Source organism: Hylobates moloch, unplaced genomic scaffold, assembly GCF_009828535.3.
Source record: "Hylobates moloch isolate HMO894 unplaced genomic scaffold, HMol_V3 SCAFFOLD_20, whole genome shotgun sequence".
Lineage (NCBI taxonomy): Eukaryota > Metazoa > Chordata > Mammalia > Primates > Hylobatidae > Hylobates > Hylobates moloch.
Genome location: NW_026652295.1, coordinates 25579123 through 25649810, shown reverse-complemented (window position 1 = coordinate 25649810; position 70688 = coordinate 25579123). Strand labels below are relative to the sequence as shown.

Here is a 70688-nt window from a genome sequence, read left to right as displayed (position 1 = left end):
GAGGTGGTGATGGTTAATGAAAAAGGGCCAGATGTGGTGGCTCATGCCTGTAATCCCAACACATTGAGAGGCTGAGGCGGGTGGATCACCTGAGGTCAGTAGTTGAAGATCAGCCTGGCCAACATGGTGAAACCCTGTCTCTTCTAAATATACAAAAATTAGCCGGGCATGGTGGCGTGTGCCTATAATCCCAGCTACTTGGAAGGCTGATACAGGAGAATCACTTGAACTCGGGAGGCACAGGTTGCAGTGAGCTGAGACCGTGCCATTGCACTGCAGCCTGGGCAACAAGAGCGAAACTCCATCTGAAAAAAACAAAACAAAACAAAACAAAACAAAACAAAAAACAAAAGAATGAAAAAGACCTAATGTTTGACAGCACAACAGGAAGACTATAGTCAATAATATCTTAATTGTACATTTTAAAATAACTAAGAGTATAATTAGATTGTTTTTAACACAAAGGATAAATGCTTGAAAGGATGGATACCCCATTTTCCATGATGTGATTATTAGAGATTGCGTGCCTGTACCAAAATGTCTCACGTACCCCTTAAATATATCCACTTACTATGTGCTCATAAAATTTAAAATTTAAAAATTAAAAAAAAAGACATGCTTGCTTCGGCAGTACATATACTGAAATTGGAATGATATAGAGATGATTAGCATGGTCCCTGCTTTTAAAATTAATAATATTCCTTTAAAAGATAAAAAGGGGGAAATGGGAATTCAGATTTTTCTGGTGTTCTTAGATATTGGAACCCATGTGACAATATTTCTAGGTCTCCTTAAGGGAAAAATTAAACTGGTAACATTAAGAGGCTTGGGGACAAAAGCAGTGACCTATGGTGCTTATCTGCTGTGGGGTGCCTCTGGCCATTCGAGGTGCTGGTGACTTTGGTTCCTGTGGCTGAATGTCTTATAGTCATTGACATTTTGGCTGCTTGGGGCTCAGCACATCATCACTGCCTGAGGGGTGCGCCCGCTCACAGCTAAGAATTCCAGCCATTACGGCGGGGCATATCCATGCCTGCCTGCCACCTAAGCCACCCAAGTCCCAATGGGTTATTCAACAAAACAGTACTGCATACTAACTGAAGAACAGGACATTATTCTGTTAATTATTGTTACAAATGGAAATGCTACAAACTACCCTGTCATAATGTAACAGCTCAGTTTGGCTAGTCAAAAAGGCTTTCGGATGTGGAGACTAACAATGGACTGTCCCTGGGCTAAATGCGAAGGCCACATGGGCAGTAAGCCAAAAAAGTATTCTAGATACAACCAAGCAAAAAAATTTAATCTTGGAGGCATCCACTAATAAAAAGGAGGTCCAACAGCTGGAAGGCCTCTTTGGGTACTGGGGCATTGGAGACAACATGTACCCCGCCTGAGTGTTCTTTTGGTCCCCTAAGTCAGGGTGACCAACAAAGCCACCAACTTTGAATGGGCCCCTTGTAGCAGTGGGCCTTGGAAGCAGTTAAATAAGCCATGGTCCAGGGACTGCCATTAAAACTTTTAGAGCCTGCTAGCCTGATGGCATTAGAGTAGTCCCCACTTATCCTTGGGGGACATGTTCCAAGACCCCCAGTGGATGTCTGAAACTATGGATAGTGTCAAACACTATATGTACAATGTTTATCGTAGACATATCTATGGTAAAGTTTAATTTATAAATTAAGCACAGTAAGAGATTAACAACAGTAGCTTAAAATAGAACAATTATAACAATACACTGTAATAAAAGTTATGTGAATGGGGTCTTTATCTCAAAATATCATCTTGTGCTGTACTCCCCCTTCTTCTTCTTGTGATGAGATGATAAAATGCCTAAGTGATGAGATGAAGCGAGGTGAGTGAAGTAGGCACTGTGATGGAACGCTAGGCTACTGTTGACCTCATGATACCTCAAAAGGAGGATCATCTGCCTGGGTGATCCTGGATCACTGAGCCATGATAACATCTGTGGTTGGATGTCAGGGGCAGATGCTGTCAATGACTAATGGGCAGATAGCATACACAGCTTGGATAAGCAGGACAAAGGGATGATTCATATTCTGGACAGGGTGGTATTTCATCATCCTACTCAGAGTCACTCGCAACTTAAAACATATGAAATGTTTATTTCTGAAGTTTTTCATTTAATAATTTCAGTTTATCAAACTGCAGAAAACAGAACCATGGATAAGGTAGAACTATTGTACAGGAGTTACAACCCCTTTTCCTGCTGACTGGAGTTTGTGGCAACAGAAAGCTACCACTGGGATACACCAATCTATCAGATTTTGGACACTTAGGCTGCATGAGGCAGCCAACAAATATATTCCTTTCCAAAAAATTGTATTTTTTTTTTGTCAAGCATTTAGATATATATTTTTTATATAGTCCTTTGGAATGGCAACTCAATATAGAGACACCCAGTATAATATAAATGTTATTACCATTAAAAAATTAAAAATAAGTTTAAAAAGTAATAAATATTATTACCATTTAAAAATGATAATGGCTACTCCTTGCCACTGATCAGAGGGAGGACTCTATTAACTAGGTCTGAGGTGCCACATTTTGTGGATCAGAACAGCTTAATCATCTTGCTGACTATGAAGGTGGGGAAGGACATGAAGAGAAACAGATATTGCTCTCCGCACCCCAGAAAAATGTTAAAAATCATTATTAACTCTAAGGCACGGTTTAGGAGAGAGACTCCCTTATACCTGAAAATATGTTTCTAACCTGCTTGCTATTGCCTGAAGTCTATTTAATGAGGGAGATAGCCTTTTATTCCACAATTAGAACTGAAAGATCTCAGATGCAATGTAAAATGAGTTAGAGCAAATGAATTTTTAAGTCAAAGGTAAACAATAATGATAATTTCTTCCTCTCTCTCCTTCCCTCTCTTTCTCTCTCTCCTTATGCAATCAATGGTTTGGTCATCTACACCTTATCTTTCAGGCGAGAACTTCATTACTTCAAGTATGCAAATGTGAAACAGATAATGGCCTTGCCTTGCAGAGTTTATCTGATAAGGGATAGTGTTAAAAAGTCAGCAGGTCCTGGGTATGTGAAACTGAGTACCAAGAGGAGACTGGATATCGTGAAGTCAAACTTCTCAAATTCCACAAATTGGCCTCAGGTACAGTCTATTTTTGAAACAAACAGAAATGGAGTTTAAAGACGTTCCACATTTGATGGATGCACAAGCTTTTAGAAGTGCTCTAACTTACCCTGTCAATTGAAAATTACCATCCTGGGAGCTGAGACTGACATTTCTGCAGAACAATCCTTTCTCCCCCAACCCCCAACATTTTTTTTGAAATAGAGTCTTGTTCTGTTGCCCAGGCTGCAATGTTGTGGCTCCATCACGGCTCACTGCAGCCTTGATCTCCTGTGCTCAAGCGGTCCTCCCACCTCAGCTTCCTGAGTAAGCTGGGACTACAGGCATGCGCCACAACCCCTGGTCTTTTTTTTTTTTTTCTTTTTTTTTTTTTGTAGAGACAGGGTCCCACTGTGTTGCCCAGGCTGGTCTCAAATGCCTGGGCTCAAGTGATCCTCCCACCTTGGCCTCCCAAAGTGTTAGGATTACAGATGTGAGCCACTGCACCCAGCCTGAACACCGTTCTCTTTGAACAGTGCCTGACACATAGTAGGCATTTGGTAAATACTTGTGGAATGGATTTGTGAATGATGTACTTTTATTCCTAAATGAATTCTTAATACTTTGTCACCTGTCTTTTCATTGTTCAACAATGTACTAGGAGCGTTTTCATGTCATTTTAAAATTCAATTTTAAAACTTTATATTATGGAAATTTTCAAGAAACACAGAAGTAGAGAATATAGTATAAGGCTGAGTGCGGTGGCTCACGCTTGTAATCTCAGCACTTTGGGAGGCTGAGGTGGGTGGATCACCTGAGGTCAGGAGTTCTAGACCAGCCTGGCCAAGATGGTGAAACCCCATCTCTACCAAAAATACAAAAATTAGCTAGGCGTGATGGCACATGACTGTAATCTCACTACTTGGGAGGCAGAGGTTGCAGTGAGCCCAGATGGCATCACTGCACTCCAGCCTGGGCAACAGAGTGAGACCCTATTTCAAAAAAAAAGAACAGGCCGGGCACGGTGGCTCATGCCTGTAATCCCAGCACTTTGGGAGGCCAAGGCAGGTGGATCACCTGAGGTCAGGAGTTCAAGACCAGCCTGGCCAACATGGTAGAACCCCGTCTCTACTAAAAATACAGAAAAAATTAGCTGGGTGTGGTGGCGAGTGCCTGTAATCCCAGCTACTCAGGAGGCTGAGGCAGGGAGAATTGCTTGAACCGGGAGGTGGAGGTTGCAGTGAGCCGAGATCGTGCAGTGGCTCACGCCTGTAATCCCAACACTTTGGGAGGCGGAGGTAGGTGGATCACATGAGTTCAGGAGTTTGAGACCAGCCTGGCCAACATAGCAAAACCCCGTCTCTACTAAAAATAAAAAAATTATCCTGGTGTGGTGGCATGCACCTGTAATCCTAGCTACTTGGGAGGTTGAGGCAGGAGAATTGCTTGAGCCGGAGAGGCTGAGATTGTAGTGAGCCAAGATCGCACGACTGCACTCCAGCCTGGGTGATAAAGTGAGACTCCGTCTCAAAAAAAAAAAAAAAAAAAAAGAATACAGTATAAAGAAGCCTAATACAAAAAGAAAAATAAATAAGCAAAACAAACAAACAAAAAACAAAAGAAGCCCTCATGTGCCCATTCACAACTACAGCAACTTCAGCAACTTTAACATTTTGCCAGATGGAAAGTGTTCTGTCTCTTTAACCTCCCTTTTCTTCCCACATGCCATACATTTTCACCCCTAAGCATTTTCTGTGCATTTGTGTGTGTGTGTGTGTGTGTGTGTGTGTGTTGTTTGTTTTTGTGACAGGGTCTTGCTCTGTCTGTCACCCAGGCTTTAGTACAGTGGCACAATCATAGCTTACTGCAGCCCCGAACTCTTGGGCTCAAGCAATCTTCCTGTCTCAGCCGCCGAAGCAGTTGGGACTACAGGCACACCACCAACCTGGCTAATTTTTATTTTTATTTTGTAGAGACAGGGTCTTACCCAGGCTTGTCTTGAACTCCTGGCCTCAAGAGGCCTCTGCCTCAGCCTCCAGAAACATTGAGATTACAGGTGTGAGCCATTGTGCCTGGCCTCACACATAAGCATTTCAGAATGAATCTCTAGTAAGCTTTTTTTTCATAACCACGGTGCTTTTATCATGTTTAGTAAAATTAATACTGCATTTTCTTCAGATCGTCTAAACCCAGTCTTATACAAATTTCCCCAATTGTCTCAAAAATGTATTTTTATAATTGATTTGTTCAAATGAGGGCCTTAATACAGGCAGATCATTGCAATTTAATGCAGGTAACAGACAGTGGTGTAGGGGATGAGAATGAAACTAACTTTTATCAACTGCTAATTATTGGCTTTTTTACAGCCACTATACTTGTGTTTTATATATGCATGATCTCATTTAATCCTCAGAACATCACTTTTAAACAGTCAGTGCTAAGCTTACATTACCCACGCAACGGGTTCCATCGCTTGGCAGGTGTCAGTCCAATGACTGCAACCACGGAGGATTTAACAAAGGTATTTGATTACTTGCAACAAGTAAAGAGAACATTGGAGTAGTTCCCAAAGCAGCGCCTCCTGGAACAAAGGTGAAAGTGGGGCCTTTATTGTGCTGTTCAGCTGAGTCATTGTATGTAAAAGTGGGATAAAGTCAGCGCAGGTGTAGCAGTTGATCATGTTTCTTCATACATCACATATACAAAAAATGATGAATAGGCTCCCGTCTTGGTTTTAATATGGTAATGTGGAAAGTTAAAAAAAGTTCTTCTCCAACTCAGGCATCTCTGGATCCAACTGGTTTTTGTTTTGCAGGGGCTGGGGTTGTTCCTGGAAACTTTTTGAAACAACAAAAACTCAAGGTGCAACAGTTACAAGTGGGTACTTTTTCTGCAGTGACCTGGGGATCCTGGGTTACACTTATCCCACAGATGAGGCTCAGAGAAATTAAGTATCCGGCCCAGGTCACTTAGAGATGAACAGATTGCTGATATTTAAAGCCAGATCTGTCTCATACTAAAGTTTCTGTTCATAACTGCTGTGTTGCGTACGATAATAGAGGAAATAGTGAACTACTTCTCAGACTATAGAAATTATAAAATAAATACTTCATGAAGAAAAACATTTTGACTTTATGAAAGCAATGCTGGAAGGAGTTATGCCACTTGCTATTAGTGAGTGTGGGGACCAAGGCTTTTCTTTTGGCCTTCTGAAGTTTCACTGAAAAAGCAACTCACAAAAGGCAAATTAGTTAGAGAAAAGGCATACAAATTTACTTAATGTGTATGTACAGGAGCCTTCAGAATGAAGGCTCAACTCCTCAATGAGTATAGAGACTTGTATATCATCTTGAGGTTACAGAAAGAATGGGGGCTAGGATCCTGGCAAAACAGGTTATGGAAGCAGGATGAAGAGGAATTCTGTTGAGGGCAATAAATAATTTCTAGGGAGAATCCAATGGGTTTGAAGAACATACAGTGGTGTGGGGCAAAGTCTGTTGGGTCCGCAGAGTGGACAATGGTTTTTGACAAAAATCTGTTCAGGTTTCTGGACAGACTTTAGTCTTCCTTTCTGCTATATTGTTACTAGGGGCCCCAGTTACTCCTAAAGAGGCTCTTTTCTGTGTGGTGTCCAGAAACCAATACACAAAACCAAGTGTCAAGCAGTACAGGCTTTATCCAATGACCGTGGAGTTGGAGAAGTGGGAGTATGGCTTGCAAATAACTTTCCAGCCCCTGAGAACTGGGAAGTCACAGATGTACGGTATCTCACTTAGTAAAGGGGCTGGGCATTAAGAGCAAGGGAAGGAATATTCCTGCTTTTTCTTGGGAAGGGACGAAGATTTTCTTGGAATCAAGGAGCCTCCTCTTTTTTGTTCTTTTTCGGTCTCTTCCAGTCATTGTCATGGTGATTGTCAACTGTCATGGTGCAAGTGCGAATGTCATTTAGCAGGGAAATTGGATTAGAATGAAGCTAGAGGTTCTTCAGGGGATGAATAAGCTGCCTAAGAAGAAATCTATGATCACAGACATCCTGTTTTCTAAAATTAAGCCGAGTTAAGCTGAGTAGGAATTTACTCAGTATATCACATATGCCTTGCACTGGGCAACAAAAGCAGAATAGGGGTCCAGCTAAGTCATGTAGGCATTGCAAGGGCAACAAATTCCCTTTTCAAATGTTCACGCCTCATTCTTGAGGGGTGCTGAAGGGCAAAGTCTATTTTCTGTAGCTTCTTTATGCTGAGTTTGGGCATAGGTAAGCATCCTGTTAAAGGAGTGAAACTCTTCCTGGTCATTTTCAGATAGGTTTGATTCTCTCCTGGCTATAGGCTTAGCTGTTAGTACCCCTGAGTAGCCCAACATTTGAAGGTTTATGGCTTTTAGGCTTTTTGCAACAAACTTGGTGACAGAGTTCAGAAGTCAGGGACCAAAAATTAAAAGGGTTACTGCTGTGAACAATTACTGAGACAATGGGGCTTAGTCATGGTCCCAACCACCCTAATTAATCATTAGCTATCCTGCCTAGGATGGGTGAAGAGGGTTCTCCCTTTGTCTTGTCCAGTATAGCTATATTTTGATAACAGATTTCCAAGTTTTCTTTAACTTGGCCTGAGGTATTTATATAGAAGTAATATTCCTCTCCTAACATGGTACATGTGCGCCTGCCTCTGCTGTGAGTACATCTAGGGTCGTTCGGTTTTGTAGCACTGAAGTAGGGAGTTCAAGGCTCTCTGTTGAGCATCCAGAGTATTGACTGTAGCTTTCTGTGGTTGTTGAATAAGGATTGAGATGTTTTTAATGGACTTCTCTAGGTCACCTATCCCTAGACACCAGAAAATGCTATAGGGAGTGCCCTATACCACTTCTACTAATAATTAGATTAGAGGTAGCTAAGGGCCCAAAGTGGAGTTGGTCTGGATCATATAGGTTCCTTTCTCCACAGCCTTGGATCCTGTGATATTTAAAGCAGTGGAAAGGAATACCCTAAGGTTAAATACTTTCCCTGAGGACCCTAGATGAGATGTATTGATGCAAACTCCCTTCTGACAATGAGAGATAGTAATAAAGAGGGTTATGCCACATAACCAAAGGTTTCCAGTTCCTTTTAAAGACACTGCAGGCTGAGGGTGATGGCTCATGCCTGTAATCCCAGCACTTTGGGAGGCCAAGGCAGGAGGATCACTTGAGCTCAACAGTTCAAGACTAGCCTGGGCAACATAGTAAGACCCCATCTCTATTTTATGAAAGAAAAAGAGAGAGAGGAGAAAAGGAAGAAAAGAAAGGAAAGAAGGAAGGAAGGAAAGAAGGAAGGAAGGAAAGAGGGAAGGAAGGAAGGAAGGAAGGAGGGAGGGAGGGAGGGAAGGAGGGAGGGAAGGAAGGAAGGAAGGAAGGAAAGAGGGAAGGAAGGAAGGGGAGAAAGAACAGATGTTGCAGTGGTAAGCCCTTGTAACCAGGCATGGAAGTGGGAGGCATGTAACCCTATGGACCCCAGTTCTATTTCAGGGTCCCATGCACCCTGGGGTCAAAATTTGAGGACATGCCCTGAAAAATAATCATTAATAATTATATTTGTGCTCCTGCTTTTGGTGGCCCCTGCAGTGAACAATCACCACCTGGGCTTGTTCTCTTACGGGCTGGTTCTCTTATTTAAAGTCCAATAGCTTTAAAAATGACAGCACCATTCTGACCTGTTTGTTATCAGATGTTAACATGCTCCCTTCCTTCCAAATAGCTCCATGTGTGTAGCATACAGTAGGCGTACTTGGAATCTGTGTACATGATGATAATTTTTCCTTCCCCCAACTCCAGCAGCCAGGTTAGTGCAATAAGTTCTGCTTTGTGAAGAGCATCCCGTCGGGAGGGCATGGGCCTCTATGACTTTAGTGAGATAGACGATAGCATAACCTGTCCTGTCTGTCCTCCTTGCATACAGCTACTCTCTTCAGTCAACCATTCGGTTTCTGCATTTTCTTTTTTCTCGCTCTCTTTTTTTTTTTTTTAGACAGAGTCTCGCTTTGTCACCCAGGCTGGAGTGCAGTGGCACAATCTTGGCTCACTGCAACCTGCGCCTCCTGGGTTCAAGCAATTCTCCTGCCTCAGCCTCCCGAGTAGCTGGGACTACAGGTGCCTGCCACCACACCCAGCTAATTTTTTTGTATTTTTAGTAGAGATGGGGTTTCACCATATTGGCCAGGCTGGTCTCGAACTCCTGACCTTGTGATCTGCCTGCCTCAGCCTCCCAAAGTGCTAGGATTACAGGCATGAGTCACTGTGCCCGGCCGGCTTTTGCATTTTCAATGGGCTGGTCTACTGGAGTATACTTCTTCCATCACTTCTAGACAGTTGTGGAATAAATGCCCATCCTTAGGTGGAAAGAGAGTGGTAGGGTTCTAATTATTACACACCTTTAAAATTATATGGGGGTTATCAATAAGCGTTACTTGTAACTAGAGGGTCCTGCCTGGGGATAGCCATTCTGCCTCCCTTTCTTTTATGAGAGTTTGGGTATGGTGAGGAGTCCAGATGGTTAAGGGCTGTCCAAAGATTAGTTCTCTATCTCCTTCAGGAGGAGGGCTGTAGCTGCCACTGACCAGAGGCAAGATGGCTTGCCTTTAGCAACCAGGTCCAGTTGCTTAGAAAAGCAGACCCGAGGCAGAGAGGCTAGTGTTTAATACCCCTAGGGACATTCCTTCTCTTCTCATGGATATAAGGATGGAAGGGTTTGCTTACAGCTGATAGGGCTGATGCTGGGGCCCTCATAAGCTGGGTCTTAACCTCTTGGACTGCTTGGTTGCATTCTACCATCCATTTAAAAGGGCCCATGTCCTTTCCTTTTGATTGTTTATACGAGGGGTGGGCAATGAGGCCAAAATTAGGAATCCAGAGGTGGCAGAACTAGGCCATTCCCAGGAACTCTCAGAGTTGCTTCTGGGTCCTTGGTGCTTATAGTTGGCATATTACCTCCCATCTGTCTTGGAACAAACGTTGTTCTCCTTCTAGGAGGGACCCCAAATAGGTAACCTGCTGCTGAGGAATCCGTGCTTTTCCCTGGGAGACCTTATAACTTCCCTTTCTGCTAAGAAGTTGAAGACTAGCATGGTATTCTGATCTGAAATTTGTTTGGAGGGGCTGGAAATAAGACCCCCCTCAGGATCTCTTTCTAGTCATTTGGAATGAGCCTTCCAGTTATAAGGATCAGAAATTGTGAAGGGAACATGTACAGTAACCATCCTCCTTCCCTATTGGAGACCTACTGGAGGGGAGAGGTAAGATAACTTACCCTGGGTACTGTCCCGGCTGACTCCCTGAGAGGAGTCCAAGGATGATTGGTGGAAAGAGGGTATGTTGCCTGCAGGTAGGGGCTATTGTCCCCGTTTGACAGATGAGAAGGCTGCTTAAAACCCTCCCTAACCGCTTCCCTCTCCCCTTCCCCTCTTTATCCTACTTCCATGCCTATGCTTAATTTTTCTCCATAACATTTAAGTCATCATCTGACATTATATGTTACTTATTTTCTCTCTGTACCATTAGCATGCCGATTCCTTGAGAACGCACTTGTGTTAAGTTTTGTGTACTGCTCTGTCCCTTTGCCCCTGTGTCTGAGCTCTGACATGCTCAGACAGCATGCTTTTTGGTGACATGCTATTCAGAGATCTGAGAATTAACATAGAAATGGATTTAAAGAGACCGTGAAATGTAGCTCACACATGGTGGCTCATGCCTATAGTCCCAGCTACTATGGAGGCTGAGGTGGGAGGATCCACTTGAGCCTGGGAGGTTGGAGCTGCAGTGAGCTGTGATTGTGTCACTGCATTCCAGCCTGGGCAACAGAGCCTTGGTTTTTGAGACCCTGTCTCAAAAAACAAGGCCGGGCTTGGTGGCTCATGCCTGTAATCCCAGCACTTTGAGGGACCGAGGTGGCTGGATCACTTGAGGCCAGGAGTTCAAGACCAACCTGGCCAACATGGTGAAACCCTGTCTTTACTAAAAATATAAAAAATTAGCCAGGCGTGGTGACGCATGCTTGCAATCCCAGCTACTTAGGAGGCTGAGGCACAAGAATCGCTTGAACTGGGGAGGCGGAGGTTACAGTGAGCCAAGATAGCACCATTGCACTTCAGCCTGGGTGACAAGAGTGAAACTCTGTCTCAAAAACCAAAACAAAACAAAAAAACACTAAACTAAAACGTAGTAAATGTTCATTAGTCTGTACACTTGCCCCAATGTTTCTCTTTATTTTGTCATATATAAAGTATGTTTTGTTAAAAATAACATTTCAGGTTGAAAATAATACGTGGACAGCAATTACTGCTTACTGCTTAATTGGGTTGTTACTGTGAGGGAAACATGAGCCAGTATCTGTGACACACTGTAAAATGTAAAGTACTCTACAACTGTCGCTAACTGCTGTCCAGAGAACTGCTTTTCCCCTTCAGTAACTTGCTTTCCCTCCTCCCCTGCTCCTTTCACCTCTCATTCCTGCTTCTTTCCCTCCTACTCCACGCTTCTCCTCCTTCCCGTTCCTCCCTCTCTCCTCTCCCTCCTCCCACTTCTCACCTTTTCTCTGCTCTCTCCTCTTTCCTCCCACAAGTCCTCCTCGTCTCCTCCTCGTTCCCTCACTCTATCATCTCTTCCCCTGCCTCCCTGCTTCTCTCTCTTCCTCTCCATCCCTCCCTGCCCGTCCCCTTTCCTCCCGCCCCAGCTTTTTCCCTCCTCCCGCCTCTTCGAACTCACGTCTCAGGGTCTCTCTCTTTCTCTAGGCTTCGCCGCCCCCTCGTGGCGAATGTGCATCACTGCATGTGCCGTGGGCTTGAGAAAGTCTCAGCCTCTCAATCGCTGTAATGCAGCGGCCTGTAGGTGGCAAACTGAGGGCTGTGCACAGAACGGAACCTCAAAAGCTGAAATGCACATGTTTTGCTCCTAGAAGCGTTGCCAGGCGTGGTGGCTGACGCCTGTAATCCCAACACTTTGGGAGGCCGAGGCGGGCTGATCGCGAGCTCAGGAGTTCGAGATCAGCCTGACCAATAAAAACACAAAAATCAGCTGGGCATGATGGTGTGCGCCTGTACGTTTATATGAATACAAACTGAGCTTTATTTCCATCCTCTGCCCCTTCCCCCTTAATAGCATATCCTTCATCTTAGTCAAACCAGGCTACTCCTGAGTCAATGGTCTTCGTCCTAGTCAATTCAGGGCTTTATTAATTAATTTTGGGCCTCTCCTTTTCCTCAGATTAAGGTATCTCAGTTTGGACATGAAGAGAAGACCGCTGCTGTGTCCACGCATGGAGAAGAATCTCTGGCCCTCCCTGGTCGTCTGTCCACTAGGGCATCTGCCTCTGCGTTCTTGAGCCTTGGTTTCTGAGTGCAGAACCACTAAAATCCTGGCTTCTTTCCTCAGCATTCTGGCGAGGTATCCTCAGCCTCTGAACCTGTCAGCCACATTCACACCCAGAGGAACCAGGAAGCATCCACAGCCTCCCCTACACCCTACAGCTCTGCCTCAGGTCCTCCCAAAGCTATATCCAAATAAGGTTACATTTTGAGGTACTAGGATTAGGATTTCAACATATGAATTTTGGGGGACACAAAACTGAATCCATAAAAAGGTGGTTCGGGTCCTTTTAGAAAACATGTTCCAAAAGTCCACGTATCTACAAATTTTTAAAAACTAGAAGATGATTTTGAATTGAGCCTGCTATTGAGAGAGATTTCATTTAAAGACTGAAAATAAACATCTTCTACAAGAATGATATATTTTGTGCATTCCTAAACAATGATCAGCATATGGTAGTTGCTGAAATATGCCATTGTTTCTATAGGAAATGTAGACATTTTAGTTACTTGGGGATGGAAATGGGAAAGTCATTTTCTTTGGAAGAGTAACTAGAAAGGAACCCAAAATAAGGGTATTGTCAAGGATAGTTCACCAGGCGGAGAAGGTCTTAGTTTCTTTCTTAAAGCATCCCCCTTCACTCTCTGAGAAACTTGTCTTCCTATCTTCACCCATGGAGAAAGAAACTAAGTCAGTCCTATGTTTCTTGTTGAGTTCACCAGATCTCAGAAATTCTGTTTCAGTTGTCTGTTAAGGAAGACCTCTATAGATTTAACTTGGCTGTGATACCGTCTTCTCTGGAAAGTCTCATCTCTGAGCTCTGTAGTTGAATATTGTGACTACCACACATGAGAGAAGGGAGAGGTGTGAAAACCAAAGTTAGTGAGGGGTGGTAGGTGTGGGAGAACAGGGTTGGGGCTCAGAAGGCCTAAATTCTGGCATGAACTGATTCCATACCCTGGAGTGTCAGATTGATTTATTGGCTTAAACAATAAAGAAGAGTTTTCTCAATTAACAAGAAGTTCTCAGGTAGGACATGGAGAGGCTCTAGTAAGGTGGCATGCCACAGTCATTCTCCCTCCTCTTAGTGATCTTTTCTGTACTGTAGAGGCAGGAAAACAAAACACTACATCTCTCAGGTTCTCAGGCAGTCATGATTTGGAAAAAAAAATGTAGCTTAAACAAACTATATCTAGCAAATCAGATGTAGTCACATGGAATTTGGAGGATAGAAATGAGGTGGGGACTACATTTCTGCAGTTTTAACTGTTGTTTGGTTCTCCTGTATAGTGTTGTTAGCAGAGTCTCCAGTGACCCATAATGGATTTTTAAGACTTGAGAGGCGGGCCATAAGGCATCTGTTTTACTGGTGTTGATGCAGGTGCTGCATGGTTCTGGAGCTGGCAGCAGGCAGGAGCTTTCTGATGGTGGTGTTTTTCTTGGTTGTGGCAGTGACGCTGTAGTGCTGTGGTAGTGACACTGTAGTGATTTTAGAAGGGCCAGCAGCTCCCTCGGTGGTCCAGTTCTGCAGTGTGGCATTGGAAGTCAATCTGAATGCTCAACATAAAAATGTTACAAAATTTCTTGTAAAAAATATTTTCCTGTTTAAACAAACTAAAGTGCATTCGTTCGATTGTTTGCATTTTAACCCTGACCAACACAGAGGACAATTCCAATGTATCCTCATTAAGGACCCAGGTTCTTTCCATCTTTACATTTTGCAAGATTAATGCAATGCATCAGCTTAGCTCCCTTCATGGTCACAAGATGGCTATGATTGTCCCTAGGATCATATCCAGGCATAATAACATCCAACAGAGGAATTTGTTTTAATTGGTTTGTTAACTGTAGTATCCCCTGGGTCTAGAAAAGTGCTTCGCACACATTAGGCCAATAATAAATATTTATTGAATGAATAAATGAATGGATGGATGGATCACTCATCTAGAACCACAAAAGAGCCTGTTTACTTTTCTGCTGATTAAGAACATAGTGGCCTACCCTCCCTGCAAAATGGAAAGAATGTTTTTTCTAAAGTAACATACACATACACATACACAAAAGTTGAGCTTTCATATCCTAATACTTTGTTTCTAACAATGCAACTCAAACTCAATTAAGCAGAACAAAAAAGGAATGTATCATACTATTATAAGGATACAATGGGGACTGCCGAGGCCAAGCACAGAGCTCCAGCTGGGCCTCCAGTCACAGCTGGGAACCTGAGCAGAGGGAGTGAAGCTGACAAGCAGACGAGTCAGCTGGAACTAGGGGCCACCCCAAGTTCAGGTCTCCCACAGGCTATGGCCTTGGGCAACAGTATGTGTTGGAAGTATCTGAATCTTTCTGCTTTACCGATACCTGTGCTAACACCATAATAAGAAAGAAATTCTGGAGATGCATCTGATGCCGAGGGGAACAGCTGCCTCTGTCTGCAAGAAAACACCTTCCTCTGGTGCAGGGGCCTGAACTCTTTTTTTCTGTATATTTTCTGCTACATTTTTGGCTTTGCAGGTCCTCCTGTGTCTTTCATAACTGCTCTGGTAGTGCAGCCATAGATAAATGAACATGGCTATGTCCCGAGAAAACCTTATTTATGGGCAATGAAATTGGAATTTCATATAATGTTGATGTGGCACAGATGATTATTCTGCTTTTAATTTATATTCAGCAATCTAAAAATGTAAAAACAGCTGTAGGCTATACAAAAACAGGTAGCAGGCCGCATTTGGCCTGCAGGCATGTTTCCTGACCCTTGATCTACCCTAATGACTGTTGGATATTTGAGATTTTTTCTGTGGCCTGGTTTTTCCAATCTACAAAAAAAAAGTTTTTAAAAGTTTTTTGCTCAAAGAAAGGAAATCTAGTGAAGGAATTGACCTTTAACTTATCATGGCCTGGCTTTTTTGTTAAAGTGCTTTATATTGAATACAAACCAGCAAAAATCCTATTATCAAACCATCAAACTGTCCTACTATCAAAATGCCACTCTTTCGTAAGTGAATTACTACTGTTTTTATATCTGGGATATGGAATGTTTTATATACTTGATAATTATGTCTTAGAAAAGAAAACATTTTGGCCGGGCACGGTGGCTCACGCCTGTAATCCCAGCACTTTGGGAGGCTGAGGTGGGTGGATCACTAGGTCAGGAGTTTAAGACCAGCCTGGCCAACATGGTGAAACCCCGTCTTTACTAAAAATACAAAAATTAGCTGGGTGAGGTGGTGCACGCCTGTAATCCCAGCTACTCAGGAGGCTGAGGCAGGAGAATCGCTTGAACCCAGGAGGCGGAGGCTGCAGTGAGCAGAGATTGTGCCACTGCACTCCAGCCTGGGCAACAAAGTGAGACTCAGTCTAAAAAAAGAAAAGAAAAGAAAAGAAAACTTTTTTAAATTGAATATTTGTAATTTGTTGTTCCCAGTGATTTTTATGCTATAAAACTTAGGCACTTCTATAAATACATGTTAAATATAACCCTGTGTTACATTGGAGTTCTTATGATTAGAAACTGCATATTAGAAGGAATTAGTTCAAAGAGCAAACTCTAATGAGAAGACTCATTTATACATTCATTAAAACATTTTTATTACTATCAATTTATTATTATTATTATTATTTTGAGACGGAGTCTCCCTCTGTTGCCCAGGCTGCAGAGCAATGGCACGATCTTGGGTCATTGCAGCCTCCACCTCCTGGGTTCAAGTGATTCTTGTGCCTCAGCCTCCTGAGTAGCTGGGACTATAGGTACGTGCCACAATGTCTGGCTAATTTTTGTATTTTTAGTAGAGATGGGGTTTTACCATGTTGGCCAGGCTAGTCTTGAACTCCTGACCTCAGGTTATCCACCCACCTCGGCCTCCTGAAGTGCAGGGATTACAGGCATGCTCCCGACCTCATTAAAACATTTTCAGTAGATGTAATACTTTGATCATAATTGGGAGGTGTCAATCAAGTTGTCTTGTAAATCAAGTTGGCTTTTTGTTATCAGATTCATTCCCCATCCTTCCTCTGCTCTGAGCATCCTTGCCTTCTGGCTTCTGGGTAGGGTTAGCCAATGGGAGAATGACAAAAGTTGGAATTCAAGAGGAACTCTGAGACCAGGATATTCTTTCTTTGTGCTTCCTGTAGCATTGCCTGCAATAGCTGCATCCATTCCAAGGTTTGAGATTCTCCCCTTGGAATTCTAGCTCCTGATGGTCATTTCCTGTGGGCCACTGTCACCCTTCTACCTCCCACTCTGGGCTCTAACATGGCCTCTTCCCGCTGCCCCACCATCCTCAGGGGTGATAATAGCTTCTTGTTGTGGCTAATCTCTGGGTTACCCATCTGTGAGTCCTTATCTTGGCAGCCAGTTCATTTTGCTCTTTGTGACACTGTCTTATAAGTTCAGCCTAGATCATCTGCTTCTTGCAGGAAGGTAAAGTGATCTCTTGTATGAAATCTTATCTCAAACAACAGCCTCCCTAACTCTTCAGTTTAAACTTTAATTTTCTCTTCTGTAAAATGAAACTACTGACACTGTTAAAGTCTGCTGACCAAAGACCTCTAGGAACACACCTGTGGTCAAACAAAGCTAGGTTTATTAAACTTGCTACTGCAAGAGAGAATGAATACTAGTGGAATAGTAAGGCATCTAGGTAAGGGGGAGTTGGGAGAAGCTTACTATTCTAAGGAGAGTGTAAGGGAATCAAATATGAGCTCTGAACTGGATGTGGTCAGGAAGTGGAGAAATTCAGTAACAGTGTGAGTCACTTTTTTTTATCTAGGAGGTGGGAGAATAATTAAAGTGGGGCTGGGGATATCATTGGTAAGAAATCATAGTCACTCTACTATCCTGGAAAAGGGGTATTTACTTTTTTTTATGGATGTAGAGTGTCCTTATTTCTTTCCTGTGTCATATATAGTTATGGAGTGATCTTGTCTTCATCTTGTTCCACCTCAGGTAACACAACGGCCTTGTCTGATCATTGTTTATATTGTTGCACAATATAAACAAAAACAAATTTTTTGTGTGTAAAAGTTGTGTATGTTCAATTGTCCTAGCTTTTAGCTTCTACATGTTGGGCAATTTTTTATGTTTTCAGCACCAACCTCACAGACTTATTGTAAAGATGGAATATATTGGCCGGGCGAGGTGGCTTAAGCCTGTAATCCCAGCACTTTGGGAGGTCGAGGTGGGCGGATCACGAGGTCAGGAGTTCAAGACCAGCCTGACCAACATGGTGAAACCCCGTCTCTACTAAAAATACAAAGATTAGCTGGGTGTAGTGGCACGCGCCTGTAATCCCAGCTACTCAGGAGGCTGAGGCAGGAGAATCGCTTGAACCTGGGAGGCCGAGGTTGCAGTGAGCCGAGATTGCGCCACTGCATTCCAGCCTGGGTGACAGAGCTAGACTCTGTCTCAAAAAAAAAAAAAAAAAAGATGGAATATATTATATGTCAGCATATAAAAATTCAGAGAAACATTATTGGCACATAAATGCTTAATAAATATCAGTGCTATGGTTTGGATATGGTTTGTTAGACCCCACCAAACCTCATGCTGAAATTTGAGCCCGATGTTAGAGGCAGGGCCTTGGGGGAGGTGTTTGAGTCATGGAGGCAGATGCTTCATGAATAGTTTGGTGCTATTCTCACTGGAGGGAGTGAGTTTTGACTCTTCGTTCTCACAGAACTGGTTGTTAAAAAGAGCTTGGCATCTCCTCCTCTTTCATTTTCTCTCTCTTACCATGCTACCTCCACATACTGGCTTCCCTTCACCTTCCACCATGAGTGGAAGCTTCCTGAGGCCCTCATCAGAAGCAGATGCTAGTACCATACTTCTTGTACATTCTGCAGAACCATGAGCCAAATACACCCCTTTTCTTTAAGATTACCCAGCCTCAGTTATTCCTTTATAGCAACACAAACAGATTAAGACAATTAGTTTCTTCTAAGTGTCGTTACTGTTGAGAAAACTATAGACTAGACATTGGTGGTACAATAGAGCCCCTTGTACTGGCTCACAGGAGCCAATTATGCACATCTCTTCCCAACTTAACATTCAGTGACTGTAGTTTGAATCAGTTATGGTGAGAGAATTTGCAAGCACTACTTGCTGAGATAGTGTCTTTCACTGAAGAGCTGGTTGTTAAACATTTACCAGCACACCCATCTGGGAATGACCAAGGAGCTCAACAAAAAATAAATGTGGGATTGAAATTTATTAATTTATTAAAAAATAAATTAAGAAACATCTTTGCTTTGGTGACAGTGGGAAGAAATTTGAGTCAGGCTAAAATAAGATTATACCTAGAATGAAGTCCACGTTAATACAACATTTTTAGGGTACTATTGCGTTTACTTTTTTTTTTTTTTTTGAGATGGAGTCTCGCTGTGTCACCCAGGCTGCAGTGCAGTGGCACGATCTCAGCTCACTGCAACCTCTGCCTCCCAGGTTCACGTGACTTCTCCTACCTCAGCCTCCCGAGTAGCTGGGATTACAGGTGCCTGCCATCACACCCGGCTAATTTTTTTTTTTTTCTTTTGTATTTTTGGTAGAGATGGGGTTTCACCATGTTAGCCAGGATGGTCTTGATTTCCTGACCTCATGATCCGCCCACCTCAGTCTCCCAAAGTGCTGGGATTACAGGCATGAGCCACCGCACCCAGCTTTGTTTCTTTTTTTTTTTTTTTTGAGACAGGGTCTTTGTCACCTAGGCTAGAGTGCAGTGGCACGATTTTGGCCTACTGCAATCTTGACCTCCTGAATTCAAGCAATCCTTCTACCTCAGCCTCCTGAGTAGCTAGAACTACAGGTGTGCACGACCATGCCCTACTAATTTTTGTACTTTTTGTAAAGATGAGGTTTCGCCATGTTGCCCAGTCTGGTCTCAAACTCCTGGGCTCAAGGGATCTGCGTGCCTTGGTCTCTCAAAGTGCTTGGATTACAGGTGTGAGCCACCACACCCAGCCTTGTATTGCGTTTACTAAAGAGCATTATCTATTTATATATTTCTGCTCAGCTTGGTTTTTTAGGGTGAGAAAGTAAAGTGCGGGAGATATCCTAATTAATTTACAAAACAATGGTGCATTATTAAATGAGGTAATAATTTTCAGAATTTTGGAAAATTGCATTTTCTGCCATATGTTTAGCATGTATGTGTTAATGATTCTAGTTACGTTATTACATGGTGTTTTATGAGAATGCTGTAATTGTGAGATTATGCACTAAAACATGGGAGACAAATGAGCAAGGAGAAATAAAGCATTGTTACATTAGTTATGAATAGCTAGTGATACCATTAGCTTTAACACTTGTGTTACTCTATAATGGAGTTGCTATAACACAGCTATAACCATAAGTCTCAGTTTTTAAACTCAATAAATGTCTTTTTTCCCCTCAGGCAACATCTAATGCAGGTTTTCTGGTTGGTCTTACCAGTGATCACCAAGAGATCATTGAGCCGCTTTGGCTCTAGGATCATGGAGTTCTTCACTGGATCTTCAGCATTTGACCAACAGAAAGAGAAAGGAACACTCACGAGAAGTTTTCCTAAAGCAAGACTTCTTCCCACATTTCATTGTCCATATCTCAGCCACATGGCTACATCTAAGTGCAAGGGAGGATTATGTAGATTAGCTGTGTTTCTGATGGGAAAAGAAACAGACCTTCATAATGTTTTTGTTTTGTTTTGTTTTGTTTTGACAGGATCTCGCTCTGTCACCCAGGCTGGAGTGCAGTTGCATGATCTTGACTCACTGCAAGCTCCACCTCATGGGCTCAAGTGATTCTTGTGTCTCAGCCAGCCACCCAAGTAGCTGGGATCACAGGCACACCTGGCTAATTTTTGTATTTTTTAGTAGAGATGGGGTTTTATCATGTTGCCCTGTCTGGTCTTGAACTCCTGACCTCAAGTGATCCACCCGCCTGGGCCTCCTAAAGTGCTGGGATTATAGGAGTGAGCCACCATGCTGGGCCCAGACTAGCTTCTATGTTAGAAACAACTCATTATAAATAACCAGACAATCTGCTGTGCTGTGAATCACAGCAGATTTAAATACCAATTAAAATGAGTGAATAAACTTCTATAAGTTAAAGTATTTCACCGAGTTTTTCATTCCAGTTGCTGATCTGAATTGGTGTTCATTTCCAGGTTTCTCCACAGCTGGATGCAGTCAATGTCCTGTCCAATTTTAGCTGCGACCTGGGATGATGACCATTATTACTATTTTTTTGTTATCCTCATTACAGAAAAATTCTAACATCTAAAATGAGCAAATGTATTTAATTGTTTGCCAACATCAAAATGTAAACTTATGGAAGAAATCAAGAATTGATAAATGTAAATTTTACTACACTCTCTGCTGAATGAGGCTGGTGGTGTGAGCAAATGCATTTAAGAATGTCACCAAACTTTAGCTGTGAGTGGTGGCCCTGTAGTCCCATCTACTAGGAAACCTGAGGCAGGAGAATGGCTTCAACCCTGAAGGTTGAGGCTTCAGTGAGCTGTGTTGGAGCCACTGCACTCCAGCCTGGGTAACACAGAGAGAGAGAGAGACCCTGTCTCTGAAAACAAAAACAAAAACAAAAACAGAAAACAAAACAAAAACAAAAAAAAGTAAGAATTTCACCAAACTTTATATTGATACTAACATTTATTGAGAGCAATTGATGTGCCAGGCATCGTTCTAAGCATGTATAAACTCTTTTAGCGCACAACACGTAAGTAAAGTCACAACAATCCTATGAGGTGGATATTATTATCACAATTTTATAGATGAGAAAAGTATATATTTCAACTTTCAGTCAACAGCAGATCACACTGGATTCTCTGGTAACGCCAAATCTGGAGTATCCTTTCATTCTGTAAGCTGCTGCAGATCCTCCTAAGCCCTCGGTTATTTATATTCTGAAACCCCCGTTCATTTCGTTGCCCACTGCTTCTGACTCCCAACGCACCCCTCACCCAAGCCCCCTAATCTCTTTCCACGACCCCGTAGAATGACTACCTTAGCTTGTTAACAGTCAAATAACAGCACACAACCTACCAAAGCTACTCTGATATCTACAGGTCAAACACAAACTCCTTCAATTTGGGATTTATGATCCTTAACAATTGCCAGCTGGAGCCCTTGGGCTTTGGACCGTTTTTCAGAATTAAGAAAGGGAAACCTTTCTCTAGTCCATAGCAAGTCGGGGGAAAAGGTGGGGCGGGGAGGGGGGGTCCTTAATTTTTAGAGAAAGATGCATGTTTTATAGCAGTGGACCACTTTTTGGAATATCTTTTCCTAAGAGTTCTAAGCGGCCCCTGCACTATTTGCGGAGATCGTCTGTATGTAAGTTCGAGGTCCCCAGACAAACCCCGCTGACTTTAGAAAACTCTGATCTCTGGTTACCCAAGGCAGGCTCTTTAACCAGCCAAACAAAGCACAGTGCCAGAATAACCCACTCACTCCTGATGACAGAATTTCTTGTTCTTTTTAGGGTCAGTTTCAGGTCCGGTGATCTGATTTTGAAGAATTGTCGGGGTGTGAAATCAACTCTCTCATCAGCTGAGAACGGAGGCTACAGGGAGGCGCCGTTATCTCTCAGAAAAGACGCAGCACAAACAAACCTGCCAGCCCCCGCGTGAATTCGTTAATGGAAACACTGGTTGTGACCTGCAGTGAACTTTGGAAACCAATTTAAAACTCACCTTGATCAGCGTTCCTTAATGAGGAGTCAGGAGAGGAAGGATCCTCATTATTCCCTCTTTGCTGCCTCCTCTCTACAACCCCATTCCAAAGCGACTGACCTTCAACAGAATGTACTTCTATAAAGATAAAAACAACGAAACTCCCAAAACGTCTATATTTGGAATACACAGAGAAAACTACGTAAGAAATGGAATGAAATATAAACAAGAACAGGTGAAAATGAAGCAATTCGGAGGTAGAGAAAATCAGTGATTGGGTGGACAGCAATTTTACCGACAGGGAAGCAGCTAGGCACTATTTTGTATCTGTTAATAGCTGCCTGGTCTTCACCAGTACCGAAATTATTTTTCATGAATCAGATTGACAGGTAAATAAGAACTAAGTGCCCCGGAGGCCTCGTGGCGCAACGGTAGCGCGTCTGACTCCAGATCAGAAGGTTGCGTGTTCAAATCACGTCGGGGTCAACAGTTTTTTAGCTCCCTGGCTCAGATAACTGTATGGCGGGGAGTACATTACATATTACAGGGGGAAAAAAGTTGCTTTTCCTGCTTCTCCTAGGCACTTGTATACTCAATTACTTTAGCCTCCTCAAAACTCTCCCCTTCTCTTTTTTTAGTAGGCAGATATATACAGGAACATGTTATGGTATTTTGGGGCTTATTTCCGGGTTTATAGACACGTTTTCACTCTTTTATTGCAAACATTCTGAATTATACTCTTCAGCAACTCATCCGTATTGTTAAACCCTCCTGGACTTCTCTCCATACTCACTCCCATGCCCTCGGCCTTATCTTTTCATCCATGTCTGTCTCTCCAACCTTCAGAAGCTTAGCAGATCTTCGCAGAGACGTAGTCTGGTTTGAGTGGATGACCTAGGCTTACCTGCTTCATATTTGGATCAGCTGTTCCAGGCTAAAGCGATTCCATAGAACTTCCCTGGATCTCTGCGATTTCCTCAACCCTCCCTGCAAATCACGGAAGTCACTTGATTTCCAGAGGCAGAAAACCTGAATGCAGTTACTTTCCCAAATTCATACAGGGAATGAACCATTACATCAGAGAAGGCTAGATATTCCGTGAACCCCCTAATAGTATTATCTGAAAATGTGCATGAATGTGCTGTTTTTTTCCCCACATGTGGCTCAAGATCCCTTACAGATTATGAATTAGCAAAATACAACATGGAAAAAAGGGAAAGTACGTTTATTTCTTCAGAAGTGTTTAAATTTTTATAACTTACAATGACTTTAAAACATGACATTTGAAATATTAGCAGACGTTCTCTTATGTATTTACATTCACACAATACACAGTGACAAACATTACATCGGAGAAGTGTACCTAAAATAACCTTTTTCCTATTTCTGATTAACTCTTTTCTTAGTAGTAGTCTAAGCCTATGGCCATATTACGAACAGATTACTGCTCTGGAAAAAAAGAAGAGAAGACATAATTTTGCGATTTGGAAACTTGACACACTAGAAAAAAGGTGACTATTAACTATGGGACCTCTCCCTTGCGTAGCAGAGTGGCGCAGCGGAAGCGTGCTGGGCCCATAACCCAGAGGTCGATGGATCGAAACCATCCTCTGCTAGGGAGGTTCTGTGGGTTTGTTTTTTCCCCCTTCAAAAATAGATCTACCTCATAGGAGGAGGAAATTGGTATAATTGTCATGGACACCGTAAGGGAACTTATTTTGATTTGCACCTCTCTCAGAGATCTGCATCTCTGCTTGCAATACATTACTATCCTAATTAGATTAAAAATAACAAAAGCAGTAGTTTTAGCTTGTATTGTTTGAGCACTTAATAGATACCATGCACTATTCCAAGTTCTGAATCATTTATTCCTCGCAATTCTACGAAGTAAATACTTGCTATTACTCTTACTTTACAAATGAGACAAATTGGGGTTTGTCTGCAAGTTCGGGTTTGCAGAGGTTAACTAACTTGCCCAAAGTCATGCAGCTAGTAAATGGTAGCGCAAAGATAAAGCTCTAAACCGCCGTTCTGCATAATTACAAACACTAACATTTACAGCAAACTTCAAACGTTATTTCAGCGATTCCTTCCGAGTTTTATTGGTAGGACACGAACTCACCTAGTATTATTAAATCCCTAGCAAAATGAGAGGTACAATATGTGACATATAGTAACATGTCTAGATTCGAGCAGGCTGTAGGAGACACTTTTTTTCTTGTTCTTATTTTTGTGTTTACTCAAACTAATACAGATGCATAAGGAGACATGTTTAAAGTAGGATGAAATCTACAGACTGTGCAAAGCTTTTGAACTTTTGGAGAGATGTTTAGACAACTGACGAAATGCTTGGGGTTGAATTAATGATAAATGCCTAGAAGCTTAAGCAGTAAAACAACAAGAAAAGACAATTATGTACTAATGCCAGGGAAAAATAAAAATTGAGAGGAAAGGAAAACTTAACAATGTATTTCTTTGCTCACCTGCTGAATTACGTTTATAAAGTTGTCATATTTTAAGCTACAAATATTAAAGTATCATGTATTGTGCTATAACCATATGAGAAGACATAGAAAGGGAGCATGTGTGTATCGGGGGTCCTGGGGTGTGAAGAAGAAAGTGAACCAGTTACTCCTCTTATATAAAGTCAACAGAAGGACCATACAAACATATTATTTAGAGATATGTAGTTAAATAATTTTAAAATAAGCTATTTAAATGTTTAAAAAGTAAGCTTAACCACTCAGCCACGACTACAGGTGCCAAAAGTTTTCTTAAACGTCGTACATGTTATTATATGTCACATATTGTACCTCTCGCTTTACCAGAAATTTAATAGCTGAGTTCATGTCCTGCCAACAAAACTTGGAAGGAATCAACAAACTTCAAGTTCAGGCGCATATGTGGTAAGCTGAGAATGTTCTTTGGGTGTTTTCTATAATGCAAATCAGGAATATGTTTCAATAACTTTAAAAATTGCTAGAGGACAGGGAGCAGAGAAGAGACTGTTGATTTTTGTTTCAAAAGATTCTTGAAATTATGTGTATGTGAAAAGGATAGAAAAGAACCCAAAATTGTTTGCTATCTAGAAATTTTCTGTTTGTGAATTCTCAATCGTAACTCTCACAGAATGACACAAGATTTTCCCGGACGGACGTGGTGGCTCATGCCTGTGATCTAGCACTTTGGGAGGGCGAGGCGGGCTGATCACTTGAGGTCAGGAGTTCCAGATCAGCTTGGCCAACATGGGGAAACCCCATATCTACTAAAAATACAAAAATAATTAGCTGGGTGTCGTGGCGCACGCCTGTAATCCCAGCTACTCTGGAGGTTGAGGCTAGGAGAGTCGCTTGAACCCAGGAAGCAGAGGTTGCGGTGAGCTGAGATCGCGCCACTGCTCTGCAGCCTGGGCGACACAGTGATACATCTCAAAAAAAGAAAAAAAATTCCCCTGTATTAAGTTTTATCAAGCAATGTGAAAATTGGTCAGTTCTGAAACGTATCAATTTAGTGATGTGATTTAAAAAAAAAAACTCTTATGTATGTGAAACAATGGTGAACTGAAGCTGGAGTCTATTATAAAAATTTTTGTCATCTTGTGTAATTCTTTTAAAAATTAAAATAATAAAATACATAAAATGTATAAATGCCCAGGGAAGGGGCATTTATGTAAACCTCCAAGTTTCCACCAAAAGTCAAACGAGCCAGCCAGGAGTCGAACCTGGAATCTTCTGATCCGTAGTCAGACGCGTTATCCATTGCGCCACTGGCCCTCCCGAACATTAACGGACGCGTTATACCTACAGAAAAAAAATGTTTTGGGATTACTGCGTCGTCCTAAACATGAATATATGAAACTTTTATTTCTTTCTGATCATAAGGATTTTGAACATAAAACCCTCCAATTAAAACAAAATATAGTTTTATTTGTTCCTTTGACTTGGTTTACTGATGAAGTATGATTCCTTCGTGGGTAATGAGAAACCCATCCTCGTGCACAATGATTACTTCCTGAACAATGAAATATCCATTATGATGTAACTTGTGAAAGATCAGAGATAAGGTTTACTTTGGGCAATGAGAAATCCATTTTGAGGACCTCTGAGACATAAGTTCAAGTTGTCTTGCCCTGAATCTCCAAGAAATCCATTTTGATGTTAACTTGTAAAAGATCGAAAGTCTTTTTACATGTGAAATATCAATCGGTCGGATGAAACCTGCTTGAAGATGCAAAAATACCACTACCGTAGTCGGCAGGATTCGAACCTGCGCGGGGAGACCCCAATGGATTTCTAGTCCATCGCCTTAACCACTCGGCCACGACTACAGGTACCGAATGCTTCCTTAAATATCTTACATGTTTCTATATGTCACATATTGTACTCGTTTTATTAGGGATTTAATAACAGCTGAATTCTTATCCTAAGAATAAAATTTGGAAGCAATCAACAAACTTCAAGTTCAGGCACATACATGATACGCTAAGAATGTTCTTTAGGTCTTTTTTATAATGCAAATCAGGAATATGTTTCAACAACTTTTAAAATTCTCATATTTTTGCCTAGTAAGAAAATTATCCTCAGGCCGGGTGCTCACGCCTGTAATCCCAGCACTTTGGAAGGCCAAGGCGGGCAGATCATGATGTCAGGAGTTTGAAACTGCCCAACATGGCGAAACCCCGTCTCTACTAAAAATACAAAAAAATTAGCCAAGGTGGTGGTGCACGCCTGTAATCTCAGCTACTCGGGAGACTGAGGCAGGAGAATCGCTTGAACCCAGGAGGCGGAGGTTACAGTGAGCCGAGATCGCGCCATTGCACTCCAGCCAGGGCGACAGAGCAAGACTCCGTCTCGGGGGTAAAAAAATAAAAAATAAATTAAAAAAAAGAAAGAAAGAAAATTATCCTCAATAAATAACAAAGATGTTCCGTAGAGATCACCTATATTTTCTGACGAAGTCCAGTGCCTGCGATATACTAACGGCTCAACAAATGTCAGTACAATTGTAACTATCATTGTAAAATCCCAGAATCTAGATTCATCAAAATGTTCTGCAGTGAAGATAGGCTTCTGTCTTTTCATAAAACTCAGAATATTTTAACCAGCTGAAAGAACATTTCTGAATGAAACTAGAAAGTAGAAAATATTTTTGCGGGTCAAATCCTCTTTCGTTTATGCGGCCTTCTCTCACAAGGGGAGGAACAACTGCATCTGATATTCTGTGAATAGTTTGAAATTATATTCAAAGACCACTTCCAAAGGAAGAGCAGAACCCCAGTTTCTAAAACTACACTACCATTACCACAATACTATGCGTGTGTGTGTATTAGTGAACAAGTCAGGGATTCTGTATTTCATCAATGGCCCAACTCTATGAACAGAAGAAGGGTAAGGAATGATTGATGAACTACTGCTCATGTGCGGATGGATTGAAAATCGTCTCTACTCCAGATCTCTCTCCTCTGGGCTCCAGAATATACAGTTGTCCTATTTTTTTTTTTCTTCCATGTCCATGGGCATCTCAAAAGCAATGCAACCCCAAAGGAATGTTCCATCATTTTCCTCAAACTTGAATTTTCTCCAACAATCCAAATTTTTGATGAGATACCAAAACGGAAGACTAGCTACCAAGACCGAAGACTCCCCTTCTCCTTTTACTCTCTCTGATTCCCTTCCCAGCAGGCCTTCAATTCAACCTTCTAATTAGCTCTCAAATCTGGCTCTTCTTCCCCATTCCTCAGACCACGTGTTTTTTTTTTTTGTTTGTTTTGTTTTTTTTTGACGGAGTCTCGCTCTGTCGTCCAGGCTGGAGTGCAGCGGCGCGATCTTGGCTCACTGCAACCTCCGCCTCCCGGGTTCAAGCAATTCTCTTGCCTCAGCCTCCCTAGTAGCTGGGATTACAGGTGCGCGTGCCACCATGACTCAGACCACTTTTTAAAATGAGGTACTTAGTTTAGGTACTTAGAAGTACTCATGAGAAACTTCTCATTAAGTTATTGCAACAACTTCTTAGTCTTTTGGCCTCCAGTTCCTGATCCCTTAAATGATATATTCGTTTCTTCATTCTTCTAAAAATTTTATTTTTTTAGAATAAAAATAAGCACTTTGAATATGGGTAGTGAGACAGAGAATTGCCTATTTTTTTCAAATTCTTTATATGTGAAATAGCAAAAGCCAAGCACTTTGCTAGGTACTGTTCATTCAATAGAGAGCGAGATTTCTAAAGGATTACAGAAGTTAACAATGAAACAACTGAGTGCAAGTGAGAAGTGCAGCCGTAACATAGTAAGCAGCCCACAGGAAGAGTTCTTGATCTCAACCACAAAGGTTTTAGGTGGTTGCCTTGAGGGTCACTTAGACTCCAAGCTTCACGAAGAAAGGTTCCAGTTTTACCTTCTTTACCTCTGAGTCCTTCATAGGTGCTTAAGTATTTTTGGAATGAATTATACTTAAGCTCAGATCTGGATCTGAAGGATGTGTTAAAATGAGACAAATTGGTGTGGGGTGAGAAAACGGGGTAGGGTAGTGTTCCAAACCTAAACCTCATGGAATGTGGGAGAAACTGAAGAAAGTTCCTTCTAATTGAAACATTGCTTTTTGGAGGGGTACTGGGAAGGGCATTGATGAGCGATAACACCGGAAATGTAGTTGAGTGCAGGTTATGTAGGTAGAGCTAAGTTAGCACGAACCTAGAATGTGTTTCTGACTGTGTCCCTTACCTCCTTTAATGCCTTTAAGGTACCCTGTGGCCTAGCGAGAAGATCGCAGATGACATGGGAGGCCTTCATCTTCTGCATCTGTCCGACCTTTTCAGCTCCTCTTCTGGTCACTCTGTCAAGGGGGCCTGGAACTCCTGAGACGTGAAAGGACCATCCCTATCTCAGATGGTGCGGGTTTCTTCACCCTGACCTCTGCCATGTTTGCTTGGAGCCCCAGCGCTCATCCTTCAAGGCCTTTTTAAAAGTAGCACAGGCTCTGTCAAGCCTTCTTGAAAAATTAAATTTTTTATTGTAAAAACTTTCAAACCTATAAAGAATGTGAAAGAATAGGCAATTATCTGTATACTCATCACCCACATTCAATAATTAACATTTTGCCGTCTTAGCCTCATCTACCTATTTCTACTGAATCATATGAAATTCACTTGCAGACATTATGATATAGCACATCAAAATCCATAAACATGTGTCGCCTAAACATGCGTCTTTTATTTAACTACAATATCATTAACGAAACTAAAACAATCGAGCAATTCTTTAAAAATATTTCGTATCTGGTTGGGAGAAGTGGCTCACGCCTGTAACGTTTTGGAATGCTGACGCGGGAGGATTTCTTGACCCCAGGGTTTGAGAGCACATGTAACAAAACAAGCCCTTCTCTTGTGCCTCTGTACAAAACAGATTTTAAAAAATCAACCTGGCCTGGTGGCGCGCTCCTGTAATCCCAGCTACTCCGGAATTTTAGGCGGGAGGATGACTTGAGCTCAGGAGTTCAAGGTTACAGTGATCGCGCCACTGCATTCCAGCCTGGGCGACCGAAAGAAACTCTAAATAAATGAATAAAAACATCTAAGTATTTATTTAAATTTATCTAACATATTTTTAGAGTCAGTATTTATGTTTCCCTATATTCTTTCACAGTAGAACAGTTTCCCAGCTTTTTGTTTTTATTGTTATTTCTTCATGACATCTTTTAATCTTCCCCTCCCTCCCTTCCTCCCTTCCTCCCTTCCTCCCTTCCTCCCTTCCTCCCCCCAGCCTGGGCAACACAGGGAGATCCGGTCTCTACAAAAAATAGAAAAATAATTAGCCAGGCATGGTGGTGTGTGCCTGTGGTCCCAGCTACTCGGGAGGCTGAGGTGAGGATCACTTGATCACCGGAAGTTGAGGCTGCAGTGAGCCGTGATTTCACCACTGCACTCCAGCCCTGGGGGACGGAGCCAGACCCCGTCACAAAACAAAACAAAACAAAACAAAATAAGCAAAAAAATCTAATTGTCTCATAGAATGTCCTACATTCTGGATTTGTCTCATTATTTCCTTATGGCATCTTTTAATTTATTTTTGTTCCTTTTAAATTAGAAGATAAATCTAAATGATTGCTCATGTGATTAATTTGAGTGATTAGATTTAGGTTAAACATTTTTGCCCAGACGCTGTTCTTTACACTGTACTAACTTCACATTAGGAGGCACTTGTCGGGATATCTTGCTGATGGTGAAGACCGAGTGGTGCCCCCCAAGGTTTTTTATTTCTCTCTTTGCAATTGACAAGTAGTTTTGGGGTGGCACTTAACACCATGAGCATATGTTATTTCCCAACCACCTTTTCCTAATGGTTTTAAGGTCGTTAAGCTCGTTCGTTGCTTTGGTCTATTATTTTTCTAAGGATTGCAAATGGTGATTCTTGTAACTCTACCAGTCTTCTGTATTTGTTAGAAGATACTTTTGTCAAACGTGTGGACCTCTTTTCTGCCTTCCTTCGTACCCCAGTCTTTCCAAGAGGTTCCCATGGCAGCTTCACATTAACCCTGTCGTAACAGCCTTAAAACTCACGTAGGTTGGCGCTAAATTGCAATTGGGTCTGACGTGCTTTATGGTCTAGAGTGCATTCTACAGTCTGTAAGGTCTGTAAATGGTCCTCATACTCGAGTGTGCAAACGAACCGCTTGGATAGCTTGGTTAAAACCCAGAATCCTAGAGCCTACACACAACGATTCTAAGTAGGTCGAGTGTAGTGCGGACTAGCAAGGGAGGTCGGCCTCGAAAAGTTGTCATTTTTAAGAAGCTCCCAGGTTATGTTACTGGTTCAGGGACTGGACCAAATTTTGAGTAGCGCAGGCCCAGAAGATAGACTGTATGGCGTTATGGTGGAGAGAGAGAGGATAAACAGACACGCGGTGGCTAAGTACAGGGCAAAGGCAAGGGATGTGTAGGAAGGGATCTACAATGAAGATAACTTAGTCTTCACTAAGTGGAAAGAAGTACATTTCTGATTACCAGCTTTGAAGAAGGAAAATAACACCAACGTAGTCAGTTTCCCAAACAACCACGGAGGGATTCGAACCCTCAATCTTCTGATCCGAAGTCAGACGCCTTATCCATTAGGCCACGTGGTCTCGGGCCAGGGAAGACAACAATTTTTTGACGGAAAATAATCTCCTCCCCATGAGTTGTGAATGTACTAAGTATAGTGAAATCATTGTTGTAAACCAAGGAATTTCCAACCCCTGAAAAAAACTTACAGCCTGGTTGGGGAAAGACGAAGTTTAATCTAATGTTAAAAAAATCTAATGGCCAGGCGCGGTGGCTCACGCCTGTAATCCCAGCATTTTGGGAGGCCGAGGCAGGCGAATCACGAGGTCGGGAGTTCGAGACCAGCTTGGCCAACACGGTGAAACCCCGTCTCTACTAAAAATACAAAAGTTAGCTGGGTGTGGTGGCGGGTGCCTGCGTGCCGCTGCACTCTAGACTCCAGCCCGGGAGACAGTGCGAGACTCTGTCAAAAAAAAAATATTGCAATTGTGTTCGTAGCCGCCGCCGTCCTGCCGTCGCTCTCCAACGCCAGCCCAGCGCCGCCTCTCGCTCGCGGAGCTCCAGCCAAAGGAGAAGCGGGGTAAGTAAGGAGGTCTCTATACCATGGCTCGTACAAAGCCGACTGCCCCCAAATCGACTGGCAAATCGACCGGTGGCAAAGCACCCGGGAAGCAACTGGCTACAAAAGCCGCTCGCAAGAGTGCGCCCACTACTGGAGGGGTGAAGAAACCTCATCGTTACAGGCCTGGTACTGTGGCACTCCGTGAAATTAGACGTTATCAGAAGTCCACTGAACTTCTGATTCGCAAACTTCCCTTCCAGCGTCTGGTGCAAGAAATTGCTCAGGACTTTTAAAACAGATCTGCGCTTCCAGAGAGCAGCTATAGGTGCTTTGCAGGAGGCAAGTGAGGCCTATGTGGTTGGCCTTTTCGAAGACACCAACCTGTGTGCTATGCATGCCAAACGTGTAACAATTATGCCAAAAGACATCCAACTAGCAAGCCGCATACGTGGAGAACGTGCTTAAGAATCCACCATGATGGGAAACATTTCATTAAAAAAAGTGCAGTGGTGCGATCTCGGCTCACCGCAACCCCTGCCTGCCGGGTTCAAGCGATTCTCCTGCCTCAGCCTCCCGAGTAGCTGGGATTACAGGCATGCGCCACCAAGCCCGGCTAATTTTGTATTTTTAGTAGAGACAGGGTTTCTCCATATTGGTCAGGCTGGTTTGAACTCCCGACCTCAGGTGATCCGCCCACCTCGGCCTCCCAGAGCCAATGCGCCCGGCCTTATTTTCTTGAAAGAGCAAAATATCGGGTTTCTAGGCTGGAACAGTGATTCTCAAACTTTTTCCTACATCCCAATCTCCTGGAAAGCTAGTTAAAACAGACTGGTGGGCCCCACGCCCAGTTTCGGATTCAGTAAGTGTGGGGTTCCCTTTTTCCTAGGTTCCCTGCTGCTTCCGACCCTGAGGCACTTCTTGAGAATAGCTAGGCTGGAAGAAGTTAATCCATGGGGCTAGTGGAAAACGGTGAGTTCAGTAAATGTTAGCGGATTCTTTGGGGTTATTGTTGTGAAATGAATGGCCTGTGTACACAATAGAGACCAGAGGGCCCGCGAATTTGGACTGAGAAGTGAGCGTTTAGGCAAGAGATATTATTTATGTTAGGCTTTTGAATCCCAGCAGGTTGAGGATGGGGCGGGTGTGACTATATGTTTGAGTGAAGTAAGTGCTGGTTAGGCCAGGTCCTACGGGGCAGTGCAATGCTGGAATTCTCTTCCTGAAGAGAGAGTAGTCTAGCGCATTTACAGAAAGTAGTAGTGCAAACTTCATAACCGTTCTTATTCCTGTTTCACTGCTAATCTAAACCCAACACATAGACACTTTTTCTCGAAACAGAGAAATTCGAGAAATGGAAAGATTGAACTTGAGAAACAACTGTTTTTCATATATGGAGCATTTATTTGGGTTTGGGGTTAATATTTAATCCGGCCACTCTCTTATTTTTCTCAAAAAAGCCTTAGCGAAACTGTGAAAAGAGATCAAATCAAATAATAAATTGTTTGGGAGGAGGATAAGATTAGATTCTTATCTTAAAATGAAAAGGTCGGATTCTTGTGACCTCGTGGCGCAACGGTAGCGCGTCTGACTCCAGATCAGAAGGTTGCGTGTTCAAATCACGTCGAGGTCAGGGGTGGTTGTGTTTTGGAATGGGTTAAAATGATCTGTACCGAGATATTTAGTCAGTCAACTTGGGATAAAGAACTGAAGACATTGACAGAAAGGACACCTTTCGTTTTCTGCATTCACAGATAACTGAGATCTGTCTCTTTTGCCCTGGGCTTGCTGTTATGACCCTAAAATGAAGAATTCCCCTCGTGGACAGTCTATCTTTGGTCACCTCTTTAAAGGGAGATTAAACGCTCTCTTCTGGCATTAGATAACTTTTCCTACACATAAACCCCTAAACGTTGGCGCTTTTTCCATGCTCATGCCCTGCCCTCTTTGCTTCCTGACTCTTCCTTTGCTTATCTGCCTGCAACACTTCATGCCTTCCTCTCAGTTTCATCCCCACTGGACCTGGAGTCAGGAACTTGGAGCCATCCTGGACATTACCTCTTCTTCCCTTCTGAAAGGAGTCCCAAGTTGTGCTGAGTTTTACCTCCTCGTATTTCATATCCCATTTATCCACTTCTCTCAATTATTACAATGGCCTATTTGCTTCCATCTTTTCTCTCTTGCCAAGGATAGTGACATAAATCTTTTTTTTTTTTTTTTTTTTTGAGACGGAGTGTCACTTTGTCGCCCAGGCTTGGGGTGCAGTGGTGGGATCTTGGCTCACTGCAACCTCTGCCTCCCAGGTTCAAGCAATCCTCCTGCCTCAGCTTCCCGAGTAGCTGGGAGTACAGGCATGAGCCACCATGCCCAGCTAATTTTTGTATTTTTAGTAGAGACAGGGTTTCACTATGTTGGCTAGGCTGGTCTCGAACTCCTGACCTCAGGTGATCTGCCTGCCTCGGCCTCTCAAAGTGCTGGGATTACAGGCGTGAGCTACCATGCCCTGCCCACTTATCATTTTTTTTTTTTTTTTAACAAGCAAGCATTTTCTATTTTACTGTATTCCTAAAAGGTGTGTAGAGTTCTGTTAAAGTTCTATACTGTTATTGCACGGTAATTATTTTCTTGCTCCAGATTTCACTGTTAGTAATCTTATTAGTTTGCTAGGGTTGCCATAACAAATACCATAGACTGGGAGGCTTAAATGACAGAAATGTATTTGCTTACACTGATGCCACCTTAGCAGAATTATAAGCAATGACAGAAATCTAACATGACTGACTGACTCCATCTTGCTTCTCACCTCACAGGCTAAATTGTTTTTTTGCTTATTCTAGGGCAGAGGCCAAGATAACTGCAAGAGGAATTCAGTTTACAGATAAACTTTGAGGCAAGGAAAACTGACCTCCAACTTCTTTTGTGGAGACTGAAGCTGCATTCACAAGAACAGGTAAGAATTATGGTAGGGTCCTGAACTTTGCTAAAGAATAGGCGTAGACAATAACCTGCCACTGCTTAGCTTGTTTTTCTGTAAGTCTTTTACTGCCCCAGAGTCACTAACTGGGGGTTGCATGATTTATAACTTCCTGGCCGAGAGCGGTGGCTCATGCCTGTAATCCCTGCACTTTGGGAGGCCAAGGTGGGTGGATCACCTAAGGTCAGGAGTTCGAGACCAATCTGGCCAATATGATGAAACCCCGTCTCTACTAAAAATACAAAAAATTAACCCGGCATGGTGGCGCCTGTAATCCCAGCTACTCCGGGAGGCCTGAGGCAGGAGAATCATTTGAGCCCGGAGGCAGAGGTTGCAGTGAGCTGAGACCACACCACTGCACTTCAGCCTGGGCAACAAGAGTGAAACTCCGTCTTAAAAAATAAAAACAAAACGAAAACGTGGCATCTGAGACATTTCTGAGATTTAGCTTTTCAGCACATCAAGAGATGCCACTTGATCCTGAGACCCCTGCACCCAGTACAGATTTTAATCCATACAATATTCCAATAAAGAAGAGTAGAGCATGAAATGAACTCATATTTGTGCAGAAGTGATTGAGCATTTTTTTTTTTTTTTTTTTTTTTTTTGAGACGAAGTCTTCCTCTTATTGCCCAGGCTGGAGTGCAATGGTGCAATCCCGGCTCATTGCAACCTCCACCTCCCAGGTTCAAGGGATTCTCCTGCCTCAGCCTCTGGAGTAGCTGGGATTACAGGCACCTGCTACCATGCCCGGCTAATTTTTGTATTTTTAGTACAGACGGGTTTTCACCATGTTGGCCAGGCTGGTCTCGAACTCCTGACCTCAGGTGATCTGCCCACCTCAGCCTCCCAATGTGCTGTGATTACAGGCATGAGCCACCAAGCTCACCTTGTGACTGAGCATTTTAAAGGCAAAATGAAGGAACGGAAAAGGGGGTGAGCAGGGCTCAGTGGAGTGAAAAATTACAAAAATCAGAAAGAGGAGATTAGTTCATATGAAACCCATCTACGTTTGCTAACTGGTGCTTACAGAAGTTAAGCTCCTACATTCCCACAGAAGTAGGAGACAGGGGCTTTATTTTCAGGTGTTGTTTGGAAGAACAGTGCATTCTTTTGGCAGTCTTGAGTTTTCTCAGGCAGACACTTTAAGGGGGACTAAGGTCATCCTAGGGATGTGGTCTTAGAAACTATGTTAGTGTCTTTAGTCTTTAAAGGTCAAGGTTGAGGCCTAGTTGAGAAGAATGTACAGAGGAGCCTGGCTAGAGTTTGGTCAAGGAGAAAATCGTTTTCATTTGACACAGCAGACATAGTGTGGCAGGCCGAGTCTCCCTAATGGCTGAACAGGCAGGCCTCCATGACAATGGTTTCAGCACTGACTGAGTGGTTAAGTTAAATATTAAAAGCAAAAAAAAAAAGCCAGTGCCCTTATACAAAGGCTGGAATGTAACCAAAGCCCACCAAGGGTATGTCTTTAAATGCATGCACACTTACATGTAGACATATAGCTTAGAAGGTATATAAGCTCTGGAAAACTTTGTGATTTTGAGTTGGTCTGGCCATAATTTCCAGGCCTTCTCTGTGTACCCCGTTACAAAAATAAACTCCTGGCCAGGCACGGTGGCTCACGCCTGTAATCCCCGCACTTTGGGAGGTCGAAGTGGTCATATCGCCTGAGGTCAGGAGTTCGAGACTAGCCTGGCCAACATGGTGAAACCCCATTTCTACTAAAAATATAAAAATTAGCTGGGCGCGGTGACATGCACCTGTAATCCTAGCTACTCGGGAGGCTGAGACATGAGAATCACTTGAACCTGGGAGGTGGAGGTTGCAGTGAGACAAGATCGTGCCACTGCACTCTAGCCTGGGTGACAGAGCAAGACTCAGTCTCAAAAAAAAAAAAAAAAGAAAAAAGAAAAAAGAAACTCCCTTATTTCCCAGTTCATCTGCATCTCATTATTGGGCCCCAAGAATAAGCAGCCTGACCCTTGGTTTGATCGGGGAGCAGTATTATTCAGTTACAGAAGTGAAAAATAATAAGAAACTCAGAACACTAACAGGAGAGAATTGGTTAAATAAATTTATTATTTATAATAGAGCAAATTATTATGTAGCCCTTAACGTGATATTGAAGAATATCTGATATAGAAAGATGCTTAAGACACTTGAAATAGACAAATGATGTATTAAGCAATTAATTGCCATGTGTGATTATAGATTAGTCAGATTATACAGTATGATCCGTATGGCTAATGATTATACTACAATAATAAGAGTAAATATTTCTGGGTGTGGGATTAGACATCATTTTAATTTGCTTGCTTTTTGCTGACTTGTATTTTTAAAATATTTTAAGATGAAAAGTTTTTCTTTGAAAAAAGAAAATATACAAATTATGTTAAAAAAATTGCTGCATATATACTCTGTGCCAGCTCCGTAGAAAGATACATCACACAAAGTTTTTGCTCTGGGGGAAATAGTAGTCCAGTGGAAAAGACAGGCAGTATCAACTCATAATTAAGAAAAAGGATGAAATTTACAAGGAAAAAGACTATGCTTGACCCAGCTGTAGTGCATTGATATGAGTGGTGGCCTCTCACTGGATAATGTGAGTGCCAAGAGTGCAGAATGTGGGATTTAGGGGGGAAATCACAGACTATCTACACCAAAGCAGGATTTTGGACTATTATGAGAGTTATCTATGATTTTAAAAAAGAGTGAGAGGACAGAGAAAAGAACCTATATACTGATCTACAGTCTAGGTAGCCGTAGTTTTGTTTGTTTTCATATATGACAGATAAAACTTAGATTATTCTGTATCAGGAAAGATGCACTGGATAGTTCAACTGTAATTGTTGAGTTTTTGCAACACGATGCAGAGTAACACGTAGAAGTCACCTTTTAAAAATAACCTTGGGGAAGAGCTCGGTGAATAACACTAACCTTGGTCAATTCATCAGCTGATCTTGAACTCCTGGCCTCAGAGGACCCTCTTGGCCTCAAGGGATCCTCCTGCCTCGGCCTCCCAAACTGCTGGGATTACAGGTATGAGCCACGGCCCAATTTACTGTCTATATTAACATGACTTTACTATTCCACTATTTTCATCAACATACCTTTACCATTCCCAGAGACCTTTGCCCAGGAAGTTAAAGTTGCAAATACATTTTATTTATTCTAGGACCCTATTGTTTATTCCAGGAAGTTCTTGAAACACATATTAACTTCTTAATAGAAGGCCATGGCCAGGCGCGGTGGCTCACGCCTGTAATTCCAGCACTTTGGGAGGCCGAGGCGGGTGGATCATCTGAGGTCAGGCCAACATGGTGAAACCCCGTTCCTACTAAAAATACAAAAAGTTAGCCAGGCGTGGTGGTGGGCGCCTGTAATCCCAGCTACTCAGGAGGCTAAGGCAGGAGAATTGCTTGAACCCGGGAGGCGGAGGTTGCAGTAAACAGAGATCGCGCCACTGCACTCCAGTCTGGGCGACAGAGTGAGACTCCGTCAAAAAACGCCATAACTGAGGCTTCCAGTTAACAGCCAAGTGAATGAGCTTGATTTCCTTCCTGAAACTCAAATTTTCTCCCTTCCCTTCCCTCCCCTCTCCTCCCTCCTTTGTCACCCAGGCTGGAGTGCATTTGATGGGCCATCTCGGCTCACTGCAACCTCCTCCTCCCGGGTTCAAGCGATTCTTGTGCCTCAGCTTCCCGAGTAGCTGGGATTACAGGCGCGTGCCACCACGCTCGGCTAATTTTTGTATTTTTAATAGAGACAGGGTGTCACCATATTGGCCAGGCTGGTCTCGAACTCCTGACTTCAAGCTATCCACCCGCCTCGGCCTCCCAAAATGCTGGGATTACAGGCTTGAGTGTCTTTTTCACTTTGAAAGTCTCCAAGGGCCACGTATCAGCAGACTTTCTGCTTACTTCTACGTTCAAACGTTCTGAGAAATATTCTTACGTATTTACTTACTTCTATGTTCAAACGTTTACTCAGAATATTTAGACATAATATTTGATTGGAGTTTTAAAACATTATAGACAGAGAACATACATTGTCACTTTTTTTAAGGACGGTATGATGATAGATGTAAAAGAAAACAAATCCATGTGACTACGTTTAGCACCGGTGGTTAAGTGGTAGAATTCTCACCTGCCGCGCGGGAGGTCTAGGTTCAGTTGCCTCCTCGATGCAACTGTAATTTTTTTTTTCTTGTGAACATTTTCGATGCAAATCGCAAGTAAAAAATGTTTGGAAGTAATAAGGACTCCCTCCGGTATCCAGGAATGGCTGAAATTTGCCCAAGCATTTATAATTTCACCTTTATAAATTATGCCAATTAGCCTACACTTTGTTTTCCAATAACTCGAAACATGTTTCCGTTTTAGAGAACTTCAACCTCAGCTGATTCTAATTTATCGAGGAAGGATTCTAAACCGCTGGTGTTTGTAAGTGGCGTGCAGCCCTATATGGATGGCCAGTGTGCACTTCTCATTCTCCAGGATAATTTGGCAAACGACAACAAATCATTTAAAATTAGGAAGACGCCAGAAATTGTAGCCTTTAATAAATTCTTGACAGAGCTCATGTAACAGCAGAGTGGCGCAGCGGAAGCGTGCTGGGCCCATAACCCAGAGGTCGATGGATCGAAACCATCCTCTGCTACGTGGCAGTATATCTTTTACTTGAAGAATAGGACCCTACAAAAAAGGGGTTTTAAATGAGGCGTGCTAAACGTCAGCGGACCTGACCTGTGTAAGAATCCATGAGGTATCCTGGTGGAAATGCGCATTTGCAGTCTTCAATATCTGTAATCCTACTAATTAGGTGTGGAGAGCCTTTCAGCCAATGTCTTAGATTTGGAGACCATTTAGGGGTTGGCATGTGGGCCCTCGTAAAGTCTTTCTTACTTCCTACATCAATATCTCTTTTAGCCAATATCTAAATCTTTAAAATTTTGATTTTGTTTTTTAACCAGGATGAGAGACATTGCAGAGTTGTTACCTTGTCAAAATAAACGAATTTAAAGATGTCTGTGAAAAGAAACATATATTCCTCATGGGAATGTATCCAGGGTGTTGAAGGAGTCACGTAGTCGTGGCCGAGTGGTTAAGGCGATGGACTTGAAATCCATTGGGGTCTCCCCGCGCAGGTTCGAATCCTGCCGACTACGGCGAGCTTTTTTATTTTCAGGTAGAGGAAATTCGGTGCACTACCTGTGCAATCACACAGAATAACATGGAGTAGTGCTTTTTATTTTCCTGTTATTATCTTTCTCCATAAAAGCGGAAGCAGATAATTTTAGTTCTTTTGTGTAACAAGACTTAGAGATTTTTGAAGTGTTACATGGGAAAGCACTTGAAAACACAAGTAATTTCTGACACTGCAATAAAAATGATGGAAAAACGCTCAAGTTGTTTCGCCTTTAAGTCTTCTTGAAATGCTGTCTCCCTATCTGAAATCCAGCTCACGTCTGACTTCCAAAACCGTGCTTGCCTTTAACTTCTGGAATCAATATCTCAAACAGATCCTTTCTGGTTCCGCTCGTATCATCCTACTTTCAGAGGCCAGAATTGCAGAGGAAACACCAGATAGAGGATCTCCAAAACTGTTGCTAAGATGTTTTAAGAGATGTCTAAGTGTTGATATTTTCTTTTATAAACCCTTAAGTGGAAAAACGTATCGTGACCTAAAAGTTCAGCAAATACATAGTTCTGATTAATCAAGGAACGCTCCTATTCAGAATCTCCGTGGGCAGATTAGAACAAGGTTTTGGAAAGGTGAGTTCTGTTCTTGCTTTCTGCCTGCTGGAACAGTTTTTTTTTGGTTTTTTTTTTTTTTTTTTTTTTTTTGAGACGGAGTCTCGCTCTGTCGCCCAGGCTGGAGTGCAGTGGCGCGCTCTCGGCTCACTGCAAGCTCCGCCTCCCGGGTTCACGCCATTCTCCTGCCTCAGCCTCTCCGAGTAGCTGGGACTACAGGCGCCCGCCACTACGCCCGGCTAATTTTTTTTGTATTTTTAGTAGAGACGGGGTTTCACCGTGGTCTCGATCTCCTGACCTCGTGATCCGCCCGCCTCGGCCTCCCAAAGTGCTGGGATTACAAGCGTGAGCCACCGCGCCCGGCCGCTGGAACAGTTTTGTTGCTTTCTCGGAATCTGGACTATGCACCTATTTTGAGAGGCCAAAGTAAACGGCCCTCTCAATGGACCAATTCCACGTACTACATTCATGCTATCAAAAATATGCCAGGAGATCACTGTATTGTTGGCCCCATGGTGTAATGGTTAGCACTCTGGACTTTGAATCTAGCGATCCGAGTTCAAATCTCGGTGGGACCTCTCAAACTTTTAGTACTCTTTCCTTCTCTCAAATTACCATTGTACCCAGAGGAGCGTACACCTGATCACTTAAGCACCTTAACATCCCATCCCAGTCGGCAGCACGATGCTTTCCTGCAGAACAGCATCCTCTAATCTCTCACCTGGAATTTCACATCTGTTCTCTCTTGCCCCTCCTCTCTTGTTGGACGCGAGTTCCTCAGATTTAAATTATCATACGCAAGTTTAAGGATACGTTTTTTACCTACCAGACCTCGGTTCTTTCCTTTTTTGAACAAGACTCAAACGGGTTCAAGTTTTGTCAGTTTCTAAGACGGACTTGGTCCAGATATGTTTGTAGTGCATGTGAATCTCTTGGAGCTTCTGCTATATGGGATGCAGATAGCATTAATTTAATAAATATTAATAGAATACTGCATCGAATAGATGACACACTGTGTAATCACTATTTATATGTATTCATGAAATTAACTATCGAAGGTGGCCCCATGGTGTAATGGTTAGCACTCTGGACTTTGAATCCAGCGATCCGAGTTCAAATCTCGGTGGGACCTGTCCTACTTTTGGTGACCTTCATTCGTCTCTTAAATCTTCAACACACGCCGGTCTGTGGATTTACTTTTTCACTCACAGTTTCTTCTCCCGATTAGCAAGTGTCATGTAACTCCTGATTGTCATTTCTAGCTTCTGAGTAGTATCATGTCCTTGTACATTCTTGGTCTTTTCTCTTAGCATCTACTCTTCCCCGAGTTCCCAAAGGCAGCCAGGGTGCTATTTGCGTGCTCAGGGTGCTTAACGGTTTATGTGTCAGAGGCCCCTCCTGCGAATCGTTTCTTCTTTGGAAGCCCCTCAAAATGCAAGGATTTACATAAGAATTGTACTAGCAAGTGCCGCATATAAGGGTCCCATAGTATATCGGCTAGCACTCGGGATGCTGAATCCAGGAATTTGAGTCCAAATCTCTTTGGGATGTTAGCAACACCTTGGTCAATTTTCCTCTGTGGTTCTCTTAAATCATTAGCCTACCTTCGAGGTGTACCCACTTGGCTGCAAGCGCTGCCAATCATCATGGCACCTTGTCCTAGAGAAAACTGTCTCTATCTACTGACCTCTGAAATTTTAGCCCTACTCCTATTTTACTTGATGTCTCTTTTTGCCTTTTTGCCCAGAGTTTCTCAGATTCTGGTAAGTTAGAATCTTGGCCCCAGTGATTAAGAGTTTATGTTTTACAGCCCCCAATCTCAGTTTCTTCCTTTTCTAGAGCCTATTTAAAGCGTTCCATCTGCTTCTAAGCACTAACACTGTCCCTAAAATGTTTGGACTGCACGGCGCTGCAGTTGTACACATCTTAGAGCCTCTACTGTCTGTACTCAGTTGGGGCGCCATCCAAACTCCTTAAGCTAATGCATTGTCCGCATTATTTGAAAGATTAGCTGGTATGTTAAAAGTACACATCAGTCTTTCAGTAGGGATTCAATTTCCATGTCCCGGTGACTTAATGGCTAGCACCTAGGCTTCAAATTTCAGTGGAACTCTCTCAGTTTTGGTGACCTTGCTCTTGAGTTTGCCCAAATGGAGAAGCACACTTGGGCATGTATAGATAGTCTCACATACTTGCACTTCTTTTCTGGAGCAACATCCAGCTTCTTGATCTTTTCTCTGGCTACTGAAAGTTGTCCACTGCCCATTACCCTCATGTATCCCTAGAAGCTCTTCTGAAAGCTTTGCTTTGCTTTACTGGAGCCTGAAGTCAGTTAGACCACTGTAAGTTAATCATCTGCTGGGATGAGTAAAGGTTCATGTGTCAGAGGCCCCACCTATGACTTTTTCTTCTTCAGAGCTCACTCCGAATGCTCTGTATGCTATCTCTGGACTCGGGCATGAAAATGTGCAAACCACAAATTGAGTCATCTGAGAGCCTGCATTTTTCTCCCTATGAGAAGCTATTAGTGTCCTTACATTGAATCTATGCCCATTTTAAAGATTAACTGACCAGATGCAATAGTATACAAATCTTCCCTAGAACCTTTGTTATACAAAGGTACCATGGTATAACGGTTAACACTCTGGACTCCAAATACAGCCATCCCAAATGTTGGTGGGACTCTAAATTCCTTCTGTTGACTCTCTCTACAGTTCAAAACATATCCTCCAGGGCTCTCAATGACAGCAAAAGTAGAGCTCCGTGATCTCCTCTGGCCTCTAAAAATTGTTCCAGAAAAAAGTCCTGTAGACTTCCTTCTGCCTATTTAGCCCTATTCATGGTACTATCTTAGTGGCTCTTTATTAGCTTCCTATTGCTTACCACAAATTTGGTGGTTTAAGACAATATGAATTTATTTTTTGTTATTTATTTATTTATTTTTGAGACGGAGTCTTTCTCTGTCGCCCAGGCTGGAGTGCAGTGGCACAATCTCATCTTACTGCAACCTCTGCCTCCCGGATTCAAGCCATTCTCCTGCCTCAGCCTCCTGAGTAGCTGGGATTACAGGCGCCTGCCACAACGCCCGGCTAATTTTTTGTATTTTTAGTAGGGATGGGGTTTCACCATGTTGGCCAGGCTTGTCTCGACCTCCTGACCTCATGATCTGACCACCTCAACCTCCCAAAGTGCTGAGATTACAGGCGTGAGCCACCGCATCTGGCCTATTTTATTTATTTTTAAAAATAGGGTCTTACACTATCACTCAGGCTGGACTGTAGTGACACAATCATAGCTCATTGCAGCCTCAAACTCCTGGGTTCAAGTAATCGTTTCCTATCAGCCTCCCAAGTAGCTAGGACTACAGGTGCACACCACCATCCCTGGCTAAGACAACGTGAATTAAATTTTTTTTTGCAGTTTTGGATATCAGTAGTCTACAATAAAAGTACTAGCAGGGCTGCATATCTTCTGGAGACATCATGAGATAATTCATTCTCCCGGCTTTTTCAGCTTCTAGTGGCCCCTTCCTTGCATCACTTTTTCCTTCTATAGTCACATTTTCTTCTCCTGACTCTGAACCTCCTGCCTTCCTTTTATAAGGACCCTCTTGATTACATTGGACCCACTTAGATAATCTAAGATAATCTCCCCATCTCAAAATCTTCAATGAAATCCCATCTGCAAAATTCCTTTGACCACTTAAGGTAACATAAAGTAACATATTCACAGGTTCTGGTGATTGGTTGTGGACCTATTTTGGGGGTCATTATTTAGCGTACCATACCCTCTATTAATAAATAGCAGGCATTTGTTAATGCTCTTTAATCTATTGGTCACGGCTTTTTTCAAAAAGATAATGTATAGATTTACACCAAGCTTATACACAAGTCTTTCAATAGGAGAATCTTAGGGAAAGGGTCTATGATGTAATGATTAGCATCTGAACTCAGATTTGGCAAATTTACGGCTATGATGTCTTGTATTTTTACATTGTCTACTATACTCCCTTTCAGCCATAGGCTCCACTGCTCTCTGGCTGATCAGGCCTTCCTGAATGTATTAGTTATCTGTTGTAAAACAAATTGCCCCCAAATTGGCAGCTTAAAACAACAGACACATATCCCACATGAGATATCATGAAAGTAATATCCTATCACATTTTCTATTTTCTGTAGGTTAGGAGCAGGTCACTACATCCAGCCAACATTCAAAGGGAGGAGATTACACAGGAAATGTGGCCACCACACTGTTAAACACTCTAGAGACCTCAGGGCAGAATAAGCCCTAATTGGAGCTGGTCTAATGCTATGACTGACACTTTGCAGACACCTTCTGTTGCTTGGTCAGGAAGTGCTGTATTGGGAGCAATTCCTGGTACCTTTCAATTGGGAAAATTATCTCTTGCCCTCACCCTTTTAAAAGTAGTTTTCCTTTGTGTATCTTCCTTTATAATCAAGCCAGTATTGAAGAGCTTGACTGCTGCTCTCTTTTAATATCATGACTGAACAAGTGAATTACAATCTATACAGATAATGCCCTGACATGAATCCTTCTCAAAAGTTCCCTATGGATTCAAATATGCAGCATGGAGAACCACTGAGCTAATTTTTCCCTGACCACCCTATTTAGCTTGCCACCACTCACTCCTATGCATATACCATCCTCTGACATACTATGTATTTTGTTTTTTTTTTTTCTTTTTGGTGAGACAAGGTCTCACTTTTTCATCCAGGCTGGAGAGCAGTGGCACAATCTTGGCTCACTGAACGTTGACCTCCTGGGTTCAAGCGATCCTCCCTCCTCAGCCTCCTGAGTAGCTGGGACTACAGATGCGCACCACCACGCCCAGCTAATTTTGGTATTTTTTATTGAGATGGGGTTTCACCATGTTGCCTAGGCTGGTCTTGAACTCCTGAGTTCAAGGAATCTGCCTGCTTTGGCTTCCCAAAGTGTTATGATTATAGGCGTGAGCCACTGTGCTCAGCCTATATTTTGCATTATAAGTTGTTTTATTGCTTATTTCCCCATAATTAGGTTTCACCAGGGCAGGGAATTTTGTGTGTAGCATATACATCTGTTCTTAGAACGATGCCTGGAACATATGCAATGCTCAATAAATATTCATCAAAAGACTGAATGAATCAAAGAAACAATGAACCCTTCAGGTCCAGGTTTGTTTATCATGCTTTATAATTCCTAATCCAAACACAGTCAAGACCAAGCGATATTTTTTCTTTCCAGAACACTTTAGGATTTGTTGCTAACTGAAGCTTTAAAAAAATGAAAATTTGTACATTTCTTGGCCTGCTATGTTTTGATGATGATTTGATACCTAATATGTGTGATATTTGTTAGGTAATTCCTTGATACCTCCTTAGGGCATACAGTTTGAATCTTGATCGTATTCTTAATTGCTTTGCTTTGCTTTTGAGACAGGGTCTTACTCTGTCACTCTGTTACCCAGGCTGGAGTGCAGTAGTGTGATTAAGGCTTGATGCAGCCTCGCCCTCCCAGGCTCAGCTGATCCTCTCACCACAGCCTTCCAAGTAGCTGGGACTACAGGCACCAGCCACCACACCTGGTTAATTTTTTGTATATTTTGTGGAGTCGGGGTCTCGTCATGTTGCCTAAGCGGTCCTCCAGCCTTGGCCTCCCAAAGTACTGGGATTACAGGTGTGAGCCACTGTGCCTGGCCTTATTTTTTTAATGCTACATCATGTCAAAACACACACATACATAATATTATTGTTTTTGTAATTTTATTGGGTATAGGTGAGAAAACAGCCCCTGGTATCCAGGAACTGGTCTGACCCTATTCACTAGGCCTGCATATTGTCAGGAATTGGCCAGGCAGTCACTGCTAGGTCATGGGGTTCTTCTGTTGTGCCTAATTTCACAGAACATTAGCATCAGATTGACTTTTCTGATTGTGATGAAATGAGTCAGAAACAACCAAAGAAATGTTGGACACGGTGGCTCATGCCTGTAATCCCAGCACTTTGGGTAAACCAAGGTGGGTGGATCGCTTAAGCCTAGGAGTTTGAGGCCAGCCAGCCTAGGCAACATAGTGACATAGTGAGACCTTGTCTCTATAAAAATAAAATTATTTTTTTAATTTAGAATTTAAATGAAATACAAACATAATAAAAATGACAACACTATCATTTTCATCACATTTCTTTGTACAAAATAAGCAAAAACAAAACAAAAATCCCTCAGATGGCCCCACGATTCTTCAAGATACAGTCTAAAATCTAGGGTCTGACACTCAGAACCAATCACAGTTTGACTGTAACCCATCACTTCAACACTTTACCAGTCACTCACTTGGGCTTCTAGGAGAGACAATGGTTATTTCTCAGATGCGTTAGTGCCATCATATAGCAGGCATCCCTCTGGGAATCCTACCGGGGAGTGTCCAGGAATGCAGCAATAGACATACCTGGTTTAATGATGGCGTTCACATACATGACCTAAGAAAAAAGACAAAATTCAATTTGACTTAAAAAACAGGAGCCGTCACTAACTCGTTTTTCCTTTTTAATTTCTCTTATTTTTCCCTTAGAAAGTGTACTTTGTCATCTTTATTAGGGTCTATTCCTCCCTCCCAGTCTCCTCTTTAGTTTTTCTTCCTTTATGAGAGTAAGAGGGCCATTTATCCATTATTTCCGTCTCTGAAAACATTTAACAAAAGAATAGGAATTGCCAAATGAAACTGTTGAGAAAAGAAACATTATATATATCGCGGGAGGTTTGGGCATGTGACGAGGTGGCCGAGTGGTTAAGGCGATGGACTGCTAATCCATTGTGCTCTGCACGCGTGGGTTCGAATCCCATCCTCGTCGCTCGGCTTTCCCTCCTACCTGGCGCTTTATGTTTTTTTAAAGGTTCCCCTTCAGTGAGGTATTATCTGGTATACCTCCCCGTTTGCTCACTGAGAATTAGGTGTTTTCTTCAGTGAGGTATTATCTGGTATACCTCCCCTTTTGCTCACTGAGAATTAGGTGTTTTTAGCTCCCTTTAAGAGAGGTATTTTTCAGTAGGTATTAGCACACTAACGTGTGCTGGCACTAACAACCTTCTGTCGGTAACATGATTACTGATTCTATTTTATAAAGGACCGAAAAATTACAGTATTTTAGCTCCGCTCCCTCCGCGCAGGCAGAGGTGTATCCACCGCTGCTCCAGATCCGCAAGACTCTGTTGTAGTTGAAAACTGATTTCCGACCCTCTGATTTTTTGCTAACCCCCTAAGTAGCGCCTAGACTTTCTCCTTATCTAGCTGTGATCCGGTGGTTGTTAATTATACATAACTGGGGAGATTTCTCAAAATGCTCATGTCTCCTCCCCTCCCCTAGACCCACTTAAATCCAAATCTTTAGGGGGTAGAGTCTAGTGGTCGTTTTGCAAGTGCCTTGGGTCTCCCGGGTTAAGAACCATCACTGTCCTCACTTCCTTCTTAGTTTTGGTTTCGCTGTTTTGGCAGTTTTCATCATAAATGTGTAATCATAAGGAATTGGGCCTGGCGCAGTGTCACACGCCTGTAATCCTTGCACTTTGGAAGGTTGAGACTGGAGGATCACTTGAGTCCAGGAGTTCGAGACCAACCTGAGCAATATATCAAGACCGCCCCCCACCCCACAACCCCAACCTCCCCGCATTTAAAAAAACAAAAACAGCCGGGCGCGGTGGCTCACGCTTGTAATCCCAGCACTTTGGGAGGCCGAGGCGGGCGGATCACGAGGTCAGGAGATGGAGACCACGGTGGAACCCCGTCTCTACTAAAAATACAAAAAATTAGCCGGGCGTGGTGGCGGGCGCCTGTAGTCCCAGCTACTCGGAGAGGCTGAGGCAGGAGAATGGCGTGAACCCGGGAGGCGGAGCTTGCAGTGAGCCGAGATTGCGCCATTGCACTCCAGCCTGGGCGACAGACCGAGACTCCGTCTCAAAAAAAATAAAAAAATAAAAAATAAAAAAATAAAACAAAAACAAAAACAAAGACAAAAAAAAAGAGAGAGAAAGAAAGAAAGAAAAAAGGAATTGGTTACATATGCCATGTCATTCCTAAATAATGAAGCCCACAGGACCATTAAAATTTATGTTATATAAAAATCGCACACAAAAAAGACTGCTAAACTTGCTAAATACATATTTAAAACTGCCATTTGGCCCGTATGTAAACATCCCATATCTAAACAAAAAACACAAAAAATTGGTTATGCTTATGCCATGCAAAACTTTTCAACTTAAAAAAAAAATCTTTCTTTTTTTTATTCATGTGGTTTATCAGAGGCTCTGTTGTCTTCCACGTTTAACACATCTCTCCTTCATCTCGTTTAGTGGTGGACAAAGGGGAGGTGTTACATAAAAGTTAGCTGCCTCTATGTCTGTGATGTTTAATGTTTCAGAATTCAAGACTGTTGGCAAATTCCTGACAAAGACCACCAGAGACACACCTGTAGACAAGCAAAATTGGATTTGTTGGTTTGTTGCTAAGAGGGAGACAAAATGCTATGGTGAACCATTAGCTGGCCATAATTTTGTGATTGTATATCCTAATAATTTTTATCTAGAAAGGGAGAGAATAGGCTGGGTGTGGTGGCTCATGCCTATAATCCCAGCACTTTGGGAGGCGGAGGCGGGCAGACACATGAGGTCAGGGTTTGAGCCTGCATGGTGAAACTCCGTCTCTACTAAACATACAAAAATTAGCTGGGTTTTGGTGGCACATGCCTGTAATTCCAGCTACTCAGGAGGTTGAGGCACAAGAATTGCTTGAACCTAGGAGGTGGGTGAGCCTAGATTGCTTGAATCCAGGAAGTTGCAGTAACCCTAGATTGCGTCACTGCACTCTGGCCTGGGTGACAGAGTGAGATTCTGTCTCAAAAACAAACAAACAAACAAACAAACAAACAGGATAAAGCAGGATTCTCGCTATAACTGGTAAAGAAGCAGTAGTCATATTAGCCAGAAAGGAGATGTTTGGTTACTTTTGTTATTTGACGATGTCCTTGTTTCTTATTTTTACTCACCTTGATTATGAATTGTCTTATTTTTATCTCAAGTCATAATGGCCACAAAATGTCCTTGCCTATTGGTGTTTTTTGAGATTGGTTATATCCAATAGGAGTTGACCAGAGCTTTGCTGTGAGAGCCAGACCAGCTCCTAGCAACTCCGAGCCCTAGCTGTTAATGTCAGACCAATTCTGGCTACTGGGGCTGTTTTTCTCTTCCTCAAGATATAGGTTTATTTGTAAGTTTGGTAAATTCTTCATTTCTTTCCATATCTAAGCCCTTTGTCTAACAACTCTGCAATTCTTCCCAAAGAGATGTGGTGTATTTCCATATCACTTTGACTTTGGCCTTGGGCATGACAATGACTTTGGTCAATGTGATGTTAGCAGGCAAGAGTCAATTAGGGCCTTTGAATATGCCTGCATAGTTGGGTGTCCATATGCACCTCTGCCATCTTCACGAGATAAATTTTCTCTTGGGTAGCTGCTGTTTCACCCTTGGCCCCAGAAAGAACATGCTTTGAACTAACTAGAGTTCCTACTGTGAAGCGCAAAGGAGGTAAGCTGAAGTGTACTTACATCTTAAGGTACAGTCATTCATATAATTTGGCCTAGAGCTGTTGACCTTCAACTGACACACACAGATGCTTATTGTTATATGTTTTTAAGCATTTGTGTGTGTGTGTGTTTTAATGGAGCAATAGCTGACTGAAACACATAGTCTTTGCTCCTTGCAAGTCATAATAAAAATCTTTATGGTTTTGGCTGGACATGGTGGCTCACATCTGTAACCCAGTACTTTGGGAATTGAGGCAGGAGGATTGCTTGAGGCCAGGAGTTCAAGATAAGCCTGAGCAACATAGCGAGACCCTGTCTCTACAAAAAATAAATTAGCTGGATGTGGTGGCACACACCTGTAGTTCTAGTTACTTGGGAGGCTGAGGCGGGAGGACTGGTGGTTGAGGCTGCAGTGAGCCATGATTGCACCACTGCATTCCAGCCTGGGTGACAAAGTGAGACCTTATGTCTTAAAAATATATAATATAATCTTTACGTTTTTGAACTGTAGTGGGGGCAAAATTTTACCTCTATTCTTATTACAATTTCTCCAGCTGAACCTGAGAATTAAATTGATGTAAGGCAGATTAATACAAAAAGACCATACAAATTCATTTAATAGTTTTCTGTGGCACAAGAGCCTTCATTGGAAAATGAAGATACTACAGTGCAGTGTGAGTGGAACACTTACATGCTGAATTAGACAGAAAGTGGTAAACTACGTAAATGTGACAAGGCAAAGGGGCTTGGGCTTGGGTAGTTACTTGGGTAGAAAAGTGGCTGAGAGGATAAAGGCTCATTTAACAAGATTTGTTTACACAGATTTCCCTCAGCCTCAGTTACCCTAGAAACTAGAATGAATGATACTTTCATTCTAGTTTAGGGAGGACTTATTTCACAGAGGAATTTAATCTTCTGCTTTTAAGAAACAGAATGAGAGTCCGAGTGATATTCTTGCACCTGCTATTTTTCAAGTGCCTTTAATTCAAAATAGTCACTATGCCAGAGGGGCATAGTTTTTAACTCCTTCAGAATATATCTCTTCTAATATAAAGTACAATTTACTTATATAATCTATTTATTCATTTTGTGTTTTCTGTGTTGCTTCCTCCTCTCTTCCTTCAACTCCAAACCTCTTAAGGACATGGGTTTTTGTATACTTTTGTTACCGTGTTCCTAGATTGCTAGATCCTATATTCTAGAATCCCAGTGCCTAGCAGAGTGGCTGGGGAGAGAAGCAGGCACAGGGTAGGTGCTCCATGAACATTTACAGTAGTCCCTCTTCTATCCGAGGTTTCACTTTCTGTGGTTTGTTACCCATGGTCAACTGAGGTCTGAAAATAGGTGAGTAATGTACAATAAAGTATTTTGAGGGACAGAGAGATCACGTTCATATAACTTTTATTACTGTACGTAGATTGTTATAATTGTTTTATTATTGTTAATCTCTTAAAATGCCTAATTTATAAATTAAACTTTATCATATGTGTGTATGTATAGGAAAAAACATGGTGTATATAGAGTTCAGCACTATCCAAGGTTCAGGCATCCACTGGGGTCTTGGAACATAACTCCTGTAAATAAGGGGGGCTACTCTATTAAATTCATGAATCTCTTAATCCCCTGTGCAACTGGACCCAACTCCCAGTGTTTGTGATACACATCTAGAAATCTTTCTTCTTGATTTATTTTCTTTCAATTGCTTTTTTTTAATCCAGCTCCAAAAGATGTTTTTCATATTTTTTTTTTTTCTGAATCCCACTCTCAAAGCAGAAAGGCTTACACATTCATCAAAGGGTGCATATATTTTTATTTGGTGGATTTGGGACAAGCTCCTAAATTCCGGTGACCATTTAAGACTCAGGATGTCCACAGATTTCCCTATCTTTTTCAGTTTTCTCCCTTTTGGCACTTCCCAGTCTAGAATGTCTCTCTCCTCCTTTTGGTATTCTTTGCTATCAGTGCAGTAGAAAAAGAAAGAAAAAGAAGAGAGAAAGAGTTATGACATGCAAATTTTTATATTCTTGCATCAGAATTTCCACTTTCATTAAATGTTTGAGGGAGGCTGTGGGGCCCCTGGAAAAAGTCTTGTTCATCCTCTGGTACACAGGATTACATACTGGTCAGAGAGAGAGGAGGAAGCTTTTTCCTGTTCTTAGAATCAAGAAAAAAGGTGGGCTATGTAATTCTCAAGTATCACTGTATTCATTTTAAAAGGTTACTCTTCTTTTGAGGTTATATACTTTTTCTAGTTTATAAAAGGATGCTCAGTGCAAATGGTGGGTTTTGCCATTAAGAAGGCAGAACATGGTTTTGCATGACATTAGGACATTGACACTTTCTAATCCAATAAATTTCAAAGTCTGGAAACCAGTGCTCAATCCCCATGTTTTTTATACAACTTGGAATCTACAGATGACTAGAGGAAACCAGAATCAAACAGAGCTAAGGAAGAAGCTGGGGACAGGGAGAGGTAATTATTACTCGTTTTAATATTCTTTGCTTTGATCTAGAAACACACTTATGGACTCCATGTGATTTGAATCAATGATCTCATCTGGATGTCTTATGTTTCATCATGATGTCAGCAATTGGAAATTACTTTTCCTTAATCCTAAATTATTATTAAATTCAGGCACACAAAATGTTATTTAGGAATACAAAATGTGTTTTTATATATTTTGCACAGCTGTGTTCCCTGTCTTTTCCTGTTTGCACACACACACTGTAACCAGTTGGGCTACTTTAATTACCTTTATATTTTTGCTTTGCAATATCAAATTCAATATTAGGTATTCTCATCCTTTTGATGGCAAGACACCCACAACAAAAAAGTTAAAATGGAGAGTAAGAACTAGTAACATAGGCTTCAGCAGCTGCCAAAACTCCTTAGTACACGCGCGGTCGTAGACTAAAAAAGAAATGTGAAGAGCTTTTGGCCTAGTGCTAAATCAGAAGAAGCAACAGGTTTTCTACTGTGCTAGCCATTGGGGCCTGGCATTAGTCTGAGACGCTACAGTTTGAGAAAGCTTGGCTTATAGATCTGAATTCCTTTTTTTCAGGGAATTCAATCCTTGAATTGAATCTAAGCCTACAAAACCGAAACGCAGGTGCTTAAAATCCAAACGTGGGGAGAACCTGACAGCTCCAAAATACTAGATGGCTGTATTTCAGTTTTGACTTTCCAGTCTTTCTTCACTCTGTCACTTGTTCTCCTAAGGCCTTTGTGAATGTCTCCTTCTTCCCTTTAAAGGAGAGGAGATGGAAGAAAAAAAAAGAATTCAGAAAACCCAGAGAGCTGATGATTTTTTATTTTTTTCTTGGAATGAAATGGGTAATAAAATTTTCAGGCCCCAAAACAAACCCCTGCCTAACCACGAAGGGATTCGAACCCTCAATCTTCTGATCCGAAGTCAGACGCCTTATCCATTAGGCCACGTGGTCCCTCGCAGCTTCTTCCTTGCTGCAATACTTAGAAAATAAAACGAGCTTCCCCCACACCCCCACCCCCCACCCCCCACCCCCCACCCCCCGTGTTGGCATCCGCAGCGCCCGTGTTTTCGCCAATGAGAAAATGAAAACTTTAGATTACGTGGGATATTTTGGGGCCACAGAATCGGGATTTATAAACGGTTGGGATCGACAATTATTTTAGTCTTGTGGTAATATGACTACTCCTTGGAGAGAAAAGTCGTTTGTTCTGACTCCCAAGGCAGAAGAAGTGGAGTTTATGGCATCTAAAAGATGATAAAATTCTGCATATTGTCTGCATCGAAGGATATGTTAAAATAAACTTACTCAAGGTTTCTTCCCTATGATGCTCATCCACATTCACCATTTACAGACTAGGTTCTTGCAGGGTCTGCCCAGATAGTTGTTAAGAAAACTGCACCTGGAAGGCAGTTTTACCACAAGGCAACATCTGCATCGTGGTCTTTCTCGCCATCCTGCATGGATATCTGCAGACCCTGGAGACAATTACCCCCTCCCCATGCTGTTCTGGTACTTTCTCTGATTGTGATAATATGATATCAGAGCACTTTTCTTGGTATGGTTCTGTTTCGAAAGGAAAGAAAATACTTTCCTTGGGGTTTCTCAGGAGTGTCGAGCGGACTAGAGCCATTACCAGTTTTTGAAGTTCCCATATATTAAGAAGTGAAGGAACACGAAATAAAAATGCAAAAATTTTTATTATTAACAATTTTTACATGTAATAGATGAATCAACACGAAAATGTAATGCATTAGCATCATACTATGGGGAAGATATTTATAGAATTTATAATGTTCCGTAGCGCTCTTGGCCCCATCATGGCATATAAAGTTCTATTTTGGGTGGCTTCTTTCAAGCCTGTCAGTGAATCTCTGTGAAGTCAAGTACTTCATTTGAAGATAATGTCAACAGTCTACATATAAGATATTTCCTTAATTTTCCTAAACCCCAGATATTGGGAATAATGGCTCTCCTGGCTCATTTGTGGTAAGTCTTGGTTTCTCTTGGTTAGCAAATGTAGCGGCTTCTGGTGCATAGAAATTGGGCCTTTTACGTAGTCTTTCTTTCCCTATCCATAGAATAATATCTGACAAATAGTAGGAGCTCAATAAAAATATGCCGAATTTCTCACTTACTTTTGAATAAACTTACTTTTTGAATAATTCTCACATCTTCAATGTGAGAATTATTATTATTATTATTATTATTTTTGAGACAGAGTAGGCCGGGCGCCGTGGCTCACGCCTGTAATCCCAGCACTTTGGGAGGCCGAGGCGGGCGGATCACGAGGTCAGGAGATCGAGACCACCCTGGCTAACACGGTGAAACCCCGTCTCTACTAAAAATACAAAAAAAAATTAGCCGGGCGCCGTGGCGGGTGCCTGTAGTCCCAGCTACTTGGGGGGCTGAGGCAGGAGGATGGCGTGAACCTGGGAGGCGGAGCTTGCAGTGAGCCGAGATCGCGCCACTGCACTCTGGCCTGGGCGAAAGAGCAAGACTCCGTCTCAAAAAAAAAAAAAAGAGACAGAGTCTCACTCTGTAGCCCAGGCTGGAGTGCAGTGGCACCATCTCGGCTCACCGAAACCTCCACCTCCCAGGTTCAAGCGGTTCTCCTGCCTCAGCCTCCCAAGTAGCTGGGACTACAGGCGCCCACCACCATGCCCGGCTAATTTTTGTATTTTTAGTAGAGACGGGGTTTCACTATGTTGGCCAGCTTGGTCTTGAACTCCTGACCTGAGTTGATCCTCCCACCTCGACCTCCCAAAGTACTGGGATTACACGCGTGAGCCACCACGCCTGGCCAATGTGATAATTATTTAACAATATTCTTCTATTCTGCAAAAATCTTTGTTGCTCTCTTTCTCTCTTCCTCCTTCCTGGAGAAGATTGAGAGGCTATTACAATGTTTGGATGACCCATAAACCATTATGGGCAGTGTTTGTAGAAGTATTGAGGAGTGGTTGAATTCTGGGTATGTTTTAAAGGGTTTGTGATAAAATTGGTGTGAAATAAAGAGAAAAGTCATATGTATCTCCAGTTTCTTTTGCTGTAACAACACAGTTTGCATTTACTGAGACAGGAATGACTTCAGAAAGAGAACTTTGAGGGTGGAGTGTATATGCATGTGGTGGGGATCTAGAATCTGTTTCAGGATTTACTTCAAGTTGTGTATTGAACATTCAAGTGGAGATGACTAGTGTGGAGTGGTCAGACTTAAATAAATACATACAGTCCCAAACTTTCCCTCTCCCAAGTTAGAAAAGAATTGACTTGCTGAAAAAGAAACCAATCAAGGACCAGATCATAAACATCAAAACTTTGAAGACTTTTTTCCTTTATTTCCCCCCTTATTGATTGATTGATTGCTGTACCTCCTGGAATGGGACAGAGACTTTTTTTTCTCAGGAGAGAACTGGAATAATATTCTTTGTTCACAATTGGTCAGTGGTTTCCTATTGCCCACTGAAAAATAAAATCCAAGTGTTTGCCTTGTATACTCACCCCCTTATGACCTGTTCTTTCCCTTTTTGTTCTGCCATAACTCCAGACCAATTTTAGGTATTGTAAGACCTAAAATTTCAACTACTGCCTTGAGATTTTTGACCCTCACAGAGCTCCCCAAAAATGCTTATCCACAAGTTCCCCTGTCTTGATAGCTATGACTCCCACAAGCAGGAAAGTTTCCCTACTTGTCCAGTTCCCTTATCTGACAGACCAGCTGCATCTCACTCAGGCCTCAACCTAATTGGTTTCGTCTCACTGCCAGTCCCTAAAACTGTTAAAGCAAGCCAACTACATTCTCTGGAGGGAACCAGGAGTCACCCAACCCTCTGATGACTACAAAGCCTACCTCTCACAGCCCCTAATGGTTCATTCTGCTCCTGAGTGCAAACCTTCTGTGGCCTTGCACGGTGTGCAGTGCCCTCTTTTTTCCAGGCTGTGAGTATATATGACTAATAAATTTCTGCCAGTCTCATTTATCCAGTGATGAGTGTCATGTGTCCAGCCTTCTTACTATTTAGGACAGGAGAATTTATTGTCTTTCAAGAGGTGCACAGGAGGTGATCAGAACACAGCCACTTTTCTCTCCAAATCCCTCTCCCTCACATGACCTCACCTCCATACTTCATCACACTGAATTACTTGTAGTTCCTTAAAAACCTTTAACTATTATGCTTCCTTGTATTTATTTCTTTTTGCTAGGGTGCTCTTCTCGGCTATATTGCAAGTTCTTACTCATTCAAGTTTTGGCTCAAAACCTGCCACCATTTCAGAATCAGACAATTGCCAGGGCAAAATTAATGCAGCAACCCTGTTTTAGTTTTCATTTATCCCTGTAGATAAGTGCCATGGTGATGACCCTTACTAAAATATCAGAATGTTCACATACTTACTGGGTAATAATGTTATTCTATATATCTCAAGTAGTGAGTCACTATGGACTAGGTTGTCAGCATATTTAAAGTAAGTATGATGATTCATGATGTGCACCTGGTGTCTGGTTCCACATGGCTGGCCACATGGTAGCTATGACTAGCTCCCCTTAACAACTTTGACTCTAATGCCCAAGTGGACTTTGCTATGCAAGCACATGCGTGCAGTTCACAATTGGAGAGAAAGCGCTTTCCTATCCTCAATGAAGACGTTGGATGAGAAAGCCTTCTTTAGCCTTCACCTGTTGGAGGCCAAAGGAATGAGGGACGTGACCAACTCAATATACCACTGGAGGCTATATGAGCAAACAGCAAACTGTTCTCATGAAAGCAGGATGTTGGCAAACTGACAACTGCATCTGTCACCAGAAGGAATGCTGAGGGCAATCACGTCCCAGGCACCGTGTTCCTTAAGGTTATCTATAGGAACATCTGGAGTCTGTTGAACAAAGAAAGCAATTATGTGAGCCTGTGATAAATCAAGTAGCTGATGGACAGTTACCCCTTCCTCCCTGTTCACTCCACCTAATAAATACGAAGGGCTGTAGAAGCTCAGGGCCCTTGTTCTCTAGAAGCAAGGAGCCCCCAACCCCTTCTTTTAAACAAATTCTTTTGTCTTTGTGTTCATTTCTGCGTTTGTCCTCCTTCGTTCAGTCCTACAGTAACAGCCACGAGTGGTGCCCAAACAGAGACTTGAATGAAGAAGGTCTACTGGAGCAGAGAAAGTGAAACTGATCAGATGAACCCCAGGACGAATCAGCCAGCAGAGTATATAAAGTCAGTGCCCTGAGGAGGTACTGGGAGTGGGAAGTTTCTGAATCAAGGTAACATGGGGCAGAATTTGTCTATGGAGGAGCAACATTATGTGCAGTTGCTTAATGCTCAGGTTAGCTCTCAAACACTAAGCTTCTGCAGGAGTTTATTATGCATAACCCATGGTTTCCACAGACAGGCACCCTCAATGTGGAAAACTGGAACCCAGTAGGAGAAGGATTAAAACGGGCTCATCAAAAAGTTCTCAAAGTTGATCCTTCTGTTTTCTCTGTTTGGGGTTTAGTCTGTACTGTCCTTCTGCCATTGTTCCCTTCTTATTCTGCTGGACCACAGGAGCCATGTTCTGAATCTCAAAAATTGAAGGAATCTTTTGTCCTACCCACAGCATGCATTGAAAATGATAAACAGGAGGCCAGGCACGGTGGCTCACGCCTGTAATCCCAGCACTTTGGGAGGCCGAGGCGGGCGGATCATGAGGTCAGGGGATTGAGACCATCCTGGCTAACACAGTGAAACTCCGTCTCTACTAAAAATGCAAGGAAATTAGCCAGGCGTGGTGGTGGGCGCCTGTAGTCCCAGCTACTCGGGAGGCTGAGGCAGGAGAATGGCGTGAACCTGGGAGGCGGAGCTTGCAGTGAGCTGAGATCGTGCCACTGCACTCCAGCCTAGGCGACGGAGCGAGACTGTCTCAAAAAAAAAAAGATAAACAGGAAAGGATGAAAATTGGCCGGTACTGTCCCCCCAATAGCAGAAACGTCTGTATTGCCTCCTTCAGTAGCAGAAAGAGACCCCAATACAAAGAATTCTTTGTGCTGCTGCCATAGCTGGAGAGCCCCTAGGACCTTGCGCTTTTCCTATTTCCGTAAGGCCCAATCAGAATAATCCACAGCAGTTTACTTATGAACACACCCCGGTAGAGTTTAAGTTGTTGAAGGAATTAAAAGCTAGTGTAGTTAATAATGGAATACAGAGCCCATTTACTTTAGGATTGCTAGAATCTGTACTCGGTGCTATGTGCCTTCCACCCTTTGATATAAAGCATTTGGCTCGCGCTTGTTTGTCTGCTAGTGCATATCTGACATGGAATTTAAAGTGGCTAGAACTGTGTGCTGATCAGGCTAGACAGAATCTTGCTGCCGGACATGGGGACATTACAGAGGATATGCAACTGTGTAATGGCCCTTATTCAGATCTGCTGAAACAATTGACACTCCCAGGCGCTGCTTACAAGCAGTCTGCCTTGGCCGCTAAACGCGCCTGGGACACCATTCCAGAGCAAAGAATCCCAGTACAATCTTTTCTACAAGTTACGCAAGGGTCGCAGGAGTCCTATGCACATTTTGTTGTACGATTACAAGAGGCAATGAGGCATCAGATTCCTCATACCACTGCTGCAGCAGTGCTTACTTTGACTCTAGCTTTTGAAAATGTAAATACAGATTGTAAACGTGCTCTGGCACCTGTGAGGTGTACAAAGATCTTAGGAAATTTTCTCAAAGCCTGTCAGGATGTGGGAACTGAACTCCATCGTTCTACAATGTTGGCTCAAGTAATGGCTAATTTAGTAGTAAACAAATCTAGAAAGGGCCAAGGATCAAGCCCTAAAGTAGGAAAATGTTATAATTGTGGAAAAATTGGACATTTCAAAAAAGAATGCCGTCAGACCTCTGGGCAGAGAGGATCTTATAATGCAGTTCTCCCCGACAGAAAAAACACCAGGACTTTTCACTCGTAATAAAGGAAATCATTGGGTTAATCAATGCCGCTCAAAATTTCATCAGAATAGCACCCCCGTCAGGAAACGAGAAGGCGGCCTGGATCCGGGCCCCTCAAACAATGAGGGCATTCGCTATCCAGGCCACAACCCCGTTTCAGGGATGGGTTCCCAGAACATTGATTCCCTCTCCCCAGGAACACCCAGAAGCACAGGATTAGATCTCCCAGTCAGAGAACAGGTTACATCTGTTGGAGGAGACAAACCCACGAAGATTCCCACTGGTATTTGGGGACTTTTGCCAACAGGATATATGGGATTAATTTTGGGCAAAAGCCGTCTTAACTTACAGGGCATTACCATGGTCCCCAGAGTTGTTGACTCTGATTATGAAAGAGAAATTCAAGTAGTAGTAATGTCACAAGATCTTTGGGTTTTTGAACTGGGAGAATATACTGCTCAACTATTGCTTATTCCCTGCAAGTTGCACGCTTCCCCATGAAAGGAAAAACGAGGGAATCAAGGATTTGGAAGTACAATGAGGCAGTAAATTTATCTATCACAACCCATAGCATTTAATCGACCCACCTGTTCAGTGCAAATTAAAGGAAAGAAGTTCTATGGGCTTATGGATACGGGAGCTGATATGTCAGTAATATCCAAACACTATTGGCCCACCATCTTGACCCCTGCAATCAACTTCTACATCCCTAGTGGGACTAGGAAAGCTCAAAGTGTTCAATGGAATGCTGAGATTTTATCCTGTCTCAGACCGCATGGACAGTCATGTACTTTTCAACCTTATGTCGCAAATATAGCTGTTAACCTATGGGGCCGAGATTTACTGACAGCATGGGATATGAGACTTAAAAATGAAACTATTGATAATCCAGGATTTAAAATGTTAAAGAAAATGGGATTCAGAGTGGAAAAGGCTTAGGAAAGCCCCTGCAGGGAAATCCTGATCCAATATCAGTAACTGGACAAAACAGAAAAGGGCTAGTTTATCAGGATTTTTGGCGGGGGTCATTGATATTTCTCCTCCACTCACTGCTTTGCCGCTAGAGTGGCTGACTGACAAACCTGTGTGGGTGGATCAGTGGCCCCTATCACAGGAGAAACTGATGCAACTCCATCAGCTAGTGAGAGAGCAATTGGAAGCAGAACATACAGAATAGTCATCCCCTGGTATTCACCAGTATTTGTGATCCAAAAATGTCAGGAAAATGGCGACTGCTACATGATTTGAGAGCTATTAATGCACAGATTAAACCAATGGTTGCATTACAGCAAGGTCTGCCATCCCCAGCAGCCATTCCAAGAGATTGGCCTCTTGTAGTAATAGGTCTTAAAGATTTTTTTTTTTTACTATACCATTACACAAAAAGGATAAGCCTCAATTTGCCTTCTCTGTGCCTTCTATTAATCAAAGAGAGCCTGTCTCTCGCTATCAGTGAAAAGTTTTAGCCCAAGGCATGCTCAACAGTCCTATTATGTCCGCATTTTGTAGGAAAAGCTTTAAAGGAGCCTCGCAATATATTTCCCAATGCCTACATCATTCATTATATGGATGATATTCTTTTGGCCGCTCCTACAGATCAAATGTTACATCAGTTATTCAGGGAACTAAAACGAGCCTTGACTGCATGGAATCTCAAAATAGCTCCTGAAAAGGTGCAAACAACCTACCCATACCAGTACTTAGGTATTATTGTTACTGGAAGAAGTGTTCGGCCTCAGAAAGTAACTCTTTGTAGGGACAGGGTACAAACTCTGAATGACTTCCAACAATTATTAGGGGATATCAATTGGCTGTGCCCGATGCTAGGTATTGCCATCTGCCAACTCACACACATTTATCAAACCCTCCAAAGAGATTCTTCATTAGATTCTCCTCGGCAACTTACTAAGGAGGCAGAAGCTGAGTGACAGCTTGTAGAACAGATCCTTCAGCAACAACATGCCTCCCGGCTACAGCCACAAAAGCCTTTGCTTTTGTTTATTCTTCCTACCCCCCATTCTCCATCAGGATTTTTAGGCCAATTCATAGACAAATCTGTAATGGTAATATAATGGCTTTTTTTTTTTTTTTTTTTGAGACGGAGTCTCGCTCTGTCACCCAGGCTGGAGTGCAGTGGCGCAATCTCGGCTCACTGCAAGCTCTGCCTCCCGGGTTCACGCCATTCTCCTGCCTCAGCCTCTCCGAGTAGCTGGGACTACAGGCGCCCGCCACCACGCCCGGCTAATTTTTTTTTTGTATTTTTAGTAGAGACGGGGTTTCACTGTGGTCTTGATCTCCTGACCTCGTGATCCGCCCGCCTCGGCCTCCCAAAGTGCTGGGATCACAAGCGTGAGCCACCGCGCCCGGCCAATATAATGGCTTTTTTTTTTAAATTCAATCAGACAGTGAAATCTTTGCAAGTTTATCTTTCTTTAATTACTCAACTTATAACAATAGGTAGGCATAGATAAAAAATGCTTACGGGATATGATCCTGATAAAATTACTGCTCCCTTGGATTCCCAACAACAGGTCGCAGCATGGGAAATGTCAACTGCATGGCAAATTGCTTTTGCAGATTTTGTGGGAATAATAGATAACCATTATCCATCGGACAAGATTTTGCAATTTTATAAAGTTCACCCTTTTATCCTCCCTGTAATTACTCATCACAAGCCCATTCCAGGTGGAAAGACATATTTTACCGATGTCTCTTACAAAGGACGCACAGCTATTTATGCAACTAAGCATACTCAAACAATAAAGATCTCTGGAGTTTCAGCTCAATGCTCAGAGTTAATGGCAGTTATTCAGGTTTTAGAGCTCACGGCTTTATCTCCTATTAATATTGTCTGTGATTCAGCCTATGTTGTAAATGCAGCTAGTTGCATTGAGACTGCCACTATTAAGGGCATCCTAGAACCAGAGCTGCTTAATTTGTTTCTAAGACTTCAACAAGCTATTCTCTCTCCTGCTGCTCCTATTTGCTCTCACACGCAACTTCTTGGACCACTATCTCAAGATAATGATAAAGCAGATAAATTAACTGGTTCTGTATTTCAACAAGCCCAAGCTTCCCATGCATTACTGCATAAAAACACCTCTGCCCTTACTCATATGTTTCATCTGCCTTGCAGCCAAGCTCAAGCTATTGTGCAAGCCTGCCCCACTTGTCAGCATGTCCCTGGTGTTGCACCCGTGGAAGGATGCGACCCACGAGGCTTGGCTCCAAATGAAATCTGGCAGATGGATGTTGCACATACAGCAGTCTTTGGCAACCTTAGCTATGTTCATGTGACTATAGACACCTACTCCAATATGTTACATGCCACATGTCAAACAGGGGGAACTGCTGGCCATGTCCAATGGCATTGTTTGTTGTCATTCGCCCATATGGGGGTCTCTAAACAATTAAAAACTGACAATGGACCTGCTTATGTTAGTCATGCTTTTCAAAATTTTTTACAGTTATGGGCAATCACTCATAAGACAGGAATTCCTTACAGTCCCCAAGGACAAGACATTATAGAGCGGGCACATTAAACACTACAGCGTATGTTGAGAAAAAAAGGGGGAATAGGAGACCAGCTACCACCTTAAACAAAATTACATTTAGCCTTGTTTACTTTAAATTTTTTGATGCCTGGTATGGATGGTAAGACTCCGGCAGAACAACATTGGCAAGTGTTAGAGGGAAAGAGGCAAGTTTATCCAAAGGTGTTATGGAAATCCCCGGAAGAAGGACAATGGAAAGGCCCAGTGGATTTGCTGATGTGGGGATGAGGGTATGCTTGTGTTTTTACAGGAGATGGACAAACTGTGTAGGTGCCCTCCAGGTATGTGCAACCATGGAACGGGAGACTGGAGGGATCCGTGGATCGCAACTATGGGCCCGGTTCCCCCAGTACAAGCCATAGGCCAGTTGAATCTGAATGCGAAGATGGAATGAGGGCCGACTGGAGTCACATTGACATCCACCCTCATAACATGGGGACAGATCAAGAAAACCACGCAGAAAGCTGAGAAAATGCTGGAGTGCCAGGCTCAGGCAAAAACCCCTGACTCGATGTTCTTGGCCATGCTAGCTGTAGTGTCCTGTGCAGTTTGTTTCCCCTGTGTAGAAGCAAAAACGTGTTGGGTATATGTTCCTAACCCCTGAGTAGTGCGACCTGTACTCTGGAGTGACACTCCTCCTGAGGTATATCATGATCAGGGAGCATGGACCCCAGGACCCCTAACTCCCCCTGACACAGAACAATTAGACTCTCAGAACAATAGTATCAATTACACCGCCCCATTGGAGGGACTCCCTTTATGCATCACCAAGGACACATTGCTCAATGGCAGTTGCCTTGCAGTCCAATCCCAGGCATGGTTGAGTCACCATGGAAAAATTATGTACCTATCAGGCCTTAGCTCTATTAATATTACTGATGGATTTACTAATCCCTCCCGGCCCCATCGTCCAAATTGTATTGATTATACAGAATGGGCTCCCTTCAATAATTCTCACCCCCCTCCTTGGATCCAGTGTCTTGGCCCCTTAGCTAGACAAGTCTATGTTAATGGGAGACATTATTGACTGGGGTCCCTGTGGTCATTTGGATGGGAGACATGGGAATCAGACCTCATGGCACAAACTTTGCTGCCACTGGTGGTGAACATTTAACATTTCTTCGCTATATCGCATTGGGATTCAATCCTAATCTGCCAGGCAACTTGCTTGGCATGGAACAGGCTTTAGTCCGCCTTTGCCTCAGTGGCATCATCAAGGAAAGAGGGGCCCAACTCAGCAGTCAATATGGAAGTTAGCACTCCCATTTATGAATGGCAGCATCTGGGTCAGGATATTATCCAATAATAGTAATAGGACTCAACACAGTTTTAATGTTACCTTTGTAAGAAATATTACTACTTAATTTACAATTTGTGTTTTTAATCCTTGTATCTTTCTGGCAGCTAAAAAGGACCAACTCCAGGTAAACGTCACCCAATTGACTTGTGACTCCTGTCAACTGTATCACTGCATAAATCATAGCACGATACAAACGCACAACATATCCACCTTAGTAATTCCGGGTCGCATTCCCAGACTATGGATTCCTGTCAATTTGTTTGAGCCTTGGGTGGCTATCCCCGTTTTACATTTTGTACAACTCCTTCTTACTCAGCTCACTCATTGTGCTTGTAGAGCCTTAGGCATGGTAATTTTTGCTACAGTCTCCCTAGTTACACTAATAACCTCTGTTGTAGTGTCCTCAGTAGCACTGCACAGCTCTATTCAAACAGCTCAATATGTGAAAAATTGGACGCGTATGGCCAACCAGGCACGGAAGCTTCAAAATAAAATTAACACCAAAATACAAACAGAGGTGGCAACGTTAAAGACTACTGTCCTGTGGCTAGGAGAACAAATACAACGTTTGCAGTTGCAGCAGCAATTGCATTGTCATTTTAACCATACTGATATTTGTGTAACTAATTTATGTAATATAATCAAAGTGAATATCCACGGAGACTTGTAAAGGCCCATTTGCAGGGGCTTTTACATCCAATGTTACTTTTGATATTAATGATTTACAGAGTAAAATTCTTGATTTGAATAGGCCAACTTAAGAGTATCAGCCCTCTTTAGAAGCTTGGACCTAATTCCAGCAAGGTTTAGAGAAGCTTAACTCTTGGACCTACTTTAAACAGCACCTCAATGTCTCTTTTATAATTATAGGAATAATGTTCTTGTGTCTCTATTTTCTGTTTATAGTCTATAAAATCGGCTGGACCACCAACTGGCAATTGAAAGCTGCACAGCCTGGAATTGCCTTTATTCAATTAATGCAAAAACAAAAACGGGGAGATGTTGGAGGCCAAAGGAATGAGGGACGTGACCAACTCAATATACCACTGGAGGCTATATGAGCAAACAGCAAACTGTTCTCATGAAAGCAGGATGTTGGCAAACTGACAAGTGCATCTGCCACCAGAAGGAATGCTGAGGGCAATCGTGTCCCAGGCACCGTGTTCCTTAAGGTTATCTATAGGAACATCTGGAGTCTGTTGAACAAAGAAAGCAATCATGTGAGCCTGTGATAAATCCAGTAGCTGACAGACAGTTACCCCTTCCTCCCTGTTCACTCTACCTAATAAATACCAAAGGCTGTAGAAGCTCAGGGCCCTTGTTCTCCAGAAGCTAGGAGACCCCGACCCCTTCTTTTAAACAAATCCTTTTGTCTTTGTCTTCATTTATGCGTTCATCCTCCTTCATTCAGTCCTATAGTAACAGCCACATTCACCTGTGTATATATATATATTTTTCTGCTTTTCTTGCATTGTATCCTGTGCTATAATGAATCTTTTTTGTTTTTATTTTTAAAACATGTCCTTTAACCCAAACAAAAAATGGTCAATAGATATAATAAATCTTAACTGAGAGTATGGTGAGTCATGTGATTACTTCCGGTGAATTACTGAATTAGTGGGTGGTCATGGGATTACAAGCACTATTCTCCTTATTCCCAGTGCACTTGGTGTACAATCCTTTCACAGAACTACTGTATTGCACTCTACGTATTTACTTGTTTAAAAGCATATGGACCAGGCGCGGTGGCTCAAGCCTGTATCCCAGCAGTTTGGGAGGCCGAGGCCGGCGGATTGCCTGAGGTTAGGAGTTCAAGACTAGCTTGGTCAACATGGTAAAACCCTGTCTTTATTAAAAATACAAAAATTAGCTGAGTGTGATGGCAGGCACCTGTAATCCCAGCTACTTGGGAGGCTTAGGCAGGAGAATCTCTTGAGTCCAGGAGGTGGAGGTTGCAATGAGCCAAGATTACGCCACTGCACTCCAGCCTGGGCAACAAGAGCGAGACTCCATCTCAAAAACAAACAAACAAAAAACAAAAAACAAAAACGACAAAAGCATATCTAGACTGTAGACTACTTAAGGTTGTTTTTTTTTTCTTAGTTCCTAATACAGTATGTGACACATAAATACCTGAATAGGAATCCTTTCTGAGAGAGAGAAGCATAAAACAGTCCACACATATGTTTAAAAACTAAGCACAGCGAATAGTTCTATTTGAGATATTAAAGGACGGTAGAGAGTAGAGACACATTTACCAGTAGGGTCCGTAAAAATGTTTTTCTCAGGTCAGAGTTCAATCACTGCTATGAAGACTCCACACCCACCTCAAAATGCAACTCATTTTCCGAGATTAAGATCCTTGTAGGTGCAAAGAATCTGTGTGGGGATTTACGGATTCCTAGTCAATTGCCTTAACTACTTAGCAAATAGTGCTTTCTGAATTATGTATCAAAAGATATAAAACTCCTTTCCTGGGCTCCCACCCCGCCCTTGGCACTCAGTTTATGGAAGCATTCTCCTTGCTTGGCAGGTTAACTTAACAACTGTCATAACTGGCTGCAACAGTGGCATAGCCACTTTGGCAACAAGATGAATTTGCTTTGTTTAGAGATGAAATATTGATTAATGACACTTGAGTGTCTATGAAAATCAAAATTGTACATGCAGAGATTGTAGTTTCACATTATTTCCCGGAAATGCTTGTAATTCTGGAAATAAAAAAAAAAACTCGGCTTCATTTCGTTTTCTTCATTGTTTAACCTAAAAAACTGTAACTTAAAAAAAAAGGGATCCTCAGGAAAATAGACAGGGGAAAAAAAGAAAGGACTAGCAGAGGATGGTTTCGATCCATCGACCTCTGGGTTATGGGCCCAGCACGCTTCCGCTGCGCCACTCTGCTGCTTCGTCGAGGAAGTTGTCTCACAGTACTCTTAACTACTTACAGGCGATGCGTTCAGACTACCTCATAATTTAAGAAAAAGCCTACGAGCAGTTGCCTACTTAATACTTTGGCTACCACAGCTTGCCAACTCACTTTGGAAAAAGGCATCTACCAGAATCAAACAGAAAACAAAACTAGGGATAGAAAAGTAAGTATCAGTACACTAGTGGGCCAGGCGCAGTAGCTCACGCCTGTAGTCACTGCACTTTGGAAGATCAAGGCAGGCAACATAGTGAGACCCTCTCTCAATAAAACAAAAAAAGGGAAAAAAAAACCCCACCCGAAACCTACACACTGGGTGCAGTTGTGAGGGGCAGTTAGATATTTAAATGACAATTACAAATTTTAATAAGCAGAGAAAGAAGAGAACAAACTGGGAATAGAATCAGGCCTCCGCGCGGAGGGCGATAATTCTACCACGAATCACGAACTACCATGCCTTCGCCATCGGGAAGAAAACCCTTTCGGTTATGTTTCCCTTGGCTTGGTGATGGAGAGGGTGAAATCTTGCAGTTTTCAAACACTTCCGAAGGGGGGTTTCAGTCCGCATGTGCTTTACAGCAGGCAGCAGAAATGCCAGTCACTGTGACCTTGGGGACAAACTACTCCTCAGGCTTCCGGTCTTGTGGACCGAGGCTCCTCTCCAATCGTCCTAAAGCAACTGAAGCAACAATTGATAATAATTTAAACATGTTAATTTCTTCCATTTGATTTGGTTGTTAAAACAGCCTTAAAACTGCTATGCCTATTTCCCAGCAATTGCGAGAGACGCCTCCGCGGAGCGGGCGCTCAGATGCCAAACGCTGGAGTCGTTGGTGACGTCATCCAGATCTGGGCTATGTAGGGTGGGGCCGAGAAGCAGGACCAAAGTTCCCGTATGCGCGCTTTCAGTCTTCAATTAGGTCCGAATTCTCTGCATATAAAGGCGTTGCTTTGCTTTGGCGTTTAGGTTTCTTAAGCTGCTTTAGAGAGCTGGTTAATTATGTCTGGCCGTGGTAAGGGTGGAAAAGGTTTGGGTAAAGGAGGCGCCAAGCGTCACCGCAAGGTTTTGCGCGACAATATTCAGGGCATCACTAAGCCAGCTATCCGGCGCCTTGCTCGTCGCGGCGGTGTTAAGCGAATTTCTGGCCTTATCTATGAAGAGACTCGCGGCGTTCTGAAGGTGTTCCTGGAGAACGTGATTCGTGACGCTGTTACTTACACAGAGCACGCTAAACGCAAGACTGTGACAGCAATGGATGTGGTTTACGCGCTGAAGCGACAGGGGCGCACTCTTTACGGCTTTGGTGGCTAAGCCTCCTTCTTGCTCCACTTTGTTTTCGTATTCAACCAAAGGCCCTTTTCAGGGCCGCCCACTTTTTTCGTAAAAGAGCGGACATCTTGTTATCCTGCTTTGTTCCAGGCTTTTGCTGAGTAGTTACTGTGCACGTGTGTTGATTTGCAGGTAATGTTTAACTACTCATAGTTAATCTCGCATGTTTAGGATTTGGGCATGAAGTACTTAAAGCTAGTGTTTCCTGCTTGTGGGTAGTTGGTATGTGGAATATGTTTAGTTTTTTGTGACACCTTAACACATTAGGTATCAGTGAGTAAGCTGGGTTGGCACAGTTTATATAATTCCCGTGGGCCTTCCCCTTTCAGTTTAAGCTTGAAGTGTTCGTAAGGTTCTCAAGGACTACAGAAGTGGGAAACGGAGAGACTGCAAGTTACCCTTTTCAAAATGGCGGGAAGGGCTAAGAACAAAGAAAGCTCGCACCCAGGCGGCGGGCCTTAAATAGGCGAATCCGTGAGCGCAACACATCTGCCTAAGTAGGATCACAGACCTAAGTCCAGGCGGCGTGCACGCTGCTGATTTTGTCTTGGTGACAAAACTTTGGTCAACAAAAGGTAATGTGGGGTAACAATATAAATGTTTACTCGAGAGCTTGCAAGTATTGTTTCCAATAGACCTAAAATGTGTTTCTGAATATTACGAAAATATTAAAAGGTAGGTAGAGTATCGCTTAGTGAGCAACATAGAAACATCACCATAACTTTTTTTGTTGTTGTTGAGACGGAGTTTTGCTGTTTCATCCAGGCTGGAGTGCAGTGGCGCGATTTCGGCTCACCGCAACCTCCGCCTTACGGTTTCAAGCGATTCTCCTGCCTCAGCCTCCTGAATAGCTGGTATTACAGCCGCCCGCCTAATTTTTGTGTTTTTAGTAGAGATGGGGTTTCACCATGTTGGCCAGGCTGGTCTCGAACTCCTGATCTCGTGATCCGCCCGCCTCGACCTCCCAAAAGTGTTGGGATTACAGGCATGAGGCACTGCGCCCGGCCACCAAAACTTAAATTCTTAACCAGCAATGATGGCCTTTTGAAAAAATATACATTCAGGCGTCAGGACAATGATTTGCTAGAGACCAAACCTGTAGGAGATTTGGATTGGCTTTTTTTTTTTCCTTTTTTGAGGCGGAGTCTCACTCTGTTGCCATGCTGGAGTGAAGTGGCGTGATCTCCGCTCACTGGAACTTCTGCCTCCCGGGTTCAAGCGATTCTACTGCCTCAGCCTCCCAAGTGACTACAGGCTCGCGCCACCACGCCCAGCTAATTTTTGTATTTTTTCGTATAGGTGGGGTTTCACCATGTTGGCCAGGATGGTTTCCATCTCTTGAGCTCCTGATCCGCCCCCCTCAGCTTCCCAAAGTGTTGGGATTACAGGTGTGAGCCACTGCGCCCGGCCTAGATTGGCTTTTCTAATGGTATCATTTTCCTTGGCTTCTATACTCTGTCCTGAGCAGAAGTGACTTTTATATACTTAGTTGAAATCAGGTTAATATGCTTGTCAGGAACAGTTTATATGTACATACTGGTGCACCACATCAGAGACACATGTCTGGTTTATCTACGTTGAAGAGAATAGGACAATTGCTGGTTTAGGATGATAGTTCCATTGTAAAATCAGATTTTTCCTCTTTGTGGTCAGCAAGCAAATTATAGGGTTATAACTTTGAAATCGAGAAAATCAATGGAGTTACTTTGAGTTTCATCTTTTTTAAAGATATGGACTTGTTCATTAATATGAAAAGAACGATGTTATCGGAGCTAAGGCACTGGTTTGTATGAGGATAGAAATTTAACAACAACAAAAATTGAGCAAGTAACGTATGCCAGGTACTGTTCATGGCTCTGAGAATTACAGGAGTGAATGACAGTGAACAAAACAGTATTTGCTGTATGCATGGAGTCTGTTGGGTGTGCGTTCACACACAAAGTAAGTGAAACTGTATCAGATGGTGCTAAGTGCTATCACTGAAACAGGCTAAAGACGTGTGGAGGGAGGAGGTGATGTTTAATTAATTATTTTTTTGAGATAGGGTCTTGCTCTGTTGCCCAGGCTGCAGTGCAGTGGCGCGATCTCGGCACATTCCACCACCACCTCGCTTAGGTTCGAGCAATTCTAGTGTCTCAGCCTCCTGAGTAGCTGGGATTACAAGCATGCGCCACCAC

General features: G+C 42.6%; 1 protein-coding gene, 1 long non-coding RNA gene, 13 other non-coding genes and 1 pseudogene across 15 annotated transcripts; 11 read left to right on the top strand and 5 right to left on the bottom strand.

Annotated features, from left to right (window-relative positions):
- The first annotated feature begins 617 nt into the window (after positions 1–617).
- Positions 618–705, top strand: LOC116460596 (U6 spliceosomal RNA; annotated as a pseudogene).
- A 21798-nt stretch (positions 706–22503) lies between these two features.
- Positions 22504–22575, top strand: TRNAW-CCA (transfer RNA tryptophan (anticodon CCA)). Its single transcript has one exon. It is a non-coding gene; the product is annotated as a tRNA-Trp (tRNA).
- A 1058-nt stretch (positions 22576–23633) lies between these two features.
- On the top strand, positions 23634–23705 carry TRNAM-CAU (transfer RNA methionine (anticodon CAU)). The gene has a single exon. It is a non-coding gene; the product is annotated as a tRNA-Met (tRNA).
- A 2084-nt stretch (positions 23706–25789) lies between these two features.
- On the bottom strand, positions 25790–25862 carry TRNAR-ACG (transfer RNA arginine (anticodon ACG)). The gene has a single exon. It is a non-coding gene; the product is annotated as a tRNA-Arg (tRNA).
- Positions 25863–26334: 472 nt separating this feature from the next.
- On the bottom strand, positions 26335–26416 carry TRNAS-AGA (transfer RNA serine (anticodon AGA)). The gene has a single exon. It is a non-coding gene; the product is annotated as a tRNA-Ser (tRNA).
- Positions 26417–31132: 4716 nt separating this feature from the next.
- TRNAR-UCG (transfer RNA arginine (anticodon UCG)) lies at positions 31133–31205 on the bottom strand. Its single transcript has one exon. It is a non-coding gene; the product is annotated as a tRNA-Arg (tRNA).
- Positions 31206–33242: 2037 nt separating this feature from the next.
- Positions 33243–33314, top strand: TRNAW-CCA (transfer RNA tryptophan (anticodon CCA)). The gene has a single exon. It is a non-coding gene; the product is annotated as a tRNA-Trp (tRNA).
- A 5931-nt stretch (positions 33315–39245) lies between these two features.
- TRNAM-CAU (transfer RNA methionine (anticodon CAU)) lies at positions 39246–39317 on the top strand. The gene has a single exon. It is a non-coding gene; the product is annotated as a tRNA-Met (tRNA).
- Positions 39318–39743: 426 nt separating this feature from the next.
- Positions 39744–39825, top strand: TRNAS-UGA (transfer RNA serine (anticodon UGA)). Its single transcript has one exon. It is a non-coding gene; the product is annotated as a tRNA-Ser (tRNA).
- A 1092-nt stretch (positions 39826–40917) lies between these two features.
- TRNAQ-UUG (transfer RNA glutamine (anticodon UUG)) lies at positions 40918–40989 on the top strand. The gene has a single exon. It is a non-coding gene; the product is annotated as a tRNA-Gln (tRNA).
- Positions 40990–41471: 482 nt separating this feature from the next.
- On the top strand, positions 41472–41543 carry TRNAQ-UUG (transfer RNA glutamine (anticodon UUG)). Its single transcript has one exon. It is a non-coding gene; the product is annotated as a tRNA-Gln (tRNA).
- Positions 41544–47177: 5634 nt separating this feature from the next.
- Positions 47178–47259, top strand: TRNAS-GCU (transfer RNA serine (anticodon GCU)). Its single transcript has one exon. It is a non-coding gene; the product is annotated as a tRNA-Ser (tRNA).
- Positions 47260–51258: 3999 nt separating this feature from the next.
- Positions 51259–65252, top strand: LOC131382118 (uncharacterized). The gene is made up of 3 exons (XR_009211292.1): positions 51259–51330; positions 57567–57706; positions 65162–65252. It is a non-coding gene; the product is annotated as an uncharacterized LOC131382118 (long non-coding RNA).
- TRNAR-UCG (transfer RNA arginine (anticodon UCG)) lies at positions 53358–53430 on the bottom strand. Its single transcript has one exon. It is a non-coding gene; the product is annotated as a tRNA-Arg (tRNA).
- A 1833-nt stretch (positions 65253–67085) lies between the features above and the next one.
- TRNAM-CAU (transfer RNA methionine (anticodon CAU)) lies at positions 67086–67157 on the bottom strand. The gene has a single exon. It is a non-coding gene; the product is annotated as a tRNA-Met (tRNA).
- Positions 67158–68137: 980 nt separating this feature from the next.
- Positions 68138–68582, top strand: LOC116459902 (histone H4). The gene has a single exon (XM_032140662.2). The coding sequence runs from the start codon at positions 68182–68184 to the stop codon at positions 68491–68493; it is 312 nt and encodes a 103-aa protein (XP_031996553.1). The 5' UTR covers positions 68138–68181; the 3' UTR covers positions 68494–68582.
- Positions 68583–70688: the final 2106 nt, after the last annotated feature.

Excerpts from the sequence above, each read along its gene's own strand:
- LOC116459902 (XM_032140662.2), top strand. The coding sequence starts at position 68,182 with ATGTCTGGCCGTGGTAAGGGTGGAAAAGGTTTGGGTAAAGGAGGCGCC.